Below are 72,089 nucleotides of genomic sequence, written 5' to 3' on the forward strand. Positions count from 1 at the left end.
AGCAGATTGAAGAGGATAGTCCAAGGTGGTAGAGTTTGTCCTTCAGGATGTCCGGCTTGATGGTGTTAAAGGCTGAGCTATAGTCTATGAAAAGCATCGTCACATAGTTCCCCCGGTGCTCCAGGTGGCTCAGTGCTGTGTGAAGAGCCACAGCGATAGCATCCTCAGTGGACCTGTTTTCTCTATAAGCAAACTGGTGAGGGTCAACTGAGGGGGGGATTGTCCTTCTGATGTGTCGGGCCACCAACTTTTCAAAGCACTTCATGATCACAGGCGTGAGAGCAACAGGCCTGTAATCGTTCAAGCTGCAGATGGTTGGCCTTTTTGGGGACAGGAATGATGGTGGCAGATTTTAGGCAGGCAGGAACGATGGATAGTTAAATTATAACTGGTTAGTCTCGGTTCTGGTTGCTGTTTATATCCGAAACTTGTGTCCAAAGAGGATGGGGATGTATATTTTACTATTCTGTTTAAAAATAATCATGTAGGGATGTTTTGGGGCTTTTTTTACACAAGAATCCAAAACCTCCAATGGATCTTTATTTTGCACGGTGGTTGAATTAGAACCGGGCCCAGTCGGTTCTGGTTGCCGCTTTTACCCAGATTTAGTGTCAATTGTGTGGATGGATGCATTTTCACTATTATGTGTAAAATTAAAGATGCAGGGATGTTCTGGGAATATTTCACACCGTCAATAGTGTCCAAAACATTTTGCGATAAAAATAGTGGTTGTATTAGAACAAGGCCCAATCGGTTCTGGTTGGTGTATTTACCCAGAATTTGTGTTGATTGAGTGGGTGGATGTAGTTTCACTATTTTCTATAAAAATAATGTTTCCCACCATAAACATTGTCCAAAACAGGCATTTTGCGATTAAAAAAGAGGTCGTATTAGAACCAGGCCCAGTCGGTTCTGGTTGGTGCTTCTACCCATAATTAGTGTTGAATGTGTAGATGGATGTATTTTCACTATTCTGTGTAAAAATAATGATCCAGGATGGTTCTGGAGCTATTTTCCCACCATAAACAGTGTCCAAAACAGGCATTCTGCGATTAAAATAGTGGTTGTATTAGAACCAGGCCCAGTCTGTTCTGGTTGGTGAATTTACCCGAAAAATTGTATCCATTGACGATGGGGATGTATTTTTGATTATTATGTATAAAAATAATCATCTAGGGATCTTCAGAAGTTCTGTTATTCCCGAATCAATGACCTCCATTTGGGCACATTATTGACGGAGCTCACGACCATGATGCAGTGTGTGGCTCGGATGTGTCCCTCAAACACAAATACTGGTCAGTCTCATCCAAAATCCTAATGGCTCAGTTCCCTTGAGTGGGAGCGGCAAGGAACGCCCTGCATTTGAAGACCATTGAAGGCAGGTTCCGGGCCTGTGTCGGCGCATCAGTCAGGCTGGGTAGCCGCTATGGCCCAGGTGATTTTCCAGGGCTGCCCTGCTCTTGACGGAGTGGCCACCCAGCGGGGCTGTGTGTGTCAGACAGTTGAATATTTGTGCTGACATGTCACCCCAATCACAAGACTAAGATTGTTTATTCAGTCAGACAGTTGGGTGTTTATGCTGCTATGTCAGCCGTAAGGATGACTACAATGCTGTTATACTCACAAAAACTTATACAATATGAACAAGCATTTGCAAAGATACTTTGTCTAATCTTACATATTCCCCTGCTGCCAAAAAAACTGTCAGAGACACATAGTTACTGTGTATATAGTGTAAAATCGTCCAATTCAAGTAAGTTATCCATTTGGCATTATTCTCATTGCTAAAAATTAAGTTACAATGAAAACAATCATACTTGGCCAAAACGTGATTTTCAGGGTATGAAAAGTACATTAAGGCAATAAAAACTGAAAAGTTCCCCTGCTGCCAAACAAACTGTCAGAGACACATAGTTCCTGTGTATATAGTGTAAAATCGTCCTATCCATGTAAGTCTTTCATTGGCATCATTCTAGGTGATTCTGGAGCTATTTCCCACCATAAAAAGTGTCCAAAACAGGCATTTTGCGATTAAAATAGTGGTTGTATTAGAACCAGGCCCAGGCGATTCTGGTTGGTGTTTTTACCCTGAAATTGTGTCCAATGATGATAAGGATGTATTTTTGATTATTCTGTATAAAAATAATCATCTAGGGATGTTCAGAAGTTTTGTTACGCCCGAATCAATGACCTCAATTTGGGCACTTTATTTACAAGTGGTGGTTTTTAAGAACCAGGCCCAGTCGGTTCTGGTTGGTGCTTTTACCCAGATATAGTATCCATTGTGTGGGTAGATGTATTTTCACTATTCTGTCTAAAAATAAAGATCCAGGACAGTTCCAGGCCCAGTCGGTTCTGGTTGGTGCTTTACCCACAATTAGTGTCGATTGTGTGGGTTTGATGTATTTTCACTATTCTCTGTAAGAATAAAGATCCAGGGATGTTCTGAGACTATTTCCCACCAGAAATAGTGTCAAAAACATGCATTTTGCGACAAAAATAGTGGTTGTATTAGAACCAGGCCCAGTCGGTGCTGGTTTGTGTATACCCCCTTAACGTGTGTCCAATAGGAATGGGGTTGTATTTTTGACTATTCTGTATAAAAATTATCATCTAGGGATGTTCAGAAGTTCTTCTATGCCCGAATAAATGACCTCCATTTGGGCACTTTATTTTGCATGTTGGTTGTAGTAGAACCAAGCCCAGTCGGTTCTGGTTGGTGCTTTTACCCAGAGTTAGTGTTGATTGTGTAGGTGGATGTATTTTCACTATTCTGTCTAAAAATAAAGATCCAGGATGGTTCTAGGGGTATTTACTACCATAAATAGTCTCCAAAACATGCATTTTGTGATAAAAAATAGTAGTTGAAAAAATGAAAAAATGAAAATCAGACATAGGCATTGTCGTCATCATTGACTTGACAAAAAGCCTAGTAGTCATCATACCCTCAGCAGCGTATGACGAAATTGTATAGTGCTTCTCCACAAGTTCGTCTTCCCAGGCCAGACACATTTATGACATTTATTTATGACATATTCATACTTGTTAGCTCTCCGCCTTGAGCGCCATTTTGCGGCGACTGCAAGATGCCTCACCGATGCCAACAAGAATAAGGTGGATCACTTACCTCTCAGTCTTTATACTTACCCTCCCTCAGTCAGCCTTTGGAAGGCAGATCTGCGCCAAACGACCTTCCTGTTACTTCATTTCGACTTGACTTAATTTCATAGTAGGGATATGTGTAGTCGTCACGTCACGTGTTGCTGCAGGTTCAGAGACCTGATGGCTGTTGGGAAAAAGCTGTCCTTGAGCCTGTTTGTCCGTGCTTTGTAGGACCTGTAGCGTCTGCCAGATGGAAGCAACTGGAACAGGCCGTGTCCAGGGTGGTATGGGTCTCCAACAATGGACCCGGCTCTTCTAAGGTATCGGGGGTTGGCAATGTCTTCTAGTGATGGCAGAGAGCAGCCGACGATCTTCTGGGCAGTGTTTATCACCCTCTGTATGGCTTTTTTGTCTGCTGCCGTGCTTCCGGTATACCACACTGTAATGCCGTAAGTCAGGATGCTCTCCACAGTGGCTCTGTAGAAGGTTGCCAGAAGCTTGGTGTCCAATTTGTCCCTTCTCAGTACCCTGAGAAAGTGGAGTCCTTTCTGGGCCTTCTTTACTAACACTGTGGTGTTTGTGGACCAGGAGAGCCTATCCGTGACGTGGACTCCCAGAAATTTGAAGGATTGGACCCTGTCTACACATACTCCGTTAATGAGGAGTGGGGCCAGGTCTGTGCTGCGCTTGCGAAAGTCCAGGATTATTTCTTTAGTCTTTGCGGTATTTAGTGTAAGATTGTTCGCCGAGCACCAAGAAGACAGTTTGTCGACCTCGTCTCTGTAAGCTGACTCATCCCCGCCTGAGATGAGTCCGATCACAGTGGTGTCATCGGCGAATTTGATGATAGAGTTTGACTGGTGGGCTGGTGTGCAGTCGTATGTGTACAAGGAGTACAGGACAGGACTCAGTACACAGCCTTGTGGTGAGCCAGTGTTCAGTGTAATGGCGGAAGAGAGGTGTGGACCCATTCTGACAGTTTGTGGTCGACCAGTCAAGAAGTTCTTTACCCAGCAGCAGATTGAAGAGGATAGTCCAAGGTGGTAGAGTTTGTCCTTCAGGATGTCCGGCTTGATGGTGTTAAAGGCTGAGCTATAGTCTATGAAAAGCATCGTCACATAGTTCCCCCGGTGCTCCAGGTGGCTCAGTGCTGTGTGAAGAGCCACAGCGATAGCATCCTCAGTGGACCTGTTTTCTCTATAAGCAAACTGGTGAGGGTCAACTGAGGGGGGGATTGTCCTTCTGATGTGTCGGGCCACCAACTTTTCAAAGCACTTCATGATCACAGGCGTGAGAGCAACAGGCCTGTAATCGTTCAAGCTGCAGATGGTTGGCCTTTTTGGGGACAGGAATGATGGTGGCAGATTTTAGGCAGGCAGGAACGATGGATAGTTGCATTATAACTGGTTAGTCTCGGTTCTGGTTGCTGTTTATATCCGAAACTTGTGTCCAAAGAGGATGGGGATGTATATTTTACTATTCTGTTTAAAAATAATCATGTAGGGATGTTTTGGGGCTTTTTTTACACAAGAATCAAAAACCTCCAATGGATCTTTATTTTGCACGGTGGTTGAATTAGAACCGGGCCCAGTCGGTTCTGGTTGCCGCTTTTACCCAGATTTAGTGTCAATTGTGTGGATGGATGCATTTTCACTATTATGTGTAAAATTAAAGATGCAGGGATGTTCTGGGAATATTTCACACCGTCAATAGTGTCCAAAAAATTTTGCGATAAAAATAGTGGTTGTATTAGAACAAGGCCCAATCGGTTCTGGTTGGTGTATTTACCCAGAATTTGTGTTGATTGAGTGGGTGGATGTAGTTTCACTATTTTCTATAAAAATAATGTTTCCCACCATAAACATTGTCCAAAACAGGCATTTTGCGATTAAAAAAGAGGTCGTATTAGAACCAGGCCCAGTCGGTTCTGGTTGGTGCTTCTACCCATAATTAGTGTTGAATGTGTAGATGGATGTATTTTCACTATTCTGTGTAAAAATAATGATCCAGGATGGTTCTGGAGCTATTTTCCCACCATAAACAGTGTCCAAAACAGGCATTCTGCGATTAAAATAGTGGTTGTATTAGAACCAGGCCCAGTCTGTTCTGGTTGGTGAATTTACCCGAAAAATTGTATCCATTGACGATGGGGATGTATTTTTGATTATTATGTATAAAAATAATCATCTAGGGATCTTCAGAAGTTCTGTTATTCCCGAATCAATGACCTCCATTTGGGCACATTATTGACGGAGCTCACGACCATGATCCAGTGTGTGGCTCGGATGTGTCCCTCAAACACAAATACTGGTCAGTCTCATCCAAAATCCTAATGGCTCAGTTCCCTTGAGTGGGAGCGGCAAGGAACGCCCTGCATTTGAAGACCATTGAAGGCAGGTTCCGGGCCTGTGTCGGCGCATTAGTCAGGCTGGGTAGCCGCTATGGCCCAGGTGATTTTCCAGGGCTGCCCTGCTCTTGACGGAGTGGCCACCCAGCGGGGCTGTGTGTGTTTCATGGTGGGAGACTCGTGCTGCCCCTTCATCCCTGCCGGCATGTCCTGCTCGGTCCATGATGCCCTGCAGGCTATTAGGAACATGCAGAGAGCTGTGACCGGAGATCCGGTTCCACAACGAGGATGGCTTGACTGGTTCTTCTCTGGCTCATGGAAACAGCCACTTCAATATTTCAATATTTTCACAGACACAAAAGGAGGGAATTGTGGGATGGACTGGCTAACTGGCTTAATAATTGTTTATTCTTGTCGCACCATGTGGTCATACTGGTTTAACTTTGTTTTTTAAGATCGTAGAATGCAAGGTAGACTAGCCAAACTGGTTTTACAATTGAATTAAAAGATCGTGGAATGTAAGAAAGACTAACTAGTTGGCCTTGCAATTGTTTGTTCGCCTCGAGAAATATAAGAAAGGCTGGTTAACAGGGTTTGCAATTTTTTCCTTGTATTGTGCGATGAAAAGAGGTTCAACTTCAGGAGTAACTGTCACTCTCCAGGTCATCTAGGGTCAAGTGCACACTTGAAAACTTTCATATTCGACCAAAACGTGCTTATCAGCACATAAAAAGCACATTTGGTGGTACGCGGGAAGAACGGCAGCAGACAAAAAGGCTATTTAGAAAGGTATCACCACTACGCAGAAGAACGTCGGCTACTCTGCCCTCACTGGAAGACATTGCCAGCCCTCGTTACCTCAGCAGAGCCAGGGACATGATCAGGGACCCATGCCACCCTGGTCACAATCGGTTCCAGCTGCTGCTCTCTGGCAGACAGACGCTGTAAGTTTCCCACATCCGTTGGGACTCTAAACTTGGGGTAACACAACACAATCCCTTCTGTGTAATAACTTCGGGTGAGGTAATATGAATAGACATTAGGTACAAGGTGATCTGACACCTACATGCTGAATGAAGGTAAGTGAAAGACAGTGAGAGGTAAGAGATCCACTCAAGGGGTGGTGATGCAATGTATCCATAAAGGCAGAATTGTAAATTAAGAGTCTGGAGTCATAACTTGTAAAACGGTGTAAAAATGTCAGAGACACAAATGACATAGTGTAATATCATCAAATTTTATAATTAAATAAGTTTTTCATTTGGCATCATTCTAATGGCTAGATATTAAGTTATAATGAAAACTATGATACTTGGCCAAAACGTGATTTTCAGCGCATGAAACGCACGTTTAGCCAATAAAAACTGAAATGTTCCCCTGCTGCGAAACAAACTGTCAGAGACACATAGTTACTGTGTATATAGTGTATAATTGTCCAATTCAAGTAAGTTTTTCATTTGGCATCATTCTAAGTGATAGAAATTAAGTTATAGTGAAAATTATGATACTTGGCCAAAACGTGATTTTCAGCACATGAAACGCACGTTAAGGCAATAAAAACTGAAATATTCCCCTGCTGCGAAACAAACTGTCAGAGACATATAGTTACTGTGTATATAGTGTATTATCGTCCAATTCAAGTAAGTTTTTCATTTAGCATCATTCTAAGTGATAGAAATTAAGTTATAGTGAAAACTATCATACTCGGCCAAAACATGATTTTCAGCGCATGAAACGCACGTTAGCAATAAAAACTGAAATGTCCCCCTGCTGCGAAACAAACTGTCAGAGACACATAGTTACTGTGTATATAGTGTAAAATAGTCCAATTCAAGTAAGTTTTGCATTTAGCATCATTCTAAGTGATAGAAATTAAGTTATAGTGAAAACTATGATACTTGGCCAAAACGTGATTTTCAGCGCATGAAACGCACGTTAAGGCAATAAAAACTGAAATGTTCCCCTGCTGCGAAACAAACTGTCAGAGACACATAGTTAATGTGTATATAGTGTATTATTGTCCAATTCAAGTAAGTTTTTCATTTGGCATCATTCTAAGTGATAGAAATTAAGTTATAGTGAAAATTATGATACTTGGCCAAAACGTGATTTTCAGCGCATGAAACGCACGTTAAGGCAATAAAAACTGAAATGTTCCCCTGCTGCGAAACAAACTGCCAGAGGCACATAGTTACTGTGTCTATAGTGTAAAATCATCCAATTCAAGTAAGTATTGCATTTAGCATCATTCTATGTGCTAGAAATTAAGTTATAGTGAAAACTATGATACTTGGCCAAAACGTGATTTTCAGCGCATGAAACGCACGTTAAGGCAATAAAAACTGAAATGTTCCCCTGCTGCGAAACAAACTGTCAGAGGCACATAGTTACTGTGTCTATAGTGTAAAATCATCCAATTCAAGTAAGTATTGCATTTAGGATCATTCTAAGTGCTAGAAATTAAGTTATAGTGAAAACTATGATACTTGGCCAAAACGTGATTTTCAGCGCATGAAACGCACGTTAAGGCAATAAAAACTGAAATGTTCCCCTGCTGCGAAACAAACACTCAGAGGCACATAGTTACTGTGTATATAGTGTATAATTGTCCAATTCAAGTAAGTTTTTCATTTTGCATCATTCTAAGTGCTAGAAATTAAGTTATAGTGAAAACTATGATACTTGGCCAAAACGTGATTTTCAGCGCATGAAATGCACATTAAGGCAATAAAAACTGAAATGTTCCCCCGCTGCGAAACAAACTGTCAGTGACACATAGTCACTGTGTATATAGTTTATAATCATCCAAATTAAGTAGGTTTTTCATTTGATATCATTCTAAGTGATGAAAGTTAGGGTTGGGGTTAGGGTTAGGTTAAGTTATAGTGAAAACTATGATACTTGGTCAAAACATGATTTTCAGCGCATGAAACGCACATTAGGGCAAAAAAACTGAAATGTTTGTTAGGTCTGAAAATACAACTTCAGGAGCAGGCTAAGAAAGAGTGAGATAAATTTAAATAGAAAATATGTATGACCAGACTGCAAAGTGGACAGAGAGTTCCTACAGTGGGCTCCTGTTCACTGCGATGTTACTGCAACTCTAGTCGAATGACCAGTGAGTGTGTCTTAAATACAGGCAAAACTGACAGTTGTCCCTAAGACTTTGGACTGATACGTTTCAGTCATTTGCAGGGCAACAAGTAATTGATTAGTGTCGGGCCTGGAATCTGTAGTCAATGGTTTCCAGACGTAGGGTGTTCTTCGCTGTTCCTACCCTGGGGAATACCGCCATCATGATTTTGGAGGAGACTGACCAGTGTTTGTATTAGAGGGGGACATCCGAGCCCCAAACTGAATCATGGGGGAAGAAATCAAAGCTCCGTCGTTGACGCCTGGTGGGTAGATGTGGGTTGGCGTCGACAGTTGGAATCGAGTCTGCTGTTAGAACGTACGTGTGGTCGGATGCAGATGTAGGGACACAGAGCCCAGTTGTATTGGTGGGGATGATCATATACACTTGCCATTCGCAGAGCCACCATATTTGGTCCAGTACTGTCCATGATTGGGAAGGAATGTGTCTGATCTCGGCGCACCTGGTGACGTGAACTTGGTCCAAAGGGGTCTTCGGATCCGGTCCGCTGAAGTTGAAACAGGATGGATAACAGTCTGTTCGGTTGTTGCACTGGACATACGTTGCGGTATTGACTGTAGCTGCTAATGGAACTGCGACCATGGTATGTAGGCGGTCGAGCTTTGCTGGAAGGATTCTCTCAGATTACCCAGGATACAGTTGTAGGTGAGGTTGGCGAGTTCTTCGTTCTGTCGGTTGGACCATAGCTGTGGTTGGGCTACGGCAGTAGGCATGAGGGAACAGACATAACAACTCATTGGTTGTGGCGCGGGCTGTGAGTGCGGTGTATCTGTACCAACTGTTCCTCATCATCAGGTTGTAGTCGTTTTCTTCCTGTGTTTGGACATGGGCGAGAATAAGGTGTATCTACTCAGGCTTAGGTGTTCCTGCCGGACGGATTTTGAGTAGGCGTGTGGCGGATGGTTGTACGAAGGGGTTCACACCAATCACTTTGGGGACCATGGCTGGACTAGTAGTGCGGATGGTGATAGTAAAGAGGGGGCCTTTTCCTGGTCGGTCCGGTCGGAGGCATAGGTTGATGCAGCCTTTTTGTTGGATATTGGTCGTAAGGTCTAGCATATGTTTACCATCTTTGATGGTGGTGGCTAACTTGGTGAAGTTAGCGGTCATGGTGGTAGCTTCTTTGGAAAGGGGCCAATTGATGGTTTTGTAGCCTGTATGGAGGAGGACCTGGTCCAAGGTGTCTGGCCAGACCACTCAGACTCTGGGAGCTTGTAGGTACCAATAAAAATAACTGGAGTCAGTCCTGTGTAATCCCAAGTGAGTAAGCTGTAGGCTGAGCAAAGGGACTTGAACGACGATTGGTGTCTTGGTTGATGGGATGCAGATCTGGGGGCCCCTGATCGTTTCCTGAACCAGCTAGTGGGGCATTCTCCTCCAGTGGGAGTGTACCAAGGTTCTGGTACGTTCCCCCCATGTGGTTGAACACAGAGCGGTGATGATGATGGCCAAAATCACACGGTGAGGTCCGTCCCAACGTGGAGAAGACCAGCACTTTCTTTTTATCACCTTGACGAGTACCAGGTCTCCTGGGGACAGGACCTCCTCTGTGGGAGACAGAGAAGATGTCGGCAGATTATTTTGCATTCATCACAGTTCTTTCTTGGAACATTTTGCATAACCACTTAGTGAGGGATTCTGTTTCCCTTTTCTCTTCTACCACCAGATCTTTTTCCCACATTGTTCAGTGGAAGGGTCTGTCTTTCACTGCCTCAAATGGTGTGCATCCCTGTGCTGTTGGAATGATTCTCATGTACGTTTCTACCAGGCTCAGGCATTCTTGCCATCGTTTTCCTGTATCTTCCATGGTTTTTCTGAGTCTGAGTTTTACTGTTCTAATGGTTTGTTCGACGAGTCCAGCACTTTGGTTCAGTTTGATGAAATCCATGTTCAGAAGCTCGAAGGGATATGTTCCTGTTTGCCTTGTTCCATGCTTGGGTCGTTCATTGCCTTGAGAGTTGTGTCTACAGCAGTTTAGACAGTTTCTGCAAAAAAATTGAAGTAAGTTTGGAGACCTCTGGGAACATGCATTGTTTGTTGTACTGTACTGATCATCCCTTCTGTTGAGACATGGCTCCTCCCATGGCTCAATTTGGCAATTACTTCAAGCAAGGAAAAATATGTAAGCAGCTAGACGATATTTAAGTTTGGATAGAACAAGCTACTAAACGAGAAGAACAAAGATTTGAGAAGAAAGTTAAAAGGGCTGAACAAAGGCCGCCGTGGTTGTTGGGCCCGTTGAAGAAACAACAGCAAGAAGCCCACTTTACGAACAGCCCCCCAAATTACCTCCGCACCAAGTAAAGAGCAGAGGGAGATAAGAATTTAGAGGCAGAGGAGACAGAAATGGCATTCATCCAAATTGTTAATGATATCAAATGAGAAGAAAACAATGCAGAAATGGCATTGATCCAAATTATTAGGAAAAGTTTAGATAAAAGTTTAGATAAAATAATTAATTTAGGATAAGCATGATTTCTATAGGATGGAATAAGATGAATCATGTTTAGTGCACGAAATATAATTCATTGTTTTTCCATCACTAGATGAAATATGCTTTAGTGTGAGTCATATTAATGACTATTAACCTAGTTCTTTTGAGAATGACTAGTGCTGATAGGACAGAAAAAGGTGGTTAGCTGCCAATAAGCCCTTTTCAGGGATGGCGCTCTCCACTAGTGAGAAAATTACAGACCACTGATGTCTGTGAGCGTGAATGGTTGTTTGTCTTTTTGTGTTTTTGATTGGCCATCCACCAAGATATAATTGATCCCTTAGATATCAAGGTGGAAAAGGATTTAGCAAATTGGAATCAATTTCTGAAACTGCCAATAAGCCCTTTTCAGGGATGGCAGCGAAGGATTGGAAATTTGAAATCAATTTCTGAAATCGCCAATAAGTTTTTTTTGGATGGCGATGAAAAATCAAGGAAAATAGTTTAGTCCAAAGAATTTTTTTTGATGATAATGCATTGGATTGGAGGAACAAATCTGCAATGCGAAAATTTGAAGCACTGAGAAAAACAAAAACAGTGCATCAAATGAAATTCCAAAGTACCATTGATGTATAGGGATAATGGCATCCAAATTGTGTTAACGGATTAATTGACTGAATTGACAAAATGTTCCATATTTCGTTACCATACCATACGCCATTATTCACCTCACGATTGGAGCTGAAGGATGACTCTAATCTGGCTATCTGTATAAAAGAAAAACTTTAAAGAAAAGAAACGCACTAATTTTGAGCTAGCAGAAGAAGACTGTGTTTTTCAACAGGAAACATGGAGAAGACGCACGAGCAACCCAAAATGAGAACGTCCGTACAACTCTTGCTGACCAAACAGCAGACATGAAAATAGCGGAGGATGCAGATCCATCTTTGCACTGTAAGGAGGTTCTCTCAGTTGAAACATTTGAGGAGACAGGTAAGATAAGCTTATTGACGTGATCAGACGTAATGGAAAGCATCCAATATTGATTGGAAAGATTATTGCTCGAGGAGCAATGCCATAAACCATAAGGAACTTTTTATATTGGTTATATTGTCTCCATAAAAAGTGAAAGCGTTTCAATTGAGAACAAACCTTCTTACAGATTTTTAAAGTAAACGATTAAGAGAGAAAAGAGAGTTTCCAATGGATAGATATGTAACAAAATTTTAATTTTATGCCGGACTATTGGAAAATGTTGATTAAGAAAGTTTTATAGATGATTGGCAAACTCCAAAGACAATGGAATGTTACATTTGATAAAAAAGACTACTAGTTTGGGATATTTTGAATTTCAAATAATTGAGTCTAATATGCAACGCGATACACATTGTTAATTGAATTGGGACTTGATTACTAAGCCTTTTATAAGTAATGAATTTTAATTGCCCTAAAGGAAAATTATGCTAGAAAATCTTAACCCTGATAAACAAGGGGTGGTTACAGTTTAGTGGGTTCAATTCTTTTCAGAATTATAAATGTTTACATTTGTTTCTGGATATTAATTGATGTGAATGTAACTGTTGCAGAGAGCGGGAAAGCTGTTTTCCTGAGGAGAAGGCAGCCTGGTTTGCTCTTTGTATTTTTCCTATTTTTAGCATGATTAGTTAATTTGTGTAATTGCAGGAAAGGAAAAATCAAATATAGTTTTTGATCTTAACAAGGAAGCAGTGATCAAAATAGAATAACAGCTAGTATATCTATTTTTGAGTGATAAGACATTTAGATTTTCGCAAACAAAGTGATTGAATAAGTAAGATTGTTGTGATTTTTGTCCATTAGAGAATTAAGCCCAACCAAGTGGCCGTATGCAGGTGTTGAGCATGCGCTAAAGACGACAGCAGCTAAAGCAGCAGCGCAAACACATACTGCACAGTATTCACAACAACAAAAACGGAGTCAAAAACAGTATCAATTGATATGCAAAACATTGCATCACATAAGGTAGAAATGCATCTATACAGAAAGAACACAGAACAGTCTGCAGAAGACCTGTACACAGCTAAAGGCTTAGCGTGCCTCCCAAAAATTATTCCAAAATTGACCCATGGATTGAACCATGTCTCAACAGGGGGGATGATGGACATGGTACAGTGTGTGTTCCATGTCCCAGAGGTCTAAATACCTACTTTTAATTTTTTGGTGTTTGATTTGTTGCAGTCATGGTGTGCAAGGTAACCTCAGACCCAAACGAGGACAACGTCCAAAGAGTGTGGGACTGGTAGAGCAAACAAATGTTCATGGAAGACCATTTCAACATCCTCTATGGGAAGGTGAAACATGACAAAAGGCTAAGGGCAGGCAGACCTAATCACAGAATGGATGGTAACATGTCTGGAGAAACTTGTCCAAAGAACATGCAAGCTGCCGTGATCCCCTTTTGTCTACTTTGCAGGAGGTGGTGAAGCCAGGTGACTGGATGCTGATCCGAGTCATAAAAAGGAAGTCCTGGTTCTCTCCACGATGGGAAGACCCATTCGTGGCCCAACTCACCAACCTCCACTGCTGCAAAGATTGCTGAGAGGTATACGTAGATTCACCAATCTCAGGTCAAGGTGGTTCGAAACATAGGGGACTGTGAGTAGACTGCAAGCCGGACGGTACCAAAACCCTTGTCCGTGGAACATCATCAGACGTCTACTCACCTGCCCCGAGCGCCCCTCGCTTAACTTTGACATTTCGTAGACTTAGCATTCCCGCGCAGAAGCCAAAATGAAAGCTGCCTCCACCCTCATCACAGCGACTCTACTATCAGCCGCAACCTGGGCGTGGCTGGATGCCCTGCCCACTGAGACTCGAGCAGGAAATCGAGATGGTCCCATGCTACTGTCGCAAAAAAGACTGAGGTGGTATGAAAAGAGTGATCAAAAGAATTATTATGAAGAAAATGTGTGGTATAATTTCATGATGTTTCAGAAGAAATTGTCCGGTGTGAATGAAAATTGTTGTGTGTAGTCGTATACCTATTTCCACAGGCACCCCGCCAGTTTATCTTAAGCCAATTAATCCCTACGACTATGACACCAACACACCTCCATGGTACCTAGAAGCTGCAATTAGAGCTAAAGTTCCCCAAATTAATCCGACTGTACCACATTTGGCTTTTACAAGACTCCTAAAATACAATTGGACAGATCTTGCTATGTTGAACGACATCCCATACCCACGTGGTTTTAAAGCCGTGTGTTTTGCCAGTATCATGTCCCTTTTGGGCCACTCCATGCCGTTGAGGGAAGTCCCCATGAAGTGCTGCAGTCAGGTAATTACCCCGTGCACGCGAAACACCACTAACAAAGACCAGTTCAATGCCACAGGAGCGCCCCCGGGTGCCACCTGCAGGGATTATTACACTCTCCCTGATGTAATGGGCACTAATCCTCAAGATGATGGGTATTGGCTATGCGGCCATACAGTGTTTTTGAGTTTGCCCACAGCATGGACAGGTCGGTGTGCAATGGTGCAGATGGTCCAGGATGCCTTCCTTCTAAGGGGAGTAAAGGCAAGGGATAAGAGATCAGTGCAATTCAAACCACATGACTCAATTTGGGGCAGTGATGTTCCTGATGACCATAAACTATGGTCCACCCCCCAAAAAATTCATACTGTCACTACTTCCTCAGCTTAGAATTTGTAAAGTTATGCTCCGAGTGGAGACATTGAATTATCGTATGGGACTGTTCATTAACCAAACTTTCAAGGCTCTACAGGGCATAGCAGATGAATTACAAGCCCTTAGAGAAATGGAGCGCCAAGACCATATGGTCTTGGATTTGATAACAGCCAAGGATGGAGGTGTGTGCGCCATGGTCGGAGAACACGGTTGTACTTTCATCCCAGATGAAACCGGTGACGTAGGTAACATTATTCGTGCAATAGCTGAAATGAAAGCCTTGGCCAACGCCATGGCCCAGGATCACTCAGCTATAGGTGCATCACTTTGGTCGTGGTGAATATCCGGGTCGTGGTTCGCGATCCTGGTTAAATTTTTAACACCGTTACTTGCAATTATGTTACTCTTCTGTATTTTCTGTATTTTCTCAATGTGTATAATCCCTTGCATGAAAGCTATGGTTTGAAATACTATCCAGCATACGCTGGTAGCTTACAGTGACATACAGTATCACCGCATGACATGGCGCAATGAAGATTCTCCCACCATTTTGAAATGCGACGAGTATGTCGAGTCATCCGGGTAATTGTACATGTCTTAACTTCAAAACTGTGTTCGCTCATAAAGAGGGACACAGAGGGATTTTCTTATATAACCTTAAAGCTATCTCACGTTTTTCACCTGTGCCTTCACAAATGATTTTATTGTTTTCCTATATAACCTTAAAACTATCTCACGTTTTTCACCTTTGCCTTCACAAATGACCTTATTGTTTTCCATATGTTTAATGAAAATTCTTTCAAAGTTACTAAAGGGGGGAAATGTGAAGTATGAATGTATTTTATGCTTATTATTATGTCTTTTGGTTTATATAGTGTAGTAACTAGAATAGAATGTTGCATGACCCAGTGGAAACTTCCATCATGACACCTTTTAGTTAAGGGGGTGTCATCTTTCACGACACCCACTTCTTTGTCTACTTCGTCCCGCCTTATGTTTGTACCTAGGTCACATGACCCTTTGTTAATAAAACCAGCTCAACTGTTGGAGGGAGGCAGGGATTGGAACTGGTCAGGCAAGGAGACGGACTCATCTCCAAGCGCTGGCACCTCCCGACCCCTCCCTCAGCTGATGTCTTTGAAAATCTCATCAAGCCGACTCTGCGTGTGCTACCTCTGATCCGAATTATTGAATGTATATGGTTCTAAACCTGACACTGACAGTTGTCACTAGGACTTTGGACAGATACATTTCAGTCATTTGCAGGGCAAAAAGTAATTGATCAGTGTCAGACAGTTGAATATTTGTGCTGACATGTCACCCCAATCACAAGACTAAGATTGTTTATTCAGTCAGACAGTTGGGTGTTTATGCTGCTATGTCAGCCGTAAGGATGACTACAATGCTGTTATACTCACCAAAACTTATACAATATGAACAAGCATTTGCAAAGATACTTTGTCTAATCTTACATATTCCCCTGCTGCCAAAAAAACTGTCAGAGACACATAGTTACTGTGTATATAGTGTAAAATCGTCCAATTCAAGTAAGTTATCCATTTGGCATTATTCTCATTGCTAAAAATTAAGTTACAATGAAAACAATCATACTTGGCCAAAACGTGATTTTCAGGGTATGAAAAGTACATTAAGGCAATAAAAACTGAAAAGTTCCCCTGCTGCCAAACAAACTGTCAGAGACACATAGTTCCTGTGTATATAGTGTAAAATCGTCCTATCCATGTAAGTCTTTCATTGGCATCATTCTAGGTGATTCTGGAGCTATTTCCCACCATAAAAAGTGTCCAAAACAGGCATTTTGCGATTAAAATAGTGGTTGTATTAGAACCAGGCCCAGGCGATTCTGATTGGTGTTTTTACCCTGAAATTGTGTCCAATGATGATAAGGATGTATTTTTGATTATTCTGTATAAAAATAATCAACTAGGGATGTTCAGATGTTTTGTTACGCCCGAATCAATGACCTCAATTTGGGCACTTTATTTACAAGTGGTGGTTTTTAAGAACCAGGCCCAGTCGGTTCTGGTTGGTGCTTTTACCCAGATATAGTATCCATTGTGTGGGTAGATGTATTTTCACTATTCTGTCTAAAAATAAAGATCCAGGACAGTTCCGGGGCTATTTCCCTCCATAAATAGTGTCCAAAACATGCATTTTGCGATACAAAATAGTGGCTGCATTATAACAGGGTCCAGTCGGTTCTGGTGGGTGTTTGTATACGAAACTTGTGTCCAATTATGATGGGGATGTATACTTGACTATTCTGTATAGAAGTAATCATCTAGCGATGTTCAGAAGTTCTGTTATGCCCGAATGAATTACTTTCATTTGGTCACTTTATTTACAAGTGGTGGTTTAGAAACAGGCCCAGTCAGTTTTGGTTGGTGCTTTTACCCAGAATTTGTGTTTATTGTGTGAGTGGATGTATTTTCACTATTTTGTATAACAATAATGATCCAGGATGATTCTGGAGCTATTTCCCACCACAAACAGTGTCCAAAACAGGCATTTTGCGGTTAAAGTAGTGGTTGTATTAGAACCACGCCCAGTCGGTTCTGGTTCGTGTTTTTACCCAGAAATTGTGTCCAATGATTATGGGGATGTATTTTTTATTATTCTTTATAAAAATAATATTCTAGGGATGTTCAGAAGTTCTGTTATGCCCTAATCAATGACCTCAATTTGGGCACTTTATTTACAAGTGGTTGTTTAGAACCAGGCCCAGTCGGTTCTGGTTGGTGCTTTACCCACAATTAGTGTCGATTGTGTGGGTTTGATGTATTTTCACTATTCTCTGTAAGAATAAAGATCCAGGGATGTTCTGAGACTATTTCCCACCAGAAATAGTGTCAAAAACATGCATTTTGCGACAAAAATAGTGGTTGTATTAGAACCAGGCCCAGTCGGTTCTGGTTTGTGTATACCCCCTTAACTTGTGTCCAATAGGAATGGGGTTGTATTTTTGACTATTCTGTATAAAAATTATCATCTAGGGGTGTTCAGAAGTTCTTCTATGCCCGAATAAATGACCTCCATTTGGGCACTTTATTTTGCATGTTGGTTGTAGTAGAACCAAGCCCAGTCGGTTCTGGTTGGTGCTTTTACCCAGAGTTAGTGTTGATTGTGTAGGTGGATGTATTTTCACTATTCTGTCTAAAAATAAAGATCCAGGATGTTTCTAGGGGTATTTACTACCATAAATAGTCTCCAAAACATGCATTTTGTGATAAAAAATAGTAGTGAAGGCAGGTTCCGGGCCTGTGTCGGCGCATCAGTCAGGCTGGGTAGCCGCTATGGCCCAGGTGATTTTCCAGGGCTGCCCTGCTCTTGACGGAGTGGCCACCCAGCGGGGCTGTGTGTGTTTCATGGTGGGAGACTCGTGCTGCCCCTTCATCCCTGCCGGCATGTCCTGCTCGGTCCATGATGCCCTGCAGGCTATTAGGAACATGCAGAGAGCTGTGACCGGAGATCCGGTTCCACAACGAGGATGGCTTGACTGGTTCTTCTCTGGCTCATGGAAACAGCCACTTCAATATTTCAATATTTTCACAGACACAAAAGGAGGGAATTGTGGGATGGACTGGCTAACTGGCTTAATAATTGTTTATTCTTGTCGCACCATGTGGTCATACTGGTTTAACTTTGTTTTTTAAGATCGTAGAATGCAAGGTAGACTAGCCAAACTGGTTTTACAATTGAATTAAAAGATGGTGGAATGTAAGAAAGACTAACTAGTTGGCCTTGCAATTGTTTGTTCGCCTCGAGAAATATAAGAAAGGCTGGCTAACAGGGTTTGCAATTTTTTCCTTGTATTGTGCGATGAAAAGAGGTTCAACTTCAGGAGTAACTGTCACTCTCCAGGTCATCTAGGGTCAAGTGCACACTTGAAAACTTTCATATTCGACCAAAACGTGCTTATCAGCACATAAAAAGCACATTTGGTGGTACGCGGGAAGAACGGCAGCAGACAAAAAGGCTATTTAGAAAGGTATCACCACTACGCAGAAGAACGTCGGCTACTCTGCCCTCACTGGAAGACATTGCCAGCCCTCGTTACCTCAGCAGAGCCAGGGACATGATCAGGGACCCATGCCACCCTGGTCACAATCGGTTCCAGCTGCTGCTCTCTGGCAGACAGACGCTGTAAGTTTCCCACATCCGTTGGGACTCTAAACTTGGGGTAACACAACACAATCCCTTCTGTGTAATAACTTCGGGTGAGGTAATATGAATAGACATTAGGTACAAGGTGATCTGACACCTACATGCTGAATGAAGGTAAGTGAAAGACAGTGAGAGGTAATCTCACTGATGTAATATCAAATTTTATAATTAAATAAGTTTTTCATTTGGCATCATTCTAATGGCTAGATATTAAGTTATAATGAAAACTATGATACTTGGCCAAAACGTGATTTTCAGCGCATGAAACGCACGTTAAGCCAATAAAAACTGAAATGTTCCCCTGCTGCGAAACAAACTGTCAGAGACACATAGTTACTGTGTATATAGTGTATAATTGTCCAATTCAAGTAAGTTTTTCATTTGGCATCATTCTAAGTGATAGAAATTAAGTTATAGTGAAAATTATGATACTTGGCCAAAACGTGATTTTCAGCACATGAAACGCACGTTAAGGCAATAAAAACTGAAATATTCCCCTGCTGCGAAACAAACTGTCAGAGACATATAGTTACTGTGTATATAGTGTATTATCGTCCAATTCAAGTAAGTTTTTCATTTAGCATCATTCTAAGTGATAAAAATTAAGTTATAGTGAAAACTATCATACTCGGCCAAAACATGATTTTCAGCGCATGAAACGCACGTTAGCAATAAAAACTGAAATGTCCCCCTGCTGCGAAACAAACTGTCAGAGACACATAGTTACTGTGTATATAGTGTAAAATAGTCCAATTCAAGTAAGTTTTGCATTTAGCATCATTCTAAGTGATAGAAATTAAGTTATAGTGAAAACTATGATACTTGGCCAAAACGTGATTTTCAGCGCATGAAACGCACGTTAAGGCAATAAAAACTGAAATGTTCCCCTGCTGCGAAACAAACTGTCAGAGACACATAGTTAATGTGTATATAGTGTATTATTGTCCAATTCAAGTAAGTTTTTCATTTGGCATCATTCTAAGTGATAGAAATTAAGTTATAGTGAAAATTATGATACTTGGCCAAAACGTGATTTTCAGCGCATGAAACGCACGTTAAGGCAATAAAAACTGAAATGTTCCCCTGCTGCGAAACAAACTGCCAGAGGCACATAGTTACTGTGTCTATAGTGTAAAATCATCCAATTCAAGTAAGTATTGCATTTAGCATCATTCTATGTGCTAGAAATTAAGTTATAGTGAAAACTATGATACTTGGCCAAAACGTGATTTTCAGCGCATGAAACGCACGTTAAGGCAATAAAAACTGAAATGTTCCCCTGCTGCGAAACAAACTGTCAGAGGCACATAGTTACTGTGTCTATAGTGTAAAATCATCCAATTCAAGTAAGTATTGCATTTAGGATCATTCTAAGTGCTAGAAATTAAGTTATAGTGAAAACTATGATACTTGGCCAAAACGTGATTTTCAGCGCATGAAACGCACGTTAAGGCAATAAAAACTGAAATGTTCCCCTGCTGCGAAACAAACACTCAGAGGCACATAGTTACTGTGTATATAGTGTATAATTGTCCAATTCAAGTAAGTTTTTCATTTTGCATCATTCTAAGTGCTAGAAATTAAGTTATAGTGAAAACTATGATACTTGGCCAAAACGTGATTTTCAGCGCATGAAATGCACATTAAGGCAATAAAAACTGAAATGTTCCCCCGCTGCGAAACAAACTGTCAGTGACACATAGTCACTGTGTATATAGTTTATAATCATCCAAATTAAGTAGGTTATTCATTTGATATCATTCTAAGTGATGAAAGTTAGGGTTGGGGTTAGGGTTAGGTTAAGTTATAGTGAAAACTATGATACTTGGTCAAAACATGATTTTCAGCGCATGAAACGCACATTAGGGCAAAAAAACTGAAATGTTTGTTAGGTCTGAAAATACAACTTCAGGAGCAGGCTAAGAAAGAGTGAGATAAATTTAAATGGAAAATATGTATGACCAGACTGCAAAGTGGACAGAGAGTTCCTACAGTGGGCTCCTGTTCACTGCGATGTTACTGCAACTCTAGTCGAATGACCAGTGAGTGTGTCTTAAATACAGGCAAAACTGACAGTTGTCCCTAAGACTTTGGACAGATACGTTTCAGTCATTTGCAGGGCAACAAGTAATTGATTAGTGTCGGGCCTGGAATCTGTAGTCAATGGTTTCCAGACGTAGGGTGTTCTTCGCTGTTCCTACCCTGGGGAATACCGCCATCATGATTTTGGAGGAGACTGACCAGTGTTTGTATTAGAGGGGGACATCCGAGCCCCAAACTGAATCATGGGGGAAGAAATCAAAGCTCCGTCGTTGACGCCTGGTGGGTAGATGTGGGTTGGCGTCGACAGTTGGAATCGAGTCTGCTGTTAGAACGTACGTGTGGTCGGATGCAGATGTAGGGACACAGAGCCCAGTTGTATTGGTGGGGATGATCATATACACTTGCCATTCGCAGAGCCACCATATTTGGTCCAGTACTGTCCATGATTGGGAAGGAATGTGTCTGATCTCGGCGCACCTGGTGACGTGAACTTGGTCCAAAGGGGTCTTCGGATCCGGTCCGCTGAAGTTGAAACAGGATGGATAACAGTCTGTTCGGTTGTTGCACTGGACATACGTTGCGGTATTGACTGTAGCTGCTAATGGTACTGCGACCATGGTATGTAGGCGGTCGAGCTTTGCTGGAAGGATTCTCTCAGATTACCCAGGATACAGTTGTAGGTGAGGTTGGCGAGTTCTTCGTTCTGTCGGTTGGACCATAGCTGTGGTTGGGCTACGGCAGTAGGCATGAGGGAACAGACATAACAACTCATTGGTTGTGGCGCGGGCTGTGAGTGCGGTGTATCTGTACCAACTGTTCCTCATCATCAGGTTGTAGTCGTTTTCTTCCTGTGTTTGGACATGGGCGAGAATAAGGTGTATCTACTCAGGCTTAGGTGTTCCTGCCGGACGGATTTTGAGTAGGCGTGTGGCGGATGGTTGTACGAAGGGGTTCACACCAATCACTTTGGGGACCATGGCTGGACTAGTAGTGCGGATGGTGATAGTAAAGAGGGGGCCTTTTCCTGGTCGGTCCGGTCGGAGGCATAGGTTGATGCAGCCTTTTTGTTGGATATTGGTCGTAAGGTCTAGCATATGTTTACCATCTTTGATGGTGGTGGCTAACTTGGTGAAGTTAGCGGTCATGGTGGTAGCTTCTTTGGAAAGGGGCCAATTGATGGTTTTGTAGCCTGTATGGAGGAGGACCTGGTCCAAGGTGTCTGGCCAGACCACTCAGACTCTGGGAGCTTGTAGGTACCAATAAAAATAACTGGAGTCAGTCCTGTGTAATCCCAAGTGAGTAAGCTGTAGGCTGAGCAAAGGGACTTGAACGACGATTGGTGTCTTGGTTGATGGGATGCAGATCTGGGGGCCCCTGATCGTTTCCTGAACCAGCTAGTGGGGCATTCTCCTCCAGTGGGAGTGTACCAAGGTTCTGGTACGTTCCCCCCATGTGGTTGAACACAGAGCGGTGATGATGATGGCCAAAATCACACGGTGAGGTCCGTCCCAACGTGGAGAAGACCAGCACTTTCTTTTTATCACCTTGACGAGTACCAGGTCTCCTGGGGACAGGACCTCCTCTGTGGGAGACAGAGAAGATGTCGGCAGATTATTTTGCATTCATCACAGTTCTTTCTTGGAACATTTTGCATAACCACTTAGTGAGGGATTCTGTTTCCCTTTTCTCTTCTACCACCAGATCTTTTTCCCACATTGTTCAGTGGAAGGGTCTGTCTTTCACTGCCTCAAATGGTGTGCATCCCTGTGCTGTTGGAATGATTCTCATGTACGTTTCTACCAGGCTCAGGCATTCTTGCCATCGTTTTCCTGTATCTTCCATGGTTTTTCTGAGTCTGAGTTTTACTGTTCTAATGGTTTGTTCGACGAGTCCAGCACTTTGGTTCAGTTTGATGAAATCCATGTTCAGAAGCTCGAAGGGATATGTTCCTGTTTGCCTTGTTCCATGCTTGGGTCGTTCATTGCCTTGAGAGTTGTGTCTACAGCAGTTTAGACAGTTTCTGCAAAAAAATTGAAGTAAGTTTGGAGACCTCTGGGAACATGCATTGTTTGTTGTACTGTACTGATCATCCCTTCTGTTGAGACATGGCTCCTCCCATGGCTCAATTTGGCAATTACTTCAAACAATGATCGTGGGACGCATGGCTTGTTTTCTACTGCATAGAGTCCGTTCTTGTGTTGAGTGGCTCCTTTTGTTTCCCATTGCAGTTTCTCTTTTTCTGGGGCATGATTTTACATTTCTCTTAGGTATTCAGCAGGGATTGGGCTGTGTCTTTCCACCGTCACGTCTTGTTCTAGGAATAGTCTACATGCCTCTGTCAGTGCCACTATTTCTGCGGCTTGTGCAGACCAGTCGCCGGGGAGTCGTCCTGTCTTGAGGTTGTCTTTTTGAGTCACCACGGCATATACGTTGTGTTTTTCTCCATCCAGGGTTTTTGATGATGATCCATCCCCATAGGCAATGTGTCCGGGGGGCAATGGGTTGTCCATTAGGTCAGTTGCATATACGTGGTTAATTATGATTCGTTGAGTGGGCAACTGTGAGAATTGGTTTAACCACTTGTCGTCCGGTCTCCCATGAACTTCAGGGTGACATGTAATGGCCATGTTTGTTGTTCCTGTCCTGGGGCTGCTGGGCAGATATCTTCAGACTGTTCTCTTAGACTTTCAGCTACCTTGGCAGAATCATTCCCGACAATGTCGAGAGAGTAGAAGCTGTTAGATGTGGTGGTGTGGAAGATATTTTTGGTCTGTAATTCCCTGGGTCGGAGGCCATTTTGGGTGGCCACTAGGCTTAGCCCAAGCTGGACCATGATATCTCGTCCCGGTAACTCTCCGATTTTCATTTTGCAGTCTGACAATAAACCCATCCCTTTTGTTGCTTTCTGACCCATATTAATCACTTACTTAATAGTTTAAACAACAATTATTTTCTAAATTACCCGAAATTGATCTCCACTTTGTGATTAACCCAATATCTCTGAACACACAAAGACCAAAAGTCCCTGACTTTGTCTTAGTTAAGTCCCTGACTCTATTAACAGACCAAGACTATAATGCCTTTGCTAATTCTTGTTCTACTTTCATTGGTCCCGGACCAATTGGTTTATTACCAGACTGCAAAGTGGACAGTGAGAGTTCCTACAGTAGGGTCCTGTTCAACGCGATGTTCCTGAAACTCTAGTCGAATGACCAGTGTGTGTGTCTTAAATACAGGAAAAACTGGCAGTTGTCACTAGGACTTTGGACAGATACATTTCAGTCATTTGCAGGGCAAAAAGTAATTGATCAGTGTCAGACAGTTGAATATTTGTGCTGACATGTCACCCCAATCACAAGACTAATATTGTTTATTCAGTCAGACAGTTGGGTGTTTATGCTGCTATGTCAGCCGTAAGGATGACTACAATGCTGTTATACTCACAAAAACTTATACAATATGAACAAGCATTTGCAAAGATACTTTGTCTAATCTTACATATTCCCCTGCTGCCAAAAAAACTGTCAGAGACACATAGTTACTGTGTATATAGTGTAAAATCGTCCAATTCAAGTAAGATATCCATTTGGCATTATTCTCATTGCTAAAAATTAAGTTACAATGAAAACAATCATACTTGGCCAAAACGTGATTTTCAGGGTATGAAAAGTACATTAAGGCAATAAAAACTGAAAAGTTCCCCTGCTGCCAAACAAACTGTCAGAGACACATAGTTCCTGTGTATATAGTGTAAAATCGTCCTATCCATGTAAGTCTTTCATTGGCATCATTCTAGGTGATTCTGGAGCTATTTCCCACCATAAAAAGTGTCCAAAATAGGCATTTTGCGATTAAAATAGTGGTTGTATTAGAACCAGGCCCAGGCGATTCTGGTTGGTGTTTTTACCCTGAAATTGTGTCCAATGATGATAAGGATGTATTTTTGATTATTCTGTATAAAAATAATCATCTAGGGATGTTCAGATGTTTTGTTACGCCCGAATCAATGACCTCAATTTGGGCACTTTATTTACAAGTGGTGGTTTTTAAGAACCAGGCCCAGTCGGTTCTGGTTGGTGCTTTTACCCAGATATAGTATCCATTGTGTGGGTAGATGTATTTTCACTATTCTGTCTAAAAATAAAGATCCAGGACAGTTCCGGGGCTATTTCCCTCCATAAATAGTGTCCAAAACATGCATTTTGCGATACAAAATAGTGGCTGCATTATAACAGGGTCCAGTCGGTTCTGGTGGGTGTTTGTATACGAAACTTGTGTCCAATTATGATGGGGATGTATACTTGACTATTCTGCATAGAAGTAATCATCTAGCGATGTTCAGAAGTTCTGTTATGCCCGAATGAATTACTTTCATTTGGTCACTTTATTTACAAGTGGTGGTTTAGAAACAGGCCCAGTCGGTTTTGGTTGGTGCTTTTACCCAGAATTTGTGTTTATTGTGTGAGTGGATGTATTTTCACTATTTTGTATAACAATAATGATCCAGGATGATTCTGGAGCTATTTCCCACCACAAACAGTGTCCAAAACAGGCATTTTGCGGTTAAAGTAGTGGTTGAATTAGAACCACGCCCAGTCGGTTCTGGTTCGTGTTTTTACCCAGAAATTGTGTCCAATGATTATGGGGATGTATTTTTTATTATTCTTTATAAAAATAATATTCTAGGGATGTTCAGAAGTTCTGTTATGCCCTAATCAATGACCTCAATTTGAGCACTTTATTTACAAGTGGTTGTTTAGAACCAGGCCCAGTCGGTTCTGGTTGGTGCTTTACCCACAATTAGTGTCGATTGTGTGGGTTTGTTGTATTTTCACTATTCTCTGTAAGAATAAAGATCCAGGGGTGTTCTGAGACTATTTCCCACCAGAAATAGTGTCAAAAACATGCATTTTGCGACAAAAATAGTGGTTGTATTAGAACCAGGCCCAGTCGGTTCTGGTTTGTGTATACCCCCTTAACGTGTGTCCAATAGGAATGGGGTTGTATTTTTGACTATTCTGTATAAAAATTATCATCTAGGGATGTTCAGAAGTTCTTCTATGCCCGAATAAATGACCTCCATTTGGGCACTTTATTTTGCATGTTGGTTGTAGTAGAACCAAGCCCAGTCGGTTCTGGTTGGTGCTTTTACCCAGAGTTAGTGTTGATTGTGTAGGTGGATGTATTTTCACTATTCTGTCTAAAAATAAAGATCCAGGATGTTTCTAGGGGTATTTACTACCATAAATAGTCTCCAAAACATGCATTTTGTGATAAAAAATAGTAGTGAAGGCAGGTTCCGGGCCTGTGTCGGCGCATCAGTCAGGCTGGGTAGCCGCTATGGCCCAGGTGATTTTCCAGGGCTGCCCTGCTCTTGACGGAGTGGCCACCCAGCGGGGCTGTGTGTGTTTCATGGTGGGAGACTCGTGCTGCCCCTTCATCCCTGCCGGCATGTCCTGCTCGGTCCATGATGCCCTGCAGGCTATTAGGAACATGCAGAGAGCTGTGACCGGAGATCCGGTTCCACAACGAGGATGGCTTGACTGGTTCTTCTCTGGCTCATGGAAACAGCCACTTCAATATTTCAATATTTTCACAGACACAAAAGGAGGGAATTGTGGGATGGACTGGCTAACTGGCTTAATAATTGTTTATTCTTGTCGCACCATGTGGTCATACTGGTTTAACTTTGTTTTTTAAGATCGTAGAATGCAAGGTAGACTAGCCAAACTGGTTTTACAATTGAATTAAAAGATGGTGGAATGTAAGAAAGACTAACTAGTTGGCCTTGCAATTGTTTGTTCGCCTCGAGAAATATAAGAAAGGCTGGCTAACAGGGTTTGCAATTTTTTCCTTGTATTGTGCGATGAAAAGAGGTTCAACTTCAGGAGTAACTGTCACTCTCCAGGTCATCTAGGGTCAAGTGCACACTTGAAAACTTTCATATTCGACCAAAACGTGCTTATCAGCACATAAAAAGCACATTTGGTGGTACGCGGGAAGAACGGCAGCAGACAAAAAGGCTATTTAGAAAGGTATCACCACTACGCAGAAGAACGTCGGCTACTCTGCCCTCACTGGAAGACATTGCCAGCCCTCGTTACCTCAGCAGAGCCAGGGACATGATCAGGGACCCATGCCACCCTGGTCACAATCGGTTCCAGCTGCTGCTCTCTGGCAGACAGACGCTGTAAGTTTCCCACATCCGTTGGGACTCTAAACTTGGGGTAACACAACACAATCCCTTCTGTGTAATAACTTCGGGTGAGGTAATATGAATAGACATTAGGTACAAGGTGATCTGACACCTACATGCTGAATGAAGGTAAGTGAAAGACAGTGAGAGGTAATCTCACTGATGTAATATCATCAAATTTTATAATTAAATAAGTTTTTCATTTGGCATCATTCTAATGGCTAGATATTAAGTTATAATGAAAACTATGATACTTGGCCAAAACGTGATTTTCAGCGCATGAAACGCACGTTAAGGCAATAAAAACTGAAATGTTCCCCTGCTGCGAAACAAACACTCAGAGGCACATAGTTACTGTGTATATAGTGTATAATTGTCCAATTCAAGTAAGTTTTTCATTTTGCATCATTCTAAGTGCTAGAAATTAAGTTATAGTGAAAACTATGATACTTGGCCAAAACGTGATTTTCAGCGCATGAAATGCACATTAAGGCAATAAAAACTGAAATGTTCCCCCGCTGCGAAACAAACTGTCAGTGACACATAGTCACTGTGTATATAGTTTATAATCATCCAAATTAAGTAGGTTATTCATTTGATATCATTCTAAGTGATGAAAGTTAGGGTTGGGGTTAGGGTTAGGTTAAGTTATAGTGAAAACTATGATACTTGGTCAAAACATGATTTTCAGCGCATGAAACGCACATTAGGGCAAAAAAACTGAAATGTTTGTTAGGTCTGAAAATACAACTTCAGGAGCAGGCTAAGAAAGAGTGAGATAAATTTAAATGGAAAATATGTATGACCAGACTGCAAAGTGGACAGAGAGTTCCTACAGTGGGCTCCTGTTCACTGCGATGTTACTGCAACTCTAGTCGAATGACCAGTGAGTGTGTCTTAAATACAGGCAAAACTGACAGTTGTCCCTAAGACTTTGGACAGATACGTTTCAGTCATTTGCAGGGCAACAAGTAATTGATTAGTGTCGGGCCTGGAATCTGTAGTCAATGGTTTCCAGACGTAGGGTGTTCTTCGCTGTTCCTACCCTGGGGAATACCGCCATCATGATTTTGGAGGAGACTGACCAGTGTTTGTATTAGAGGGGGACATCCGAGCCCCAAACTGAATCATGGGGGAAGAAATCAAAGCTCCGTCGTTGACGCCTGGTGGGTAGATGTGGGTTGGCGTCGACAGTTGGAATCGAGTCTGCTGTTAGAACGTACGTGTGGTCGGATGCAGATGTAGGGACACAGAGCCCAGTTGTATTGGTGGGGATGATCATATACACTTGCCATTCGCAGAGCCACCATATTTGGTCCAGTACTGTCCATGATTGGGAAGGAATGTGTCTGATCTCGGCGCACCTGGTGACGTGAACTTGGTCCAAAGGGGTCTTCGGATCCGGTCCGCTGAAGTTGAAACAGGATGGATAACAGTCTGTTCGGTTGTTGCACTGGACATACGTTGCGGTATTGACTGTAGCTGCTAATGGTACTGCGACCATGGTATGTAGGCGGTCGAGCTTTGCTGGAAGGATTCTCTCAGATTACCCAGGATACAGTTGTAGGTGAGGTTGGCGAGTTCTTCGTTCTGTCGGTTGGACCATAGCTGTGGTTGGGCTACGGCAGTAGGCATGAGGGAACAGACATAACAACTCATTGGTTGTGGCGCGGGCTGTGAGTGCGGTGTATCTGTACCAACTGTTCCTCATCATCAGGTTGTAGTCGTTTTCTTCCTGTGTTTGGACATGGGCGAGAATAAGGTGTATCTACTCAGGCTTAGGTGTTCCTGCCGGACGGATTTTGAGTAGGCGTGTGGCGGATGGTTGTACGAAGGGGTTCACACCAATCACTTTGGGGACCATGGCTGGACTAGTAGTGCGGATGGTGATAGTAAAGAGGGGGCCTTTTCCTGGTCGGTCCGGTCGGAGGCATAGGTTGATGCAGCCTTTTTGTTGGATATTGGTCGTAAGGTCTAGCATATGTTTACCATCTTTGATGGTGGTGGCTAACTTGGTGAAGTTAGCGGTCATGGTGGTAGCTTCTTTGGAAAGGGGCCAATTGATGGTTTTGTAGCCTGTATGGAGGAGGACCTGGTCCAAGGTGTCTGGCCAGACCACTCAGACTCTGGGAGCTTGTAGGTACCAATAAAAATAACTGGAGTCAGTCCTGTGTAATCCCAAGTGAGTAAGCTGTAGGCTGAGCAAAGGGACTTGAACGACGATTGGTGTCTTGGTTGATGGGATGCAGATCTGGGGGCCCCTGATCGTTTCCTGAACCAGCTAGTGGGGCATTCTCCTCCAGTGGGAGTGTACCAAGGTTCTGGTACGTTCCCCCCATGTGGTTGAACACAGAGCGGTGATGATGATGGCCAAAATCACACGGTGAGGTCCGTCCCAACGTGGAGAAGACCAGCACTTTCTTTTTATCACCTTGACGAGTCCCAGGTCTCCTGGGGACAGGACCTCCTCTGTGGGAGACAGAGAAGATGTCGGCAGATTATTTTGCATTCATCACAGTTCTTTCTTGGAACATTTTGCATAACCACTTAGTGAGGGATTCTGTTTCCCTTTTCTCTTCTACCACCAGATCTTTTTCCCACATTGTTCAGTGGAAGGGTCTGTCTTTCACTGCCTCAAATGGTGTGCATCCCTGTGCTGTTGGAATGATTCTCATGTACGTTTCTACCAGGCTCAGGCATTCTTGCCATCGTTTTCCTGTATCTTCCATGGTTTTTCTGAGTCTGAGTTTTACTGTTCTAATGGTTTGTTCGACGAGTCCAGCACTTTGGTTCAGTTTGATGAAATCCATGTTCAGAAGCTCGAAGGGATATGTTCCTGTTTGCCTTGTTCCATGCTTGGGTCGTTCATTGCCTTGAGAGTTGTGTCTACAGCAGTTTAGACAGTTTCTGCAAAAAAATTGAAGTAAGTTTGGAGACCTCTGGGAACATGCATTGTTTGTTGTACTGTACTGATCATCCCTTCTGTTGAGACATGGCTCCTCCCATGGCTCAATTTGGCAATTACTTCAAACAATGATCGTGGGACGCATGGCTTGTTTTCTACTGCATAGAGTCCGTTCTTGTGTTGAGTGGCTCCTTTTGTTTCCCATTGCAGTTTCTCTTTTTCTGGGGCATGATTTTACATTTCTCTTAGGTATTCAGCAGGGATTGGGCTGTGTCTTTCCACCGTCACGTCTTGTTCTAGGAATAGTCTACATGCCTCTGTCAGTGCCACTATTTCTGCGGCTTGTGCAGACCAGTCGCCGGGGAGTCGTCCTGTCTTGAGGTTGTCTTTTTGAGTCACCACGGCATATACGTTGTGTTTTTCTCCATCCAGGGTTTTTGATGATGATCCATCCCCATAGGCAATGTGTCCGGGGGGCAATGGGTTGTCCATTAGGTCAGTTGCATATACGTGGTTAATTATGATTCGTTGAGTGGGCAACTGTGAGAATTGGTTTAACCACTTGTCGTCCGGTCTCCCATGAACTTCAGGGTGACATGTAATGGCCATGTTTGTTGTTCCTGTCCTGGGGCTGCTGGGCAGATATCTTCAGACTGTTCTCTTAGACTTTCAGCTACCTTGGCAGAATCATTCCCGACAATGTCGAGAGAGTAGAAGCTGTTAGATGTGGTGGTGTGGAAGATATTTTTGGTCTGTAATTCCCTGGGTCGGAGGCCATTTTGGGTGGCCACTAGGCTTAGCCCAAGCTGGACCATGATATCTCGTCCCGGTAACTCTCCGATTTTCATTTTGCAGTCTGACAATAAACCCATCCCTTTTGTTGCTTTCTGACCCATATTAATCACTTACTTAATAGTTTAAACAACAATTATTTTCTAAATTACCCGAAATTGATCTCCACTTTGTGATTAACCCAATATCTCTGAACACACAAAGACCAAAAGTCCCTGACTTTGTCTTAGTTAAGTCCCTGACTCTATTAACAGACCAAGACTATAATGCCTTTGCTAATTCTTGTTCTACTTTCATTGGTCCCGGACCAATTGGTTTATTACCAGACTGCAAAGTGGACAGTGAGAGTTCCTACAGTAGGGTCCTGTTCAACGCGATGTTCCTGAAACTCTAGTCGAATGACCAGTGTGTGTGTCTTAAATACAGGAAAAACTGGCAGTTGTCACTAGGACTTTGGACAGATACATTTCAGTCATTTGCAGGGCAAAAAGTAATTGATCAGTGTCAGACAGTTGAATATTTGTGCTGACATGTCACCCCAATCACAAGACTAATATTGTTTATTCAGTCAGACAGTTGGGTGTTTATGCTGCTATGTCAGCCGTAAGGATGACTACAATGCTGTTATACTCACAAAAACTTATACAATATGAACAAGCATTTGCAAAGATACTTTGTCTAATCTTACATATTCCCCTGCTGCAAAAAAAACTGTCAGAGACACATAGTTACTGTGTATATAGTGTAAAATCGTCCAATTCAAGTAAGTTATCCATTTGGCATCATTCTCATTGATAAAAATTAAGTTACAATGAAAACAATCATACTTGGCCAAAACGTGATTTTCAGGGTATGAAAAGTACATTAAGGCAATAAAAACTGAAAAGTTCCCCTGCTGCCAAACAAACTGTCAGAGACACAGTTACTGTGTATATAGTGTAAAATCGTCCAATTCAAGTAAGTTTTTTATTTGGCATCGTTCAAAGTGATAGAAATTAAGTTACAATGAAAACTATCATACTTGGCCAAAACGTGATTATCAGGACATGAAAAGCACATTACGGCAATAAAAACTGAAAAGTTCCCCTGCTGCCAACGCACTGTCAGAGACACATAGTTCCTGTGTATATAGTGTAAAATCGTCCTATCCATATAAGTCTTTCATTGGCATCATTCTAGGTGATTCTGGAGCTATTTCCCACCATAAAAAGTGTCCAAAACAGGCATTTTGCGATTAAAATAGTTGTTGTATTAGAACCAGGCCCAGGCGATTCTGGTTGGTGTTTTTACCCTGAAATTGTGTCCAATGATGATAAGGATGTATTTTTGATTATTCTGTATAAAAATAATCATCTAGGGATGTTCAGAAGTTTTGTTACGCCCGAATCAATGACCTCAATTTGGGCACTTTATTTACAAGTGGTGGTTTTTAAGAACCAGGCCCAGTCGGTTCTGGTTGGTGCTTTTACCCAGATATAGTATCCATTGTGTGGGTAGATGTATTTTCACTATTCTGTCTAAAAATAAAGATCCAGGACAGTTCCGGGCCTATTTCCCTCCATAAATAGTGTCCAAAACATGCATTTTGCGATACAAAATAGTGGCTGCATTATAACAGGGTCCAGTCGGTTCTGGTGGGTGTTTGTATACGAAACTTGTGTCCAATTATGATGGGGATGCATACTTGACTATTCTGTATAGAAGTAATCATCTAGCGATATTCAGAAGTTCTGTTATGCCCGAATGAATTACTTTCATTTGGTCACTTTATTTACAAGTGGTGGTTTAGAAACAGGCCCAGTCGGTTTTGGTTGGTGCTTTTACCCAGAATTTGTGTTTATTGTGTGAGTGGATGTATTTTCACTATTTTGTATAACAATAATGATCCAGGATGATTCTGGAGCTATTTCCCACCACAAACAGTGTCCAAAACAGGCATTTTGCGGTTAAAGTAGTGGTTGTATTAGAACCACGCCCAGTCGGTTCTGGTTCGTGTTTTTACCCAGAAATTGTGTCCAATGATTATGGGGATGTATTTTTTATTATTCTTTATAAAAATAATATTCTAGGGATGTTCAGAAGTTCTGTTATGCCCTAATCAATGACCTCAATTTGGGCACTTTATTTACAAGTGGTTGTTTAGAACCAGGCCCAGTCGGTTCTGGTTGGTGCTTTACCCACAATTAGTGTCGATTGTGTGGGTTTGATGTATTTTTTTAAATAGTCTCCAAAACATGCATTTTGTGATAAAAAATAGTAGTTGAAAAAATGAAAAAATGAAAATCAGACATAGGCATTGTCGTCATCATTGACTTGACAAAAAGCCTAGTAGTCATCATACCCTCAGCAGCGTATGACGAAATTGTATAGTGCTTCTCCACAAGTTCGTCTTCCCAGGCCAGACACATTTATGACATTTATTTATGACATATTCATACTTGTTAGCTCTCCGCCTTGAGCGCCATTTTGCGGCGACTGCAAGATGCCTCACCGATGCCAACAAGAATAAGGTGGATCACTTACCTCTCAGTCTTTATACTTACCCTCCCTCAGTCAGCCTTTGGAAGGCAGATCTGCGCCAAACGACCTTCCTGTTACTTCATTTCGACTTGACTTAATTTCATAGTAGGGATATGTGTAGTCGTCACGTCACGTGTTGCTGCAGGTTCAGAGACCTGATGGCTGTTGGGAAAAAGCTGTCCTTGAGCCAGTTTGTCCGTGCTTTGTAGGACCTGTAGCGTCTGCCAGATGGAAGCAACTGGAACAGGCCGTGTCCAGGGTGGTATGGGTCTCCAACAATGGACCCGGCTCTTCTAAGGTATCGGGGGTTGGCAATGTCTTCTAGTGATGGCAGAGAGCAGCCGACGATCTTCTGGGCAGTGTTTATCACCCTCTGTATGGCTTTTTTGTCTGCTGCCGTGCTTCCGGTATACCACACTGTAATGCCGTAAGTCAGGATGCTCTCCACAGTGGCTCTGTAGAAGGTTGCCAGAAGCTTGGTGTCCAATGTGTCCCTTCTCAGTACCCTGAGAAAGTGGAGTCGTTTCTGGGCCTTCTTTACTAACACTGTGGTGTTTGTGGACCAGGAGAGCCTATCCGTGACGTGGACTCCCAGAAATTTGAAGGATTGGACCCTGTCTACACATACTCCGTTAATGAGGAGTGGGGCCAGGTCTGTGCTGCGCTTGCGAAAGTCCAGGATTATTTCTTTAGTCTTTGCGGTATTTAGTGTAAGATTGTTCGCCGAGCACCAAGAAGACAGTTTGTCGACCTCGTCTCTGTAAGCTGACTCATCCCCGCCTGAGATGAGTCCGATCACAGTGGTGTCATCGGCGAATTTGATGATAGAGTTTGACTGGTGGGCTGGTGTGCAGTCGTATGTGTACAAGGAGTACAGGACAGGACTCAGTACACAGCCTTGTGGTGAGCCAGTGTTCAGTGTAATGGCGGAAGAGAGGTGTGGACCCATTCTGACAGTTTGTGGTCGACCAGTCAAGAAGTTCTTTACCCAGCAGCAGATTGAAGAGGATAGTCCAAGGTGGTAGAGTTTGTCCTTCAGGATGTCCGGCTTGATGGTGTTAAAGGCTGAGCTATAGTCTATGAAAAGCATCGTCACATAGTTCCCCCGGTGCTCCAGGTGGCTCAGTGCTGTGTGAAGAGCCACAGCGATAGCATCCTCAGTGGACCTGTTTTCTCTATAAGCAAACTGGTGAGGGTCAACTGAGGGGGGGATTGTCCTTCTGATGTGTCGGGCCACCAACTTTTCAAAGCACTTCATGATCACAGGCGTGAGAGCAACAGGCCTGTAATCGTTCAAGCTGCAGATGGTTGGCCTTTTTGGGGACAGGAATGATGGTGGCAGATTTTAGGCAGGCAGGAACGATGGATAGTTAAATTATAACTGGTTAGTCTCGGTTCTGGTTGCTGTTTATATCCGAAACTTGTGTCCAAAGAGGATGGGGATGTATATTTTACTATTCTGTTTAAAAATAATCATGTAGGGATGTTTTGGGGCTTTTTTTACACAAGAATCCAAAACCTCCAATGGATCTTTATTTTGCACGGTGGTTGAATTAGAACCGGGCCCAGTCGGTTCTGGTTGCCGCTTTTACCCAGATTTAGTGTCAATTGTGTGGATGGATGCATTTTCACTATTATGTGTAAAATTAAAGATGCAGGGATGTTCTGGGAATATTTCACACCGTCAATAGTGTCCAAAACATTTTGCGATAAAAATAGTGGTTGTATTAGAACAAGGCCCAATCGGTTCTGGTTGGTGTATTTACCCAGAATTTGTGTTGATTGAGTGGGTGGATGTAGTTTCACTATTTTCTATAAAAATAATGTTTCCCACCATAAACATTGTCCAAAACAGGCATTTTGCGATTAAAAAAGAGGTCGTATTAGAACCAGGCCCAGTCGGTTCTGGTTGGTGCTTCTACCCATAATTAGTGTTGAATGTGTAGATGGATGTATTTTCACTATTCTGTGTAAAAATAATGATCCAGGATGGTTCTGGAGCTATTTTCCCACCATAAACAGTGTCCAAAACAGGCATTCTGCGATTAAAATAGTGGTTGTATTAGAACCAGGCCCAGTCTGTTCTGGTTGGTGAATTTACCCGAAAAATTGTATCCATTGACGATGGGGATGTATTTTTGATTATTATGTATAAAAATAATCATCTAGGGATCTTCAGAAGTTCTGTTATTCCCGAATCAATGACCTCCATTTGGGCACATTATTGACGGAGCTCACGACCATGATGCAGTGTGTGGCTCGGATGTGTCCCTCAAACACAAATACTGGTCAGTCTCATCCAAAATCCTAATGGCTCAGTTCCCTTGAGTGGGAGCGGCAAGGAACGCCCTGCATTTGAAGACCATTGAAGGCAGGTTCCGGGCCTGTGTCGGCGCATCAGTCAGGCTGGGTAGCCGCTATGGCCCAGGTGATTTTCCAGGGCTGCCCTGCTCTTGACGGAGTGGCCACCCAGCGGGGCTGTGTGTGTCAGACAGTTGAATATTTGTGCTGACATGTCACCCCAATCACAAGACTAAGATTGTTTATTCAGTCAGACAGTTGGGTGTTTATGCTGCTATGTCAGCCGTAAGGATGACTACAATGCTGTTATACTCACAAAAACTTATACAATATGAACAAGCATTTGCAAAGATACTTTGTCTAATCTTACATATTCCCCTGCTGCCAAAAAAACTGTCAGAGACACATAGTTACTGTGTATATAGTGTAAAATCGTCCAATTCAAGTAAGTTATCCATTTGGCATTATTCTCATTGCTAAAAATTAAGTTACAATGAAAACAATCATACTTGGCCAAAACGTGATTTTCAGGGTATGAAAAGTACATTAAGGCAATAAAAACTGAAAAGTTCCCCTGCTGCCAAACAAACTGTCAGAGACACATAGTTCCTGTGTATATAGTGTAAAATCGTCCTATCCATGTAAGTCTTTCATTGGCATCATTCTAGGTGATTCTGGAGCTATTTCCCACCATAAAAAGTGTCCAAAACAGGCATTTTGCGATTAAAATAGTGGTTGTATTAGAACCAGGCCCAGGCGATTCTGGTTGGTGTTTTTACCCTGAAATTGTGTCCAATGATGATAAGGATGTATTTTTGATTATTCTGTATAAAAATAATCATCTAGGGATGTTCAGAAGTTTTGTTACGCCCGAATCAATGACCTCAATTTGGGCACTTTATTTACAAGTGGTGGTTTTTAAGAACCAGGCCCAGTCGGTTCTGGTTGGTGCTTTTACCCAGATATAGTATCCATTGTGTGGGTAGATGTATTTTCACTATTCTGTCTAAAAATAAAGATCCAGGACAGTTCCAGGCCCAGTCGGTTCTGGTTGGTGCTTTACCCACAATTAGTGTCGATTGTGTGGGTTTGATGTATTTTCACTATTCTCTGTAAGAATAAAGATCCAGGGATGTTCTGAGACTATTTCCCACCAGAAATAGTGTCAAAAACATGCATTTTGCGACAAAAATAGTGGTTGTATTAGAACCAGGCCCAGTCGGTGCTGGTTTGTGTATACCCCCTTAACGTGTGTCCAATAGGAATGGGGTTGTATTTTTGACTATTCTGTATAAAAATTATCATCTAGGGATGTTCAGAAGTTCTTCTATGCCCGAATAAATGACCTCCATTTGGGCACTTTATTTTGCATGTTGGTTGTAGTAGAACCAAGCCCAGTCGGTTCTGGTTGGTGCTTTTACCCAGAGTTAGTGTTGATTGTGTAGGTGGATGTATTTTCACTATTCTGTCTAAAAATAAAGATCCAGGATGGTTCTAGGGGTATTTACTACCATAAATAGTCTCCAAAACATGCATTTTGTGATAAAAAATAGTAGTTGAAAAAATGAAAAAATGAAAATCAGACATAGGCATTGTCGTCATCATTGACTTGACAAAAAGCCTAGTAGTCATCATACCCTCAGCAGCGTATGACGAAATTGTATAGTGCTTCTCCACAAGTTCGTCTTCCCAGGCCAGACACATTTATGACATTTATTTATGACATATTCATACTTGTTAGCTCTCCGCCTTGAGCGCCATTTTGCGGCGACTGCAAGATGCCTCACCGATGCCAACAAGAATAAGGTGGATCACTTACCTCTCAGTCTTTATACTTACCCTCCCTCAGTCAGCCTTTGGAAGGCAGATCTGCGCCAAACGACCTTCCTGTTACTTCATTTCGACTTGACTTAATTTCATAGTAGGGATATGTGTAGTCGTCACGTCACGTGTTGCTGCAGGTTCAGAGACCTGATGGCTGTTGGGAAAAAGCTGTCCTTGAGCCTGTTTGTCCGTGCTTTGTAGGACCTGTAGCGTCTGCCAGATGGAAGCAACTGGAACAGGCCGTGTCCAGGGTGGTATGGGTCTCCAACAATGGACCCGGCTCTTCTAAGGTATCGGGGGTTGGCAATGTCTTCTAGTGATGGCAGAGAGCAGCCGACGATCTTCTGGGCAGTGTTTATCACCCTCTGTATGGCTTTTTTGTCTGCTGCCGTGCTTCCGGTATACCACACTGTAATGCCGTAAGTCAGGATGCTCTCCACAGTGGCTCTGTAGAAGGTTGCCAGAAGCTTGGTGTCCAATTTGTCCCTTCTCAGTACCCTGAGAAAGTGGAGTCCTTTCTGGGCCTTCTTTACTAACACTGTGGTGTTTGTGGACCAGGAGAGCCTATCCGTGACGTGGACTCCCAGAAATTTGAAGGATTGGACCCTGTCTACACATACTCCGTTAATGAGGAGTGGGGCCAGGTCTGTGCTGCGCTTGCGAAAGTCCAGGATTATTTCTTTAGTCTTTGCGGTATTTAGTGTAAGATTGTTCGCCGAGCACCAAGAAGACAGTTTGTCGACCTCGTCTCTGTAAGCTGACTCATCCCCGCCTGAGATGAGTCCGATCACAGTGGTGTCATCGGCGAATTTGATGATAGAGTTTGACTGGTGGGCTGGTGTGCAGTCGTATGTGTACAAGGAGTACAGGACAGGACTCAGTACACAGCCTTGTGGTGAGCCAGTGTTCAGTGTAATGGCGGAAGAGAGGTGTGGACCCATTCTGACAGTTTGTGGTCGACCAGTCAAGAAGTTCTTTACCCAGCAGCAGATTGAAGAGGATAGTCCAAGGTGGTAGAGTTTGTCCTTCAGGATGTCCGGCTTGATGGTGTTAAAGGCTGAGCTATAGTCTATGAAAAGCATCGTCACATAGTTCCCCCGGTGCTCCAGGTGGCTCAGTGCTGTGTGAAGAGCCACAGCGATAGCATCCTCAGTGGACCTGTTTTCTCTATAAGCAAACTGGTGAGGGTCAACTGAGGGGGGGATTGTCCTTCTGATGTGTCGGGCCACCAACTTTTCAAAGCACTTCATGATCACAGGCGTGAGAGCAACAGGCCTGTAATCGTTCAAGCTGCAGATGGTTGGCCTTTTTGGGGACAGGAATGATGGTGGCAGATTTTAGGCAGGCAGGAACGATGGATAGTTGCATTATAACTGGTTAGTCTCGGTTCTGGTTGCTGTTTATATCCGAAACTTGTGTCCAAAGAGGATGGGGATGTATATTTTACTATTCTGTTTAAAAATAATCATGTAGGGATGTTTTGGGGCTTTTTTTACACAAGAATCAAAAACCTCCAATGGATCTTTATTTTGCACGGTGGTTGAATTAGAACCGGGCCCAGTCGGTTCTGGTTGCCGCTTTTACCCAGATTTAGTGTCAATTGTGTGGATGGATGCATTTTCACTATTATGTGTAAAATTAAAGATGCAGGGATGTTCTGGGAATATTTCACACCGTCAATAGTGTCCAAAAAATTTTGCGATAAAAATAGTGGTTGTATTAGAACAAGGCCCAATCGGTTCTGGTTGGTGTATTTACCCAGAATTTGTGTTGATTGAGTGGGTGGATGTAGTTTCACTATTTTCTATAAAAATAATGTTTCCCACCATAAACATTGTCCAAAACAGGCATTTTGCGATTAAAAAAGAGGTCGTATTAGAACCAGGCCCAGTCGGTTCTGGTTGGTGCTTCTACCCATAATTAGTGTTGAATGTGTAGATGGATGTATTTTCACTATTCTGTGTAAAAATAATGATCCAGGATGGTTCTGGAGCTATTTTCCCACCATAAACAGTGTCCAAAACAGGCATTCTGCGATTAAAATAGTGGTTGTATTAGAACCAGGCCCAGTCTGTTCTGGTTGGTGAATTTACCCGAAAAATTGTATCCATTGACGATGGGGATGTATTTTTGATTATTATGTATAAAAATAATCATCTAGGGATCTTCAGAAGTTCTGTTATTCCCGAATCAATGACCTCCATTTGGGCACATTATTGACGGAGCTCACGACCATGATCCAGTGTGTGGCTCGGATGTGTCCCTCAAACACAAATACTGGTCAGTCTCATCCAAAATCCTAATGGCTCAGTTCCCTTGAGTGGGAGCGGCAAGGAACGCCCTGCATTTGAAGACCATTGAAGGCAGGTTCCGGGCCTGTGTCGGCGCATTAGTCAGGCTGGGTAGCCGCTATGGCCCAGGTGATTTTCCAGGGCTGCCCTGCTCTTGACGGAGTGGCCACCCAGCGGGGCTGTGTGTGTTTCATGGTGGGAGACTCGTGCTGCCCCTTCATCCCTGCCGGCATGTCCTGCTCGGTCCATGATGCCCTGCAGGCTATTAGGAACATGCAGAGAGCTGTGACCGGAGATCCGGTTCCACAACGAGGATGGCTTGACTGGTTCTTCTCTGGCTCATGGAAACAGCCACTTCAATATTTCAATATTTTCACAGACACAAAAGGAGGGAATTGTGGGATGGACTGGCTAACTGGCTTAATAATTGTTTATTCTTGTCGCACCATGTGGTCATACTGGTTTAACTTTGTTTTTTAAGATCGTAGAATGCAAGGTAGACTAGCCAAACTGGTTTTACAATTGAATTAAAAGATCGTGGAATGTAAGAAAGACTAACTAGTTGGCCTTGCAATTGTTTGTTCGCCTCGAGAAATATAAGAAAGGCTGGTTAACAGGGTTTGCAATTTTTTCCTTGTATTGTGCGATGAAAAGAGGTTCAACTTCAGGAGTAACTGTCACTCTCCAGGTCATCTAGGGTCAAGTGCACACTTGAAAACTTTCATATTCGACCAAAACGTGCTTATCAGCACATAAAAAGCACATTTGGTGGTACGCGGGAAGAACGGCAGCAGACAAAAAGGCTATTTAGAAAGGTATCACCACTACGCAGAAGAACGTCGGCTACTCTGCCCTCACTGGAAGACATTGCCAGCCCTCGTTACCTCAGCAGAGCCAGGGACATGATCAGGGACCCATGCCACCCTGGTCACAATCGGTTCCAGCTGCTGCTCTCTGGCAGACAGACGCTGTAAGTTTCCCACATCCGTTGGGACTCTAAACTTGGGGTAACACAACACAATCCCTTCTGTGTAATAACTTCGGGTGAGGTAATATGAATAGACATTAGGTACAAGGTGATCTGACACCTACATGCTGAATGAAGGTAAGTGAAAGACAGTGAGAGGTAAGAGATCCACTCAAGGGGTGGTGATGCAATGTATCCATAAAGGCAGAATTGTAAATTAAGAGTCTGGAGTCATAACTTGTAAAACGGTGTAAAAATGTCAGAGACACAAATGACATAGTGTAATATCATCAAATTTTATAATTAAATAAGTTTTTCATTTGGCATCATTCTAATGGCTAGATATTAAGTTATAATGAAAACTATGATACTTGGCCAAAACGTGATTTTCAGCGCATGAAACGCACGTTAAGCCAATAAAAACTGAAATGTTCCCCTGCTGCGAAACAAACTGTCAGAGACACATAGTTACTGTGTATATAGTGTATAATTGTCCAATTCAAGTAAGTTTTTCATTTGGCATCATTCTAAGTGATAGAAATTAAGTTATAGTGAAAATTATGATACTTGGCCAAAACGTGATTTTCAGCACATGAAACGCACGTTAAGGCAATAAAAACTGAAATATTCCCCTGCTGCGAAACAAACTGTCAGAGACATATAGTTACTGTGTATATAGTGTATTATCGTCCAATTCAAGTAAGTTTTTCATTTAGCATCATTCTAAGTGATAGAAATTAAGTTATAGTGAAAACTATCATACTCGGCCAAAACATGATTTTCAGCGCATGAAACGCACGTTAGCAATAAAAACTGAAATGTCCCCCTGCTGCGAAACAAACTGTCAGAGACACATAGTTACTGTGTATATAGTGTAAAATAGTCCAATTCAAGTAAGTTTTGCATTTAGCATCATTCTAAGTGATAGAAATTAAGTTATAGTGAAAACTATGATACTTGGCCAAAACGTGATTTTCAGCGCATGAAACGCACGTTAAGGCAATAAAAACTGAAATGTTCCCCTGCTGCGAAACAAACTGTCAGAGACACATAGTTAATGTGTATATAGTGTATTATTGTCCAATTCAAGTAAGTTTTTCATTTGGCATCATTCTAAGTGATAGAAATTAAGTTATAGTGAAAATTATGATACTTGGCCAAAACGTGATTTTCAGCGCATGAAACGCACGTTAAGGCAATAAAAACTGAAATGTTCCCCTGCTGCGAAACAAACTGCCAGAGGCACATAGTTACTGTGTCTATAGTGTAAAATCATCCAATTCAAGTAAGTATTGCATTTAGCATCATTCTATGTGCTAGAAATTAAGTTATAGTGAAAACTATGATACTTGGCCAAAACGTGATTTTCAGCGCATGAAACGCACGTTAAGGCAATAAAAACTGAAATGTTCCCCTGCTGCGAAACAAACTGTCAGAGGCACATAGTTACTGTGTCTATAGTGTAAAATCATCCAATTCAAGTAAGTATTGCATTTAGGATCATTCTAAGTGCTAGAAATTAAGTTATAGTGAAAACTATGATACTTGGCCAAAACGTGATTTTCAGCGCATGAAACGCACGTTAAGGCAATAAAAACTGAAATGTTCCCCTGCTGCGAAACAAACACTCAGAGGCACATAGTTACTGTGTATATAGTGTATAATTGTCCAATTCAAGTAAGTTTTTCATTTTGCATCATTCTAAGTGCTAGAAATTAAGTTATAGTGAAAACTATGATACTTGGCCAAAACGTGATTTTCAGCGCATGAAATGCACATTAAGGCAATAAAAACTGAAATGTTCCCCCGCTGCGAAACAAACTGTCAGTGACACATAGTCACTGTGTATATAGTTTATAATCATCCAAATTAAGTAGGTTTTTCATTTGATATCATTCTAAGTGATGAAAGTTAGGGTTGGGGTTAGGGTTAGGTTAAGTTATAGTGAAAACTATGATACTTGGTCAAAACATGATTTTCAGCGCATGAAACGCACATTAGGGCAAAAAAACTGAAATGTTTGTTAGGTCTGAAAATACAACTTCAGGAGCAGGCTAAGAAAGAGTGAGATAAATTTAAATAGAAAATATGTATGACCAGACTGCAAAGTGGACAGAGAGTTCCTACAGTGGGCTCCTGTTCACTGCGATGTTACTGCAACTCTAGTCGAATGACCAGTGAGTGTGTCTTAAATACAGGCAAAACTGACAGTTGTCCCTAAGACTTTGGACTGATACGTTTCAGTCATTTGCAGGGCAACAAGTAATTGATTAGTGTCGGGCCTGGAATCTGTAGTCAATGGTTTCCAGACGTAGGGTGTTCTTCGCTGTTCCTACCCTGGGGAATACCGCCATCATGATTTTGGAGGAGACTGACCAGTGTTTGTATTAGAGGGGGACATCCGAGCCCCAAACTGAATCATGGGGGAAGAAATCAAAGCTCCGTCGTTGACGCCTGGTGGGTAGATGTGGGTTGGCGTCGACAGTTGGAATCGAGTCTGCTGTTAGAACGTACGTGTGGTCGGATGCAGATGTAGGGACACAGAGCCCAGTTGTATTGGTGGGGATGATCATATACACTTGCCATTCGCAGAGCCACCATATTTGGTCCAGTACTGTCCATGATTGGGAAGGAATGTGTCTGATCTCGGCGCACCTGGTGACGTGAACTTGGTCCAAAGGGGTCTTCGGATCCGGTCCGCTGAAGTTGAAACAGGATGGATAACAGTCTGTTCGGTTGTTGCACTGGACATACGTTGCGGTATTGACTGTAGCTGCTAATGGAACTGCGACCATGGTATGTAGGCGGTCGAGCTTTGCTGGAAGGATTCTCTCAGATTACCCAGGATACAGTTGTAGGTGAGGTTGGCGAGTTCTTCGTTCTGTCGGTTGGACCATAGCTGTGGTTGGGCTACGGCAGTAGGCATGAGGGAACAGACATAACAACTCATTGGTTGTGGCGCGGGCTGTGAGTGCGGTGTATCTGTACCAACTGTTCCTCATCATCAGGTTGTAGTCGTTTTCTTCCTGTGTTTGGACATGGGCGAGAATAAGGTGTATCTACTCAGGCTTAGGTGTTCCTGCCGGACGGATTTTGAGTAGGCGTGTGGCGGATGGTTGTACGAAGGGGTTCACACCAATCACTTTGGGGACCATGGCTGGACTAGTAGTGCGGATGGTGATAGTAAAGAGGGGGCCTTTTCCTGGTCGGTCCGGTCGGAGGCATAGGTTGATGCAGCCTTTTTGTTGGATATTGGTCGTAAGGTCTAGCATATGTTTACCATCTTTGATGGTGGTGGCTAACTTGGTGAAGTTAGCGGTCATGGTGGTAGCTTCTTTGGAAAGGGGCCAATTGATGGTTTTGTAGCCTGTATGGAGGAGGACCTGGTCCAAGGTGTCTGGCCAGACCACTCAGACTCTGGGAGCTTGTAGGTACCAATAAAAATAACTGGAGTCAGTCCTGTGTAATCCCAAGTGAGTAAGCTGTAGGCTGAGCAAAGGGACTTGAACGACGATTGGTGTCTTGGTTGATGGGATGCAGATCTGGGGGCCCCTGATCGTTTCCTGAACCAGCTAGTGGGGCATTCTCCTCCAGTGGGAGTGTACCAAGGTTCTGGTACGTTCCCCCCATGTGGTTGAACACAGAGCGGTGATGATGATGGCCAAAATCACACGGTGAGGTCCGTCCCAACGTGGAGAAGACCAGCACTTTCTTTTTATCACCTTGACGAGTACCAGGTCTCCTGGGGACAGGACCTCCTCTGTGGGAGACAGAGAAGATGTCGGCAGATTATTTTGCATTCATCACAGTTCTTTCTTGGAACATTTTGCATAACCACTTAGTGAGGGATTCTGTTTCCCTTTTCTCTTCTACCACCAGATCTTTTTCCCACATTGTTCAGTGGAAGGGTCTGTCTTTCACTGCCTCAAATGGTGTGCATCCCTGTGCTGTTGGAATGATTCTCATGTACGTTTCTACCAGGCTCAGGCATTCTTGCCATCGTTTTCCTGTATCTTCCATGGTTTTTCTGAGTCTGAGTTTTACTGTTCTAATGGTTTGTTCGACGAGTCCAGCACTTTGGTTCAGTTTGATGAAATCCATGTTCAGAAGCTCGAAGGGATATGTTCCTGTTTGCCTTGTTCCATGCTTGGGTCGTTCATTGCCTTGAGAGTTGTGTCTACAGCAGTTTAGACAGTTTCTGCAAAAAAATTGAAGTAAGTTTGGAGACCTCTGGGAACATGCATTGTTTGTTGTACTGTACTGATCATCCCTTCTGTTGAGACATGGCTCCTCCCATGGCTCAATTTGGCAATTACTTCAAGCAAGGAAAAATATGTAAGCAGCTAGACGATATTTAAGTTTGGATAGAACAAGCTACTAAACGAGAAGAACAAAGATTTGAGAAGAAAGTTAAAAGGGCTGAACAAAGGCCGCCGTGGTTGTTGGGCCCGTTGAAGAAACAACAGCAAGAAGCCCACTTTACGAACAGCCCCCCAAATTACCTCCGCACCAAGTAAAGAGCAGAGGGAGATAAGAATTTAGAGGCAGAGGAGACAGAAATGGCATTCATCCAAATTGTTAATGATATCAAATGAGAAGAAAACAATGCAGAAATGGCATTGATCCAAATTATTAGGAAAAGTTTAGATAAAAGTTTAGATAAAATAATTAATTTAGGATAAGCATGATTTCTATAGGATGGAATAAGATGAATCATGTTTAGTGCACGAAATATAATTCATTGTTTTTCCATCACTAGATGAAATATGCTTTAGTGTGAGTCATATTAATGACTATTAACCTAGTTCTTTTGAGAATGACTAGTGCTGATAGGACAGAAAAAGGTGGTTAGCTGCCAATAAGCCCTTTTCAGGGATGGCGCTCTCCACTAGTGAGAAAATTACAGACCACTGATGTCTGTGAGCGTGAATGGTTGTTTGTCTTTTTGTGTTTTTGATTGGCCATCCACCAAGATATAATTGATCCCTTAGATATCAAGGTGGAAAAGGATTTAGCAAATTGGAATCAATTTCTGAAACTGCCAATAAGCCCTTTTCAGGGATGGCAGCGAAGGATTGGAAATTTGAAATCAATTTCTGAAATCGCCAATAAGTTTTTTTTGGATGGCGATGAAAAATCAAGGAAAATAGTTTAGTCCAAAGAATTTTTTTTGATGATAATGCATTGGATTGGAGGAACAAATCTGCAATGCGAAAATTTGAAGCACTGAGAAAAACAAAAACAGTGCATCAAATGAAATTCCAAAGTACCATTGATGTATAGGGATAATGGCATCCAAATTGTGTTAACGGATTAATTGACTGAATTGACAAAATGTTCCATATTTCGTTACCATACCATACGCCATTATTCACCTCACGATTGGAGCTGAAGGATGACTCTAATCTGGCTATCTGTATAAAAGAAAAACTTTAAAGAAAAGAAACGCACTAATTTTGAGCTAGCAGAAGAAGACTGTGTTTTTCAACAGGAAACATGGAGAAGACGCACGAGCAACCCAAAATGAGAACGTCCGTACAACTCTTGCTGACCAAACAGCAGACATGAAAATAGCGGAGGATGCAGATCCATCTTTGCACTGTAAGGAGGTTCTCTCAGTTGAAACATTTGAGGAGACAGGTAAGATAAGCTTATTGACGTGATCAGACGTAATGGAAAGCATCCAATATTGATTGGAAAGATTATTGCTCGAGGAGCAATGCCATAAACCATAAGGAACTTTTTATATTGGTTATATTGTCTCCATAAAAAGTGAAAGCGTTTCAATTGAGAACAAACCTTCTTACAGATTTTTAAAGTAAACGATTAAGAGAGAAAAGAGAGTTTCCAATGGATAGATATGTAACAAAATTTTAATTTTATGCCGGACTATTGGAAAATGTTGATTAAGAAAGTTTTATAGATGATTGGCAAACTCCAAAGACAATGGAATGTTACATTTGATAAAAAAGACTACTAGTTTGGGATATTTTGAATTTCAAATAATTGAGTCTAATATGCAACGCGATACACATTGTTAATTGAATTGGGACTTGATTACTAAGCCTTTTATAAGTAATGAATTTTAATTGCCCTAAAGGAAAATTATGCTAGAAAATCTTAACCCTGATAAACAAGGGGTGGTTACAGTTTAGTGGGTTCAATTCTTTTCAGAATTATAAATGTTTACATTTGTTTCTGGATATTAATTGATGTGAATGTAACTGTTGCAGAGAGCGGGAAAGCTGTTTTCCTGAGGAGAAGGCAGCCTGGTTTGCTCTTTGTATTTTTCCTATTTTTAGCATGATTAGTTAATTTGTGTAATTGCAGGAAAGGAAAAATCAAATATAGTTTTTGATCTTAACAAGGAAGCAGTGATCAAAATAGAATAACAGCTAGTATATCTATTTTTGAGTGATAAGACATTTAGATTTTCGCAAACAAAGTGATTGAATAAGTAAGATTGTTGTGATTTTTGTCCATTAGAGAATTAAGCCCAACCAAGTGGCCGTATGCAGGTGTTGAGCATGCGCTAAAGACGACAGCAGCTAAAGCAGCAGCGCAAACACATACTGCACAGTATTCACAACAACAAAAACGGAGTCAAAAACAGTATCAATTGATATGCAAAACATTGCATCACATAAGGTAGAAATGCATCTATACAGAAAGAACACAGAACAGTCTGCAGAAGACCTGTACACAGCTAAAGGCTTAGCGTGCCTCCCAAAAATTATTCCAAAATTGACCCATGGATTGAACCATGTCTCAACAGGGGGGATGATGGACATGGTACAGTGTGTGTTCCATGTCCCAGAGGTCTAAATACCTACTTTTAATTTTTTGGTGTTTGATTTGTTGCAGTCATGGTGTGCAAGGTAACCTCAGACCCAAACGAGGACAACGTCCAAAGAGTGTGGGACTGGTAGAGCAAACAAATGTTCATGGAAGACCATTTCAACATCCTCTATGGGAAGGTGAAACATGACAAAAGGCTAAGGGCAGGCAGACCTAATCACAGAATGGATGGTAACATGTCTGGAGAAACTTGTCCAAAGAACATGCAAGCTGCCGTGATCCCCTTTTGTCTACTTTGCAGGAGGTGGTGAAGCCAGGTGACTGGATGCTGATCCGAGTCATAAAAAGGAAGTCCTGGTTCTCTCCACGATGGGAAGACCCATTCGTGGCCCAACTCACCAACCTCCACTGCTGCAAAGATTGCTGAGAGGTATACGTAGATTCACCAATCTCAGGTCAAGGTGGTTCGAAACATAGGGGACTGTGAGTAGACTGCAAGCCGGACGGTACCAAAACCCTTGTCCGTGGAACATCATCAGACGTCTACTCACCTGCCCCGAGCGCCCCTCGCTTAACTTTGACATTTCGTAGACTTAGCATTCCCGCGCAGAAGCCAAAATGAAAGCTGCCTCCACCCTCATCACAGCGACTCTACTATCAGCCGCAACCTGGGCGTGGCTGGATGCCCTGCCCACTGAGACTCGAGCAGGAAATCGAGATGGTCCCATGCTACTGTCGCAAAAAAGACTGAGGTGGTATGAAAAGAGTGATCAAAAGAATTATTATGAAGAAAATGTGTGGTATAATTTCATGATGTTTCAGAAGAAATTGTCCGGTGTGAATGAAAATTGTTGTGTGTAGTCGTATACCTATTTCCACAGGCACCCCGCCAGTTTATCTTAAGCCAATTAATCCCTACGACTATGACACCAACACACCTCCATGGTACCTAGAAGCTGCAATTAGAGCTAAAGTTCCCCAAATTAATCCGACTGTACCACATTTGGCTTTTACAAGACTCCTAAAATACAATTGGACAGATCTTGCTATGTTGAACGACATCCCATACCCACGTGGTTTTAAAGCCGTGTGTTTTGCCAGTATCATGTCCCTTTTGGGCCACTCCATGCCGTTGAGGGAAGTCCCCATGAAGTGCTGCAGTCAGGTAATTACCCCGTGCACGCGAAACACCACTAACAAAGACCAGTTCAATGCCACAGGAGCGCCCCCGGGTGCCACCTGCAGGGATTATTACACTCTCCCTGATGTAATGGGCACTAATCCTCAAGATGATGGGTATTGGCTATGCGGCCATACAGTGTTTTTGAGTTTGCCCACAGCATGGACAGGTCGGTGTGCAATGGTGCAGATGGTCCAGGATGCCTTCCTTCTAAGGGGAGTAAAGGCAAGGGATAAGAGATCAGTGCAATTCAAACCACATGACTCAATTTGGGGCAGTGATGTTCCTGATGACCATAAACTATGGTCCACCCCCCAAAAAATTCATACTGTCACTACTTCCTCAGCTTAGAATTTGTAAAGTTATGCTCCGAGTGGAGACATTGAATTATCGTATGGGACTGTTCATTAACCAAACTTTCAAGGCTCTACAGGGCATAGCAGATGAATTACAAGCCCTTAGAGAAATGGAGCGCCAAGACCATATGGTCTTGGATTTGATAACAGCCAAGGATGGAGGTGTGTGCGCCATGGTCGGAGAACACGGTTGTACTTTCATCCCAGATGAAACCGGTGACGTAGGTAACATTATTCGTGCAATAGCTGAAATGAAAGCCTTGGCCAACGCCATGGCCCAGGATCACTCAGCTATAGGTGCATCACTTTGGTCGTGGTGAATATCCGGGTCGTGGTTCGCGATCCTGGTTAAATTTTTAACACCGTTACTTGCAATTATGTTACTCTTCTGTATTTTCTGTATTTTCTCAATGTGTATAATCCCTTGCATGAAAGCTATGGTTTGAAATACTATCCAGCATACGCTGGTAGCTTACAGTGACATACAGTATCACCGCATGACATGGCGCAATGAAGATTCTCCCACCATTTTGAAATGCGACGAGTATGTCGAGTCATCCGGGTAATTGTACATGTCTTAACTTCAAAACTGTGTTCGCTCATAAAGAGGGACACAGAGGGATTTTCTTATATAACCTTAAAGCTATCTCACGTTTTTCACCTGTGCCTTCACAAATGATTTTATTGTTTTCCTATATAACCTTAAAACTATCTCACGTTTTTCACCTTTGCCTTCACAAATGACCTTATTGTTTTCCATATGTTTAATGAAAATTCTTTCAAAGTTACTAAAGGGGGGAAATGTGAAGTATGAATGTATTTTATGCTTATTATTATGTCTTTTGGTTTATATAGTGTAGTAACTAGAATAGAATGTTGCATGACCCAGTGGAAACTTCCATCATGACACCTTTTAGTTAAGGGGGTGTCATCTTTCACGACACCCACTTCTTTGTCTACTTCGTCCCGCCTTATGTTTGTACCTAGGTCACATGACCCTTTGTTAATAAAACCAGCTCAACTGTTGGAGGGAGGCAGGGATTGGAACTGGTCAGGCAAGGAGACGGACTCATCTCCAAGCGCTGGCACCTCCCGACCCCTCCCTCAGCTGATGTCTTTGAAAATCTCATCAAGCCGACTCTGCGTGTGCTACCTCTGATCCGAATTATTGAATGTATATGGTTCTAAACCTGACACTGACAGTTGTCACTAGGACTTTGGACAGATACATTTCAGTCATTTGCAGGGCAAAAAGTAATTGATCAGTGTCAGACAGTTGAATATTTGTGCTGACATGTCACCCCAATCACAAGACTAAGATTGTTTATTCAGTCAGACAGTTGGGTGTTTATGCTGCTATGTCAGCCGTAAGGATGACTACAATGCTGTTATACTCACCAAAACTTATACAATATGAACAAGCATTTGCAAAGATACTTTGTCTAATCTTACATATTCCCCTGCTGCCAAAAAAACTGTCAGAGACACATAGTTACTGTGTATATAGTGTAAAATCGTCCAATTCAAGTAAGTTATCCATTTGGCATTATTCTCATTGCTAAAAATTAAGTTACAATGAAAACAATCATACTTGGCCAAAACGTGATTTTCAGGGTATGAAAAGTACATTAAGGCAATAAAAACTGAAAAGTTCCCCTGCTGCCAAACAAACTGTCAGAGACACATAGTTCCTGTGTATATAGTGTAAAATCGTCCTATCCATGTAAGTCTTTCATTGGCATCATTCTAGGTGATTCTGGAGCTATTTCCCACCATAAAAAGTGTCCAAAACAGGCATTTTGCGATTAAAATAGTGGTTGTATTAGAACCAGGCCCAGGCGATTCTGATTGGTGTTTTTACCCTGAAATTGTGTCCAATGATGATAAGGATGTATTTTTGATTATTCTGTATAAAAATAATCAACTAGGGATGTTCAGATGTTTTGTTACGCCCGAATCAATGACCTCAATTTGGGCACTTTATTTACAAGTGGTGGTTTTTAAGAACCAGGCCCAGTCGGTTCTGGTTGGTGCTTTTACCCAGATATAGTATCCATTGTGTGGGTAGATGTATTTTCACTATTCTGTCTAAAAATAAAGATCCAGGACAGTTCCGGGGCTATTTCCCTCCATAAATAGTGTCCAAAACATGCATTTTGCGATACAAAATAGTGGCTGCATTATAACAGGGTCCAGTCGGTTCTGGTGGGTGTTTGTATACGAAACTTGTGTCCAATTATGATGGGGATGTATACTTGACTATTCTGTATAGAAGTAATCATCTAGCGATGTTCAGAAGTTCTGTTATGCCCGAATGAATTACTTTCATTTGGTCACTTTATTTACAAGTGGTGGTTTAGAAACAGGCCCAGTCAGTTTTGGTTGGTGCTTTTACCCAGAATTTGTGTTTATTGTGTGAGTGGATGTATTTTCACTATTTTGTATAACAATAATGATCCAGGATGATTCTGGAGCTATTTCCCACCACAAACAGTGTCCAAAACAGGCATTTTGCGGTTAAAGTAGTGGTTGTATTAGAACCACGCCCAGTCGGTTCTGGTTCGTGTTTTTACCCAGAAATTGTGTCCAATGATTATGGGGATGTATTTTTTATTATTCTTTATAAAAATAATATTCTAGGGATGTTCAGAAGTTCTGTTATGCCCTAATCAATGACCTCAATTTGGGCACTTTATTTACAAGTGGTTGTTTAGAACCAGGCCCAGTCGGTTCTGGTTGGTGCTTTACCCACAATTAGTGTCGATTGTGTGGGTTTGATGTATTTTCACTATTCTCTGTAAGAATAAAGATCCAGGGATGTTCTGAGACTATTTCCCACCAGAAATAGTGTCAAAAACATGCATTTTGCGACAAAAATAGTGGTTGTATTAGAACCAGGCCCAGTCGGTTCTGGTTTGTGTATACCCCCTTAACTTGTGTCCAATAGGAATGGGGTTGTATTTTTGACTATTCTGTATAAAAATTATCATCTAGGGGTGTTCAGAAGTTCTTCTATGCCCGAATAAATGACCTCCATTTGGGCACTTTATTTTGCATGTTGGTTGTAGTAGAACCAAGCCCAGTCGGTTCTGGTTGGTGCTTTTACCCAGAGTTAGTGTTGATTGTGTAGGTGGATGTATTTTCACTATTCTGTCTAAAAATAAAGATCCAGGATGTTTCTAGGGGTATTTACTACCATAAATAGTCTCCAAAACATGCATTTTGTGATAAAAAATAGTAGTGAAGGCAGGTTCCGGGCCTGTGTCGGCGCATCAGTCAGGCTGGGTAGCCGCTATGGCCCAGGTGATTTTCCAGGGCTGCCCTGCTCTTGACGGAGTGGCCACCCAGCGGGGCTGTGTGTGTTTCATGGTGGGAGACTCGTGCTGCCCCTTCATCCCTGCCGGCATGTCCTGCTCGGTCCATGATGCCCTGCAGGCTATTAGGAACATGCAGAGAGCTGTGACCGGAGATCCGGTTCCACAACGAGGATGGCTTGACTGGTTCTTCTCTGGCTCATGGAAACAGCCACTTCAATATTTCAATATTTTCACAGACACAAAAGGAGGGAATTGTGGGATGGACTGGCTAACTGGCTTAATAATTGTTTATTCTTGTCGCACCATGTGGTCATACTGGTTTAACTTTGTTTTTTAAGATCGTAGAATGCAAGGTAGACTAGCCAAACTGGTTTTACAATTGAATTAAAAGATGGTGGAATGTAAGAAAGACTAACTAGTTGGCCTTGCAATTGTTTGTTCGCCTCGAGAAATATAAGAAAGGCTGGCTAACAGGGTTTGCAATTTTTTCCTTGTATTGTGCGATGAAAAGAGGTTCAACTTCAGGAGTAACTGTCACTCTCCAGGTCATCTAGGGTCAAGTGCACACTTGAAAACTTTCATATTCGACCAAAACGTGCTTATCAGCACATAAAAAGCACATTTGGTGGTACGCGGGAAGAACGGCAGCAGACAAAAAGGCTATTTAGAAAGGTATCACCACTACGCAGAAGAACGTCGGCTACTCTGCCCTCACTGGAAGACATTGCCAGCCCTCGTTACCTCAGCAGAGCCAGGGACATGATCAGGGACCCATGCCACCCTGGTCACAATCGGTTCCAGCTGCTGCTCTCTGGCAGACAGACGCTGTAAGTTTCCCACATCCGTTGGGACTCTAAACTTGGGGTAACACAACACAATCCCTTCTGTGTAATAACTTCGGGTGAGGTAATATGAATAGACATTAGGTACAAGGTGATCTGACACCTACATGCTGAATGAAGGTAAGTGAAAGACAGTGAGAGGTAATCTCACTGATGTAATATCAAATTTTATAATTAAATAAGTTTTTCATTTGGCATCATTCTAATGGCTAGATATTAAGTTATAATGAAAACTATGATACTTGGCCAAAACGTGATTTTCAGCGCATGAAACGCACGTTAAGCCAATAAAAACTGAAATGTTCCCCTGCTGCGAAACAAACTGTCAGAGACACATAGTTACTGTGTATATAGTGTATAATTGTCCAATTCAAGTAAGTTTTTCATTTGGCATCATTCTAAGTGATAGAAATTAAGTTATAGTGAAAATTATGATACTTGGCCAAAACGTGATTTTCAGCACATGAAACGCACGTTAAGGCAATAAAAACTGAAATATTCCCCTGCTGCGAAACAAACTGTCAGAGACATATAGTTACTGTGTATATAGTGTATTATCGTCCAATTCAAGTAAGTTTTTCATTTAGCATCATTCTAAGTGATAGAAATTAAGTTATAGTGAAAACTATCATACTCGGCCAAAACATGATTTTCAGCGCATGAAACGCACGTTAGCAATAAAAACTGAAATGTCCCCCTGCTGCGAAACAAACTGTCAGAGACACATAGTTACTGTGTATATAGTGTAAAATAGTCCAATTCAAGTAAGTTTTGCATTTAGCATCATTCTAAGTGATAGAAATTAAGTTATAGTGAAAACTATGATACTTGGCCAAAACGTGATTTTCAGCGCATGAAACGCACGTTAAGGCAATAAAAACTGAAATGTTCCCCTGCTGCGAAACAAACTGTCAGAGACACATAGTTAATGTGTATATAGTGTATTATTGTCCAATTCAAGTAAGTTTTTCATTTGGCATCATTCTAAGTGATAGAAATTAAGTTATAGTGAAAATTATGATACTTGGCCAAAACGTGATTTTCAGCGCATGAAACGCACGTTAAGGCAATAAAAACTGAAATGTTCCCCTGCTGCGAAACAAACTGCCAGAGGCACATAGTTACTGTGTCTATAGTGTAAAATCATCCAATTCAAGTAAGTATTGCATTTAGCATCATTCTATGTGCTAGAAATTAAGTTATAGTGAAAACTATGATACTTGGCCAAAACGTGATTTTCAGCGCATGAAACGCACGTTAAGGCAATAAAAACTGAAATGTTCCCCTGCTGCGAAACAAACTGTCAGAGGCACATAGTTACTGTGTCTATAGTGTAAAATCATCCAATTCAAGTAAGTATTGCATTTAGGATCATTCTAAGTGCTAGAAATTAAGTTATAGTGAAAACTATGATACTTGGCCAAAACGTGATTTTCAGCGCATGAAACGCACGTTAAGGCAATAAAAACTGAAATGTTCCCCTGCTGCGAAACAAACACTCAGAGGCACATAGTTACTGTGTATATAGTGTATAATTGTCCAATTCAAGTAAGTTTTTCATTTTGCATCATTCTAAGTGCTAGAAATTAAGTTATAGTGAAAACTATGATACTTGGCCAAAACGTGATTTTCAGCGCATGAAATGCACATTAAGGCAATAAAAACTGAAATGTTCCCCCGCTGCGAAACAAACTGTCAGTGACACATAGTCACTGTGTATATAGTTTATAATCATCCAAATTAAGTAGGTTTTTCATTTGATATCATTCTAAGTGATGAAAGTTAGGGTTGGGGTTAGGGTTAGGTTAAGTTATAGTGAAAACTATGATACTTGGTCAAAACATGATTTTCAGCGCATGAAACGCACATTAGGGCAAAAAAACTGAAATGTTTGTTAGGTCTGAAAATACAACTTCAGGAGCAGGCTAAGAAAGAGTGAGATAAATTTAAATAGAAAATATGTATGACCAGACTGCAAAGTGGACAGAGAGTTCCTACAGTGGGCTCCTGTTCACTGCGATGTTACTGCAACTCTAGTCGAATGACCAGTGAGTGTGTCTTAAATACAGGCAAAACTGACAGTTGTCCCTAAGACTTTGGACAGATACGTTTCAGTCATTTGCAGGGCAACAAGTAATTGATTAGTGTCGGGCCTGGAATCTGTAGTCAATGGTTTCCAGACGTAGGGTGTTCTTCGCTGTTCCTACCCTGGGGAATACCGCCATCATGATTTTGGAGGAGACTGACCAGTGTTTGTATTAGAGGGGGACATCCGAGCCCCAAACTGAATCATGGGGGAAGAAATCAAAGCTCCGTCGTTGACGCCTGGTGGGTAGATGTGGGTTGGCGTCGACAGTTGGAATCGAGTCTGCTGTTAGAACGTACGTGTGGTCGGATGCAGATGTAGGGACACAGAGCCCAGTTGTATTGGTGGGGATGATCATATACACTTGCCATTCGCAGAGCCACCATATTTGGTCCAGTACTGTCCATGATTGGGAAGGAATGTGTCTGATCTCGGCGCACCTGGTGACGTGAACTTGGTCCAAAGGGGTCTTCGGATCCGGTCCGCTGAAGTTGAAACAGGATGGATAACAGTCTGTTCGGTTGTTGCACTGGACATACGTTGCGGTATTGACTGTAGCTGCTAATGGTACTGCGACCATGGTATGTAGGCGGTCGAGCTTTGCTGGAAGGATTCTCTCAGATTACCCAGGATACAGTTGTAGGTGAGGTTGGCGAGTTCTTCGTTCTGTCGGTTGGACCATAGCTGTGGTTGGGCTACGGCAGTAGGCATGAGGGAACAGACATAACAACTCATTGGTTGTGGCGCGGGCTGTGAGTGCGGTGTATCTGTACCAACTGTTCCTCATCATCAGGTTGTAGTCGTTTTCTTCCTGTGTTTGGACATGGGCGAGAATAAGGTGTATCTACTCAGGCTTAGGTGTTCCTGCCGGACGGATTTTGAGTAGGCGTGTGGCGGATGGTTGTACGAAGGGGTTCACACCAATCACTTTGGGGACCATGGCTGGACTAGTAGTGCGGATGGTGATAGTAAAGAGGGGGCCTTTTCCTGGTCGGTCCGGTCGGAGGCATAGGTTGATGCAGCCTTTTTGTTGGATATTGGTCGTAAGGTCTAGCATATGTTTACCATCTTTGATGGTGGTGGCTAACTTGGTGAAGTTAGCGGTCATGGTGGTAGCTTCTTTGGAAAGGGGCCAATTGATGGTTTTGTAGCCTGTATGGAGGAGGACCTGGTCCAAGGTGTCTGGCCAGACCACTCAGACTCTGGGAGCTTGTAGGTACCAATAAAAATAACTGGAGTCAGTCCTGTGTAATCCCAAGTGAGTAAGCTGTAGGCTGAGCAAAGGGACTTGAACGACGATTGGTGTCTTGGTTGATGGGATGCAGATCTGGGGGCCCCTGATCGTTTCCTGAACCAGCTAGTGGGGCATTCTCCTCCAGTGGGAGTGTACCAAGGTTCTGGTACGTTCCCCCCATGTGGTTGAACACAGAGCGGTGATGATGATGGCCAAAATCACACGGTGAGGTCCGTCCCAACGTGGAGAAGACCAGCACTTTCTTTTTATCACCTTGACGAGTACCAGGTCTCCTGGGGACAGGACCTCCTCTGTGGGAGACAGAGAAGATGTCGGCAGATTATTTTGCATTCATCACAGTTCTTTCTTGGAACATTTTGCATAACCACTTAGTGAGGGATTCTGTTTCCCTTTTCTCTTCTACCACCAGATCTTTTTCCCACATTGTTCAGTGGAAGGGTCTGTCTTTCACTGCCTCAAATGGTGTGCATCCCTGTGCTGTTGGAATGATTCTCATGTACGTTTCTACCAGGCTCAGGCATTCTTGCCATCGTTTTCCTGTATCTTCCATGGTTTTTCTGAGTCTGAGTTTTACTGTTCTAATGGTTTGTTCGACGAGTCCAGCACTTTGGTTCAGTTTGATGAAATCCATGTTCAGAAGCTCGAAGGGATATGTTCCTGTTTGCCTTGTTCCATGCTTGGGTCGTTCATTGCCTTGAGAGTTGTGTCTACAGCAGTTTAGACAGTTTCTGCAAAAAAATTGAAGTAAGTTTGGAGACCTCTGGGAACATGCATTGTTTGTTGTACTGTACTGATCATCCCTTCTGTTGAGACATGGCTCCTCCCATGGCTCAATTTGGCAATTACTTCAAACAATGATCGTGGGACGCATGGCTTGTTTTCTACTGCATAGAGTCCGTTCTTGTGTTGAGTGGCTCCTTTTGTTTCCCATTGCAGTTTCTCTTTTTCTGGGGCATGATTTTACATTTCTCTTAGGTATTCAGCAGGGATTGGGCTGTGTCTTTCCACCGTCACGTCTTGTTCTAGGAATAGTCTACATGCCTCTGTCAGTGCCACTATTTCTGCGGCTTGTGCAGACCAGTCGCCGGGGAGTCGTCCTGTCTTGAGGTTGTCTTTTTGAGTCACCACGGCATATACGTTGTGTTTTTCTCCATCCAGGGTTTTTGATGATGATCCATCCCCATAGGCAATGTGTCCGGGGGGCAATGGGTTGTCCATTAGGTCAGTTGCATATACGTGGTTAATTATGATTCGTTGAGTGGGCAACTGTGAGAATTGGTTTAACCACTTGTCGTCCGGTCTCCCATGAACTTCAGGGTGACATGTAATGGCCATGTTTGTTGTTCCTGTCCTGGGGCTGCTGGGCAGATATCTTCAGACTGTTCTCTTAGACTTTCAGCTACCTTGGCAGAATCATTCCCGACAATGTCGAGAGAGTAGAAGCTGTTAGATGTGGTGGTGTGGAAGATATTTTTGGTCTGTAATTCCCTGGGTCGGAGGCCATTTTGGGTGGCCACTAGGCTTAGCCCAAGCTGGACCATGATATCTCGTCCCGGTAACTCTCCGATTTTCATTTTGCAGTCTGACAATAAACCCATCCCTTTTGTTGCTTTCTGACCCATATTAATCACTTACTTAATAGTTTAAACAACAATTATTTTCTAAATTACCCGAAATTGATCTCCACTTTGTGATTAACCCAATATCTCTGAACACACAAAGACCAAAAGTCCCTGACTTTGTCTTAGTTAAGTCCCTGACTCTATTAACAGACCAAGACTATAATGCCTTTGCTAATTCTTGTTCTACTTTCATTGGTCCCGGACCAATTGGTTTATTACCAGACTGCAAAGTGGACAGTGAGAGTTCCTACAGTAGGGTCCTGTTCAACGCGATGTTCCTGAAACTCTAGTCGAATGACCAGTGTGTGTGTCTTAAATACAGGAAAAACTGGCAGTTGTCACTAGGACTTTGGACAGATACATTTCAGTCATTTGCAGGGCAAAAAGTAATTGATCAGTGTCAGACAGTTGAATATTTGTGCTGACATGTCACCCCAATCACAAGACTAATATTGTTTATTCAGTCAGACAGTTGGGTGTTTATGCTGCTATGTCAGCCGTAAGGATGACTACAATGCTGTTATACTCACAAAAACTTATACAATATGAACAAGCATTTGCAAAGATACTTTGTCTAATCTTACATATTCCCCTGCTGCCAAAAAAACTGTCAGAGACACATAGTTACTGTGTATATAGTGTAAAATCGTCCAATTCAAGTAAGATATCCATTTGGCATTATTCTCATTGCTAAAAATTAAGTTACAATGAAAACAATCATACTTGGCCAAAACGTGATTTTCAGGGTATGAAAAGTACATTAAGGCAATAAAAACTGAAAAGTTCCCCTGCTGCCAAACAAACTGTCAGAGACACATAGTTCCTGTGTATATAGTGTAAAATCGTCCTATCCATGTAAGTCTTTCATTGGCATCATTCTAGGTGATTCTGGAGCTATTTCCCACCATAAAAAGTGTCCAAAATAGGCATTTTGCGATTAAAATAGTGGTTGTATTAGAACCAGGCCCAGGCGATTCTGGTTGGTGTTTTTACCCTGAAATTGTGTCCAATGATGATAAGGATGTATTTTTGATTATTCTGTATAAAAATAATCATCTAGGGATGTTCAGATGTTTTGTTACGCCCGAATCAATGACCTCAATTTGGGCACTTTATTTACAAGTGGTGGTTTTTAAGAACCAGGCCCAGTCGGTTCTGGTTGGTGCTTTTACCCAGATATAGTATCCATTGTGTGGGTAGATGTATTTTCACTATTCTGTCTAAAAATAAAGATCCAGGACAGTTCCGGGGCTATTTCCCTCCATAAATAGTGTCCAAAACATGCATTTTGCGATACAAAATAGTGGCTGCATTATAACAGGGTCCAGTCGGTTCTGGTGGGTGTTTGTATACGAAACTTGTGTCCAATTATGATGGGGATGTATACTTGACTATTCTGCATAGAAGTAATCATCTAGCGATGTTCAGAAGTTCTGTTATGCCCGAATGAATTACTTTCATTTGGTCACTTTATTTACAAGTGGTGGTTTAGAAACAGGCCCAGTCGGTTTTGGTTGGTGCTTTTACCCAGAATTTGTGTTTATTGTGTGAGTGGATGTATTTTCACTATTTTGTATAACAATAATGATCCAGGATGATTCTGGAGCTATTTCCCACCACAAACAGTGTCCAAAACAGGCATTTTGCGGTTAAAGTAGTGGTTGAATTAGAACCACGCCCAGTCGGTTCTGGTTCGTGTTTTTACCCAGAAATTGTGTCCAATGATTATGGGGATGTATTTTTTATTATTCTTTATAAAAATAATATTCTAGGGATGTTCAGAAGTTCTGTTATGCCCTAATCAATGACCTCAATTTGAGCACTTTATTTACAAGTGGTTGTTTAGAACCAGGCCCAGTCGGTTCTGGTTGGTGCTTTACCCACAATTAGTGTCGATTGTGTGGGTTTGTTGTATTTTCACTATTCTCTGTAAGAATAAAGATCCAGGGGTGTTCTGAGACTATTTCCCACCAGAAATAGTGTCAAAAACATGCATTTTGCGACAAAAATAGTGGTTGTATTAGAACCAGGCCCAGTCGGTTCTGGTTTGTGTATACCCCCTTAACGTGTGTCCAATAGGAATGGGGTTGTATTTTTGACTATTCTGTATAAAAATTATCATCTAGGGATGTTCAGAAGTTTTTCTATGCCCGAATAAATGACCTCCATTTGGGCACTTTATTTTGCATGTTGGTTGTAGTAGAACCAAGCCCAGTCGGTTCTGGTTGGTGCTTTTACCCAGAGTTAGTGTTGATTGTGTAGGTGGATGTATTTTCACTATTCTGTCTAAAAATAAAGATCCAGGATGTTTCTAGGGGTATTTACTACCATAAATAGTCTCCAAAACATGCATTTTGTGATAAAAAATAGTAGTGAAGGCAGGTTCCGGGCCTGTGTCGGCGCATCAGTCAGGCTGGGTAGCCGCTATGGCCCAGGTGATTTTCCAGGGCTGCCCTGCTCTTGACGGAGTGGCCACCCAGCGGGGCTGTGTGTGTTTCATGGTGGGAGACTCGTGCTGCCCCTTCATCCCTGCCGGCATGTCCTGCTCGGTCCATGATGCCCTGCAGGCTATTAGGAACATGCAGAGAGCTGTGACCGGAGATCCGGTTCCACAACGAGGATGGCTTGACTGGTTCTTCTCTGGCTCATGGAAACAGCCACTTCAATATTTCAATATTTTCACAGACACAAAAGGAGGGAATTGTGGGATGGACTGGCTAACTGGCTTAATAATTGTTTATTCTTGTCGCACCATGTGGTCATACTGGTTTAACTTTGTTTTTTAAGATCGTAGAATGCAAGGTAGACTAGCCAAACTGGTTTTACAATTGAATTAAAAGATGGTGGAATGTAAGAAAGACTAACTAGTTGGCCTTGCAATTGTTTGTTCGCCTCGAGAAATATAAGAAAGGCTGGCTAACAGGGTTTGCAATTTTTTCCTTGTATTGTGCGATGAAAAGAGGTTCAACTTCAGGAGTAACTGTCACTCTCCAGGTCATCTAGGGTCAAGTGCACACTTGAAAACTTTCATATTCGACCAAAACGTGCTTATCAGCACATAAAAAGCACATTTGGTGGTACGCGGGAAGAACGGCAGCAGACAAAAAGGCTATTTAGAAAGGTATCACCACTACGCAGAAGAACGTCGGCTACTCTGCCCTCACTGGAAGACATTGCCAGCCCTCGTTACCTCAGCAGAGCCAGGGACATGATCAGGGACCCATGCCACCCTGGTCACAATCGGTTCCAGCTGCTGCTCTCTGGCAGACAGACGCTGTAAGTTTCCCACATCCGTTGGGACTCTAAACTTGGGGTAACACAACACAATCCCTTCTGTGTAATAACTTCGGGTGAGGTAATATGAATAGACATTAGGTACAAGGTGATCTGACACCTACATGCTGAATGAAGGTAAGTGAAAGACAGTGAGAGGTAATCTCACTGATGTAATATCATCAAATTTTATAATTAAATAAGTTTTTCATTTGGCATCATTCTAATGGCTAGATATTAAGTTATAATGAAAACTATGATACTTGGCCAAAACGTGATTTTCAGCGCATGAAACGCACGTTAAGGCAATAAAAACTGAAATGTTCCCCTGCTGCGAAACAAACACTCAGAGGCACATAGTTACTGTGTATATAGTGTATAATTGTCCAATTCAAGTAAGTTTTTCATTTTGCATCATTCTAAGTGCTAGAAATTAAGTTATAGTGAAAACTATGATACTTGGCCAAAACGTGATTTTCAGCGCATGAAATGCACATTAAGGCAATAAAAACTGAAATGTTCCCCCGCTGCGAAACAAACTGTCAGTGACACATAGTCACTGTGTATATAGTTTATAATCATCCAAATTAAGTAGGTTATTCATTTGATATCATTCTAAGTGATGAAAGTTAGGGTTGGGGTTAGGGTTAGGTTAAGTTATAGTGAAAACTATGATACTTGGTCAAAACATGATTTTCAGCGCATGAAACGCACATTAGGGCAAAAAAACTGAAATGTTTGTTAGGTCTGAAAATACAACTTCAGGAGCAGGCTAAGAAAGAGTGAGATAAATTTAAATGGAAAATATGTATGACCAGACTGCAAAGTGGACAGAGAGTTCCTACAGTGGGCTCCTGTTCACTGCGATGTTACTGCAACTCTAGTCGAATGACCAGTGAGTGTGTCTTAAATACAGGCAAAACTGACAGTTGTCCCTAAGACTTTGGACAGATACGTTTCAGTCATTTGCAGGGCAACAAGTAATTGATTAGTGTCGGGCCTGGAATCTGTAGTCAATGGTTTCCAGACGTAGGGTGTTCTTCGCTGTTCCTACCCTGGGGAATACCGCCATCATGATTTTGGAGGAGACTGACCAGTGTTTGTATTAGAGGGGGACATCCGAGCCCCAAACTGAATCATGGGGGAAGAAATCAAAGCTCCGTCGTTGACGCCTGGTGGGTAGATGTGGGTTGGCGTCGACAGTTGGAATCGAGTCTGCTGTTAGAACGTACGTGTGGTCGGATGCAGATGTAGGGACACAGAGCCCAGTTGTATTGGTGGGGATGATCATATACACTTGCCATTCGCAGAGCCACCATATTTGGTCCAGTACTGTCCATGATTGGGAAGGAATGTGTCTGATCTCGGCGCACCTGGTGACGTGAACTTGGTCCAAAGGGGTCTTCGGATCCGGTCCGCTGAAGTTGAAACAGGATGGATAACAGTCTGTTCGGTTGTTGCACTGGACATACGTTGCGGTATTGACTGTAGCTGCTAATGGTACTGCGACCATGGTATGTAGGCGGTCGAGCTTTGCTGGAAGGATTCTCTCAGATTACCCAGGATACAGTTGTAGGTGAGGTTGGCGAGTTCTTCGTTCTGTCGGTTGGACCATAGCTGTGGTTGGGCTACGGCAGTAGGCATGAGGGAACAGACATAACAACTCATTGGTTGTGGCGCGGGCTGTGAGTGCGGTGTATCTGTACCAACTGTTCCTCATCATCAGGTTGTAGTCGTTTTCTTCCTGTGTTTGGACATGGGCGAGAATAAGGTGTATCTACTCAGGCTTAGGTGTTCCTGCCGGACGGATTTTGAGTAGGCGTGTGGCGGATGGTTGTACGAAGGGGTTCACACCAATCACTTTGGGGACCATGGCTGGACTAGTAGTGCGGATGGTGATAGTAAAGAGGGGGCCTTTTCCTGGTCGGTCCGGTCGGAGGCATAGGTTGATGCAGCCTTTTTGTTGGATATTGGTCGTAAGGTCTAGCATATGTTTACCATCTTTGATGGTGGTGGCTAACTTGGTGAAGTTAGCGGTCATGGTGGTAGCTTCTTTGGAAAGGGGCCAATTGATGGTTTTGTAGCCTGTATGGAGGAGGACCTGGTCCAAGGTGTCTGGCCAGACCACTCAGACTCTGGGAGCTTGTAGGTACCAATAAAAATAACTGGAGTCAGTCCTGTGTAATCCCAAGTGAGTAAGCTGTAGGCTGAGCAAAGGGACTTGAACGACGATTGGTGTCTTGGTTGATGGGATGCAGATCTGGGGGCCCCTGATCGTTTCCTGAACCAGCTAGTGGGGCATTCTCCTCCAGTGGGAGTGTACCAAGGTTCTGGTACGTTCCCCCCATGTGGTTGAACACAGAGCGGTGATGATGATGGCCAAAATCACACGGTGAGGTCCGTCCCAACGTGGAGAAGACCAGCACTTTCTTTTTATCACCTTGACGAGTACCAGGTCTCCTGGGGACAGGACCTCCTCTGTGGGAGACAGAGAAGATGTCGGCAGATTATTTTGCATTCATCACAGTTCTTTCTTGGAACATTTTGCATAACCACTTAGTGAGGGATTCTGTTTCCCTTTTCTCTTCTACCACCAGATCTTTTTCCCACATTGTTCAGTGGAAGGGTCTGTCTTTCACTGCCTCAAATGGTGTGCATCCCTGTGCTGTTGGAATGATTCTCATGTACGTTTCTACCAGGCTCAGGCATTCTTGCCATCGTTTTCCTGTATCTTCCATGGTTTTTCTGAGTCTGAGTTTTACTGTTCTAATGGTTTGTTCGACGAGTCCAGCACTTTGGTTCAGTTTGATGAAATCCATGTTCAGAAGCTCGAAGGGATATGTTCCTGTTTGCCTTGTTCCATGCTTGGGTCGTTCATTGCCTTGAGAGTTGTGTCTACAGCAGTTTAGACAGTTTCTGCAAAAAAATTGAAGTAAGTTTGGAGACCTCTGGGAACATGCATTGTTTGTTGTACTGTACTGATCATCCCTTCTGTTGAGACATGGCTCCTCCCATGGCTCAATTTGGCAATTACTTCAAACAATGATCGTGGGACGCATGGCTTGTTTTCTACTGCATAGAGTCCGTTCTTGTGTTGAGTGGCTCCTTTTGTTTCCCATTGCAGTTTCTCTTTTTCTGGGGCATGATTTTACATTTCTCTTAGGTATTCAGCAGGGATTGGGCTGTGTCTTTCCACCGTCACGTCTTGTTCTAGGAATAGTCTACATGCCTCTGTCAGTGCCACTATTTCTGCGGCTTGTGCAGACCAGTCGCCGGGGAGTCGTCCTGTCTTGAGGTTGTCTTTTTGAGTCACCACGGCATATACGTTGTGTTTTTCTCCATCCAGGGTTTTTGATGATGATCCATCCCCATAGGCAATGTGTCCGGGGGGCAATGGGTTGTCCATTAGGTCAGTTGCATATACGTGGTTAATTATGATTCGTTGAGTGGGCAACTGTGAGAATTGGTTTAACCACTTGTCGTCCGGTCTCCCATGAACTTCAGGGTGACATGTAATGGCCATGTTTGTTGTTCCTGTCCTGGGGCTGCTGGGCAGATATCTTCAGACTGTTCTCTTAGACTTTCAGCTACCTTGGCAGAATCATTCCCGACAATGTCGAGAGAGTAGAAGCTGTTAGATGTGGTGGTGTGGAAGATATTTTTGGTCTGTAATTCCCTGGGTCGGAGGCCATTTTGGGTGGCCACTAGGCTTAGCCCAAGCTGGACCATGATATCTCGTCCCGGTAACTCTCCGATTTTCATTTTGCAGTCTGACAATAAACCCATCCCTTTTGTTGCTTTCTGACCCATATTAATCACTTACTTAATAGTTTAAACAACAATTATTTTCTAAATTACCCGAAATTGATCTCCACTTTGTGATTAACCCAATATCTCTGAACACACAAAGACCAAAAGTCCCTGACTTTGTCTTAGTTAAGTCCCTGACTCTATTAACAGACCAAGACTATAATGCCTTTGCTAATTCTTGTTCTACTTTCATTGGTCCCGGACCAATTGGTTTATTACCAGACTGCAAAGTGGACAGTGAGAGTTCCTACAGTAGGGTCCTGTTCAACGCGATGTTCCTGAAACTCTAGTCGAATGACCAGTGTGTGTGTCTTAAATACAGGAAAAACTGGCAGTTGTCACTAGGACTTTGGACAGATACATTTCAGTCATTTGCAGGGCAAAAAGTAATTGATCAGTGTCAGACAGTTGAATATTTGTGCTGACATGTCACCCCAATCACAAGACTAATATTGTTTATTCAGTCAGACAGTTGGGTGTTTATGCTGCTATGTCAGCCGTAAGGATGACTACAATGCTGTTATACTCACAAAAACTTATACAATATGAACAAGCATTTGCAAAGATACTTTGTCTAATCTTACATATTCCCCTGCTGCCAAAAAAACTGTCAGAGACACATAGTTACTGTGTATATAGTGTAAAATCGTCCAATTCAAGTAAGATATCCATTTGGCATTATTCTCATTGCTAAAAATTAAGTTACAATGAAAACAATCATACTTGGCCAAAACGTGATTTTCAGGGTATGAAAAGTACATTAAGGCAATAAAAACTGAAAAGTTCCCCTGCTGCCAAACAAACTGTCAGAGACACATAGTTCCTGTGTATATAGTGTAAAATCGTCCTATCCATGTAAGTCTTTCATTGGCATCATTCTAGGTGATTCTGGAGCTATTTCCCACCATAAAAAGTGTCCAAAATAGGCATTTTGCGATTAAAATAGTGGTTGTATTAGAACCAGGCCCAGGCGATTCTGGTTGGTGTTTTTACCCTGAAATTGTGTCCAATGATGATAAGGATGTATTTTTGATTATTCTGTATAAAAATAATCATCTAGGGATGTTCAGATGTTTTGTTACGCCCGAATCAATGACCTCAATTTGGGCACTTTATTTACAAGTGGTGGTTTTTAAGAACCAGGCCCAGTCGGTTCTGGTTGGTGCTTTTACCCAGATATAGTATCCATTGTGTGGGTAGATGTATTTTCACTATTCTGTCTAAAAATAAAGATCCAGGACAGTTCCGGGGCTATTTCCCTCCATAAATAGTGTCCAAAACATGCATTTTGCGATACAAAATAGTGGCTGCATTATAACAGGGTCCAGTCGGTTCTGGTGGGTGTTTGTATACGAAACTTGTGTCCAATTATGATGGGGATGTATACTTGACTATTCTGCATAGAAGTAATCATCTAGCGATGTTCAGAAGTTCTGTTATGCCCGAATGAATTACTTTCATTTGGTCACTTTATTTACAAGTGGTGGTTTAGAAACAGGCCCAGTCGGTTTTGGTTGGTGCTTTTACCCAGAATTTGTGTTTATTGTGTGAGTGGATGTATTTTCACTATTTTGTATAACAATAATGATCCAGGATGATTCTGGAGCTATTTCCCACCACAAACAGTGTCCAAAACAGGCATTTTGCGGTTAAAGTAGTGGTTGAATTAGAACCACGCCCAGTCGGTTCTGGTTCGTGTTTTTACCCAGAAATTGTGTCCAATGATTATGGGGATGTATTTTTTATTATTCTTTATAAAAATAATATTCTAGGGATGTTCAGAAGTTCTGTTATGCCCTAATCAATGACCTCAATTTGAGCACTTTATTTACAAGTGGTTGTTTAGAACCAGGCCCAGTCGGTTCTGGTTGGTGCTTTACCCACAATTAGTGTCGATTGTGTGGGTTTGTTGTATTTTCACTATTCTCTGTAAGAATAAAGATCCAGGGGTGTTCTGAGACTATTTCCCACCAGAAATAGTGTCAAAAACATGCATTTTGCGACAAAAATAGTGGTTGTATTAGAACCAGGCCCAGTCGGTTCTGGTTTGTGTATACCCCCTTAACGTGTGTCCAATAGGAATGGGGTTGTATTTTTGACTATTCTGTATAAAAATTATCATCTAGGGATGTTCAGAAGTTCTTCTATGCCCGAATAAATGACCTCCATTTGGGCACTTTATTTTGCATGTTGGTTGTAGTAGAACCAAGCCCAGTCGGTTCTGGTTGGTGCTTTTACCCAGAGTTAGTGTTGATTGTGTAGGTGGATGTATTTTCACTATTCTGTCTAAAAATAAAGATCCAGGATGTTTCTAGGGGTATTTACTACCATAAATAGTCTCCAAAACATGCATTTTGTGATAAAAAATAGTAGTGAAGGCAGGTTCCGGGCCTGTGTCGGCGCATCAGTCAGGCTGGGTAGCCGCTATGGCCCAGGTGATTTTCCAGGGCTGCCCTGCTCTTGACGGAGTGGCCACCCAGCGGGGCTGTGTGTGTTTCATGGTGGGAGACTCGTGCTGCCCCTTCATCCCTGCCGGCATGTCCTGCTCGGTCCATGATGCCCTGCAGGCTATTAGGAACATGCAGAGAGCTGTGACCGGAGATCCGGTTCCACAACGAGGATGGCTTGACTGGTTCTTCTCTGGCTCATGGAAACAGCCACTTCAATATTTCAATATTTTCACAGACACAAAAGGAGGGAATTGTGGGATGGACTGGCTAACTGGCTTAATAATTGTTTATTCTTGTCGCACCATGTGGTCATACTGGTTTAACTTTGTTTTTTAAGATCGTAGAATGCAAGGTAGACTAGCCAAACTGGTTTTACAATTGAATTAAAAGATGGTGGAATGTAAGAAAGACTAACTAGTTGGCCTTGCAATTGTTTGTTCGCCTCGAGAAATATAAGAAAGGCTGGCTAACAGGGTTTGCAATTTTTTCCTTGTATTGTGCGATGAAAAGAGGTTCAACTTCAGGAGTAACTGTCACTCTCCAGGTCATCTAGGGTCAAGTGCACACTTGAAAACTTTCATATTCGACCAAAACGTGCTTATCAGCACATAAAAAGCACATTTGGTGGTACGCGGGAAGAACGGCAGCAGACAAAAAGGCTATTTAGAAAGGTATCACCACTACGCAGAAGAACGTCGGCTACTCTGCCCTCACTGGAAGACATTGCCAGCCCTCGTTACCTCAGCAGAGCCAGGGACATGATCAGGGACCCATGCCACCCTGGTCACAATCGGTTCCAGCTGCTGCTCTCTGGCAGACAGACGCTGTAAGTTTCCCACATCCGTTGGGACTCTAAACTTGGGGTAACACAACACAATCCCTTCTGTGTAATAACTTCGGGTGAGGTAATATGAATAGACATTAGGTACAAGGTGATCTGACACCTACATGCTGAATGAAGGTAAGTGAAAGACAGTGAGAGGTAATCTCACTGATGTAATATCATCAAATTTTATAATTAAATAAGTTTTTCATTTGGCATCATTCTAATGGCTAGATATTAAGTTATAATGAAAACTATGATACTTGGCCAAAACGTGATTTTCAGCGCATGAAACGCACGTTAAGGCAATAAAAACTGAAATGTTCCCCTGCTGCGAAACAAACACTCAGAGGCACATAGTTACTGTGTATATAGTGTATAATTGTCCAATTCAAGTAAGTTTTTCATTTTGCATCATTCTAAGTGCTAGAAATTAAGTTATAATGAAAACTATGATACTTGGCCAAAACGTGATTTTCAGCGCATGAAATGCACATTAAGGCAATAAAAACTGAAATGTTCCCCCGCTGCGAAACAAACTGTCAGTGACACATAGTCACTGTGTATATAGTTTATAATCATCCAAATTAAGTAGGTTATTCATTTGATATCATTCTAAGTGATGAAAGTTAGGGTTGGGGTTAGGGTTAGGTTAAGTTATAGTGAAAACTATGATACTTGGTCAAAACATGATTTTCAGCGCATGAAACGCACATTAGGGCAAAAAAACTGAAATGTTTGTTAGGTCTGAAAATACAACTTCAGGAGCAGGCTAAGAAAGAGTGAGATAAATTTAAATGGAAAATATGTATGACCAGACTGCAAAGTGGACAGAGAGTTCCTACAGTGGGCTCCTGTTCACTGCGATGTTACTGCAACTCTAGTCGAATGACCAGTGAGTGTGTCTTAAATACAGGCAAAACTGACAGTTGTCCCTAAGACTTTGGACAGATACGTTTCAGTCATTTGCAGGGCAACAAGTAATTGATTAGTGTCGGGCCTGGAATCTGTAGTCAATGGTTTCCAGACGTAGGGTGTTCTTCGCTGTTCCTACCCTGGGGAATACCGCCATCATGATTTTGGAGGAGACTGACCAGTGTTTGTATTAGAGGGGGACATCCGAGCCCCAAACTGAATCATGGGGGAAGAAATCAAAGCTCCGTCGTTGACGCCTGGTGGGTAGATGTGGGTTGGCGTCGACAGTTGGAATCGAGTCTGCTGTTAGAACGTACGTGTGGTCGGATGCAGATGTAGGGACACAGAGCCCAGTTGTATTGGTGGGGATGATCATATACACTTGCCATTCGCAGAGCCACCATATTTGGTCCAGTACTGTCCATGATTGGGAAGGAATGTGTCTGATCTCGGCGCACCTGGTGACGTGAACTTGGTCCAAAGGGGTCTTCGGATCCGGTCCGCTGAAGTTGAAACAGGATGGATAACAGTCTGTTCGGTTGTTGCACTGGACATACGTTGCGGTATTGACTGTAGCTGCTAATGGTACTGCGACCATGGTATGTAGGCGGTCGAGCTTTGCTGGAAGGATTCTCTCAGATTACCCAGGATACAGTTGTAGGTGAGGTTGGCGAGTTCTTCGTTCTGTCGGTTGGACCATAGCTGTGGTTGGGCTACGGCAGTAGGCATGAGGGAACAGACATAACAACTCATTGGTTGTGGCGCGGGCTGTGAGTGCGGTGTATCTGTACCAACTGTTCCTCATCATCAGGTTGTAGTCGTTTTCTTCCTGTGTTTGGACATGGGCGAGAATAAGGTGTATCTACTCAGGCTTAGGTGTTCCTGCCGGACGGATTTTGAGTAGGCGTGTGGCGGATGGTTGTACGAAGGGGTTCACACCAATCACTTTGGGGACCATGGCTGGACTAGTAGTGCGGATGGTGATAGTAAAGAGGGGGCCTTTTCCTGGTCGGTCCGGTCGGAGGCATAGGTTGATGCAGCCTTTTTGTTGGATATTGGTCGTAAGGTCTAGCATATGTTTACCATCTTTGATGGTGGTGGCTAACTTGGTGAAGTTAGCGGTCATGGTGGTAGCTTCTTTGGAAAGGGGCCAATTGATGGTTTTGTAGCCTGTATGGAGAAGGACCTGGTCCAAGGTGTCTGGCCAGACCACTCAGACTCTGGGAGCTTGTAGGTACCAATAAAAATAACTGGAGTCAGTCCTGTGTAATCCCAAGTGAGTAAGCTGTAGGCTGAGCAAAGGGACTTGAACGACGATTGGTGTCTTGGTTGATGGGATGCAGATCTGGGGGCCCCTGATCGTTTCCTGAACCAGCTAGTGGGGCATTCTCCTCCAGTGGGAGTGTACCAAGGTTCTGGTACGTTCCCCCCATGTGGTTGAACACAGAGCGGTGATGATGATGGCCAAAATCACACGGTGAGGTCCGTCCCAACGTGGAGAAGACCAGCACTTTCTTTTTATCACCTTGACGAGTACCAGGTCTCCTGGGGACAGGACCTCCTCTGTGGGAGACAGAGAAGATGTCGGCAGATTATTTTGCATTCATCACAGTTCTTTCTTGGAACATTTTGCATAACCACTTAGTGAGGGATTCTGTTTCCCTTTTCTCTTCTACCACCAGATCTTTTTCCCACATTGTTCAGTGGAAGGGTCTGTCTTTCACTGCCTCAAATGGTGTGCATCCCTGTGCTGTTGGAATGATTCTCATGTACGTTTCTACCAGGCTCAGGCATTCTTGCCATCGTTTTCCTGTATCTTCCATGGTTTTTCTGAGTCTGAGTTTTACTGTTCTAATGGTTTGTTCGACGAGTCCAGCACTTTGGTTCAGTTTGATGAAATCCATGTTCAGAAGCTCGAAGGGATATGTTCCTGTTTGCCTTGTTCCATGCTTGGGTCGTTCATTGCCTTGAGAGTTGTGTCTACAGCAGTTTAGACAGTTTCTGCAAAAAAATTGAAGTAAGTTTGGAGACCTCTGGGAACATGCATTGTTTGTTGTACTGTACTGATCATCCCTTCTGTTGAGACATGGCTCCTCCCATGGCTCAATTTGGCAATTACTTCAAACAATGATCGTGGGACGCATGGCTTGTTTTCTACTGCATAGAGTCCGTTCTTGTGTTGAGTGGCTCCTTTTGTTTCCCATTGCAGTTTCTCTTTTTCTGGGGCATGATTTTACATTTCTCTTAGGTATTCAGCAGGGATTGGGCTGTGTCTTTCCACCGTCACGTCTTGTTCTAGGAATAGTCTACATGCCTCTGTCAGTGCCACTATTTCTGCGGCTTGTGCAGACCAGTCGCCGGGGAGTCGTCCTGTCTTGAGGTTGTCTTTTTGAGTCACCACGGCATATACGTTGTGTTTTTCTCCATCCAGGGTTTTTGATGATGATCCATCCCCATAGGCAATGTGTCCGGGGGGCAATGGGTTGTCCATTAGGTCAGTTGCATATACGTGGTTAATTATGATTCGTTGAGTGGGCAACTGTGAGAATTGGTTTAACCACTTGTCGTCCGGTCTCCCATGAACTTCAGGGTGACATGTAATGGCCATGTTTGTTGTTCCTGTCCTGGGGCTGC

The sequence above is a fragment of the Stigmatopora nigra genome, unplaced genomic scaffold (assembly GCF_051989575.1).
Source record: "Stigmatopora nigra isolate UIUO_SnigA unplaced genomic scaffold, RoL_Snig_1.1 HiC_scaffold_31, whole genome shotgun sequence".
Taxonomy (NCBI): Eukaryota; Metazoa; Chordata; class Actinopteri; order Syngnathiformes; family Syngnathidae; genus Stigmatopora; species Stigmatopora nigra.